We start from the raw sequence: 72089 nt of genomic DNA on the forward strand, positions 1-72089 counted from the left end.
GTGTACAAAAAGAGGGCTACACTTTTTGTACCCCTATAACTATGCACGGGCAGTCTGAGCCACGGACACCACCGCACTGAGCAAGGCAAGGGAGGTGAGCCAAGGTAAGGCCGAAGCTCGAAAGGAGCAGAACGACGCCAAGACCAAGACCACAAAGAGCAAAGGGGGTGAAGCGGACTCCCCCGGCAAGCTCCTTGCCGGGGGGCGGTTTTAGCAAACCCGGCAAGACCCTTGTCGTGGCAGCTCGCCCCACACCTACGGAGCGAATCACCCTTGAGTCCACTGCCCCCATGGGGCAAGGATTCGGGAGACATCCCCGTGGTGGCATGCAGATCTTTGTGAAGACATTCAAGATCAGATACACACTAGAGAAGATGATGACCCTTGGCGGGATCCCAGCCAAGGAGGACCACAAGGCCCCCGGCAAGAGCCTTGCCGGGGATGACAGCAAGCACCATGGCAAGACCCTTGTCGGGGCCCCGGCAAGACCCTTGCCGGGGCTACGGCGAGGCCCTTGCCAAAGACACACGTAGGGTCACCATCAGGCCCACGCCAATCCAAACCTCCACCACCGTTCGCATGCAGCTGCCGACCCAACCAGTTGGGCAGGCACCTGCGTGGCGGCAAGCGGATCTTCGTGGAGACCCACCTCTGCGCCACCTCAGCTGCCTGCCTGCCTACATGGCACCACGGGCACCGCTGGCCAGGGCGTGTGTCAACATGGAAGGGAGCGGCGATGGACGAGACTGGGCTCTCCCCCATCCCCGATAAAGCAAGGACACCTAAGCAAGACACATTAAATGCGAATTGTCATGTAATGCGAGGGATAAACTCATATGACTGTACCCTTTCCACCTCCTGTGTGCCACCGTGGCGACCCCTTTCCCTATAAAAGGAGGCCCAAGGCGACCAGGAGGAGGATTCGGCTTTTTGTAGCTCCTCACGCCCCATTGCTAGTTCAAGAACACAGATAAACAAACCACCAAAGCAGGAGTAGGGTTTTACGCATCCTCGCGGCCCGAACCTGGATAAAGAACTCGTGTGCTATCTGTTTGATCCGCTCTTCTCACGACCCCGCGCCCCGCAACCGTAGTAGGGATTCTTGTGATCCCATAGGCGTCGTCCCCGCACCGACAAGCATCAAGACTGTGTTAGATTCATTACAATGTAATCTAGATTATTGACTCTAGTGCAAGTGGGAGACTGGAGGAAATATGCCTTAGAGGCATAATAAAGTTTCTATTTTATATTTTCGTCATTCATGATAAATGTTTATTATTCATGCTAGAATTGTATTAACCGGAAACTTGATACATGTGTGAATATATAGAAAAAACACCATGTCCCTAGTATGCCTCTACTAGACTAGCTCGTTGATCAAAGATGGTAAAGTTTCCTAGCCATGGACATGTGTTGTCATTAGATGAACGAGATCACATCATTAGGAGAATTATGTGATGGACAAGACCCATCCGTTAGCTTAGCATAATGATCGTTCAGTTTTATCTCTACTGCTTTCTTCATGTCAAATACATATTCCTCCGACTATGAGATTATGCAACTCCCAGACACTGGAAGAATGCCTTATGTGCTATCAAACGTCACAACGTAACTGGGTGATTATAAAGAGGCTCTACAGGTATCTTCGAAGGTGTTTGTTGGGTTGGCATAGATCGAGATTAGGATTTGTCACTCTGAGTATCAAAGAGGTATCTCTGGGCCCTCTCAGTAATGCACATCATATGAAGCCTTGCAAGTAATGTGACTAATGAGTTAGTTGCGGGATAATGCATTACAGAAAGAGTAAAGAGACTTGCCGATAACGAGATTGAACTAGGTATGAAGATACCGACAATCGAACCTCGGGCAAGTAACATGCCGATGACAAAGGGAATAACGTACGTTGTCATAGTGGTTCGACCGATAAAGATCTTCTTAGAATATGTGGGAACCAATATGAGCATCCAGGTTCTGCTATTGGTTATTGACCGAAGAGGTGTCTACATAGTTCTCGAACCTGTAGGGTCTGCACGCTTAACGTTCAATGACGATATGTATTATATGAGTTATGTGTTTTGGTGACCGTAGGTTGTTCGGAGTCCCAGATGAGAACACAGACATGATGAGGAGTCTCGCAATGGTCAAGAGGTAAAGACTGATATATTGGAAGGTTGTATTCGGATCCTGAAAGTGTTCTGGAATGTATCGGGTAGATATCGGAGTACCGGGGGGGAGATATTGTCCATATGGGCCATAGGAGGGAGGCACACCAGCCCACAAAGGGGTGGCGTGCCTCCCACTAGGGAGGAGTCCGAATTGGACAAGGGGAGGGGGAGGCGCCCCCTTTCCTCTCCCCCATCTCTCCTTCCCCCTTTTCCCCTTCAGTAAAAGCAAGGGGGAATCCTACTAGGACCCCAAGTAGGACTCCTCCTACTTGGGGGCGCGCCTAGGGCCGGCTGAGGGAGTCCTGGACTGAGGGGTCTTCAGATAGTTGGACTATATACTTTGGCCGGACTATTGGACTATGACGATAGAAGATAGAAGACTTCGTCCCGTGCCCGGATGGGACTCTCCTTGGCGTGGAAGGCAAGCTTGGCGATTCGGATATGAAGATTCCTTTCTCTTTAAACCGACCTTGTACAACCCTAGTTCCCCCAGTGTCTATATAAACCGGAGGGTTTAGACTTCTAGGGTTTAGCCATTACGATCTCGTGGTAGATCAACTCTTGTAATACTCATATTCATCAAGATCAATCAAGCAGGAAGTAGGGTATTACCTCCATAGAGAGGGCCCGAACCTGGGTAAACTTCGTGTCCCCCGCCTCCTGTTAACATTAGCCTTAGACGCACAGTTTGGGCCCCCCTACCCGAGATTCACCGGTTTTGACACCGACATTGGTGCTTTCGTTGAGAGTTCCTCTGTGTCGTCGAAGATAGGTTTGATGGATCCCTCAATCATCTACAACGATGCAGTCCAAGGGGAGACCTTCCTTCCTAGACAGATCTTTGTATTCGGAGGCTTCGCACCACGGGCCAACTCGCTTGACCATCTAGAGCAGATCGATAGTTACGCCCCTGGCCATCAGGTCAGATTTGGAAGCCTGAATTTCGTGGTCGATATCCGCGGAGACTTGATCTTCGATGGATTCGAGCCGATGACGGATGTCCTTGGCCACCACGATGAACATGACCTAGATCTGTCATCTGGCTGCACACAGGAGCTAGCACCTGTGACCACCCTGGCCCTAGAGCCGGAGTGGACTGCGTCGTCCGAACACGAGAAGCTCAGCCCCGCCGCAGAGGCCGCAGACTCAGCGGCGCTCGAGCCGCACACAGACCCAACATCGAGTTGGGCTTGTGTTTCCGGAACCTCGGACTCGTCTCCGACCAGGGACTCCGGACCGCGTGCATTTGCGTCCATCAAACTTGATTGGGCGTCGGTCTTAGAGTTCAGCTCCGCGGACATATTCCAGCACTCGCCTTTTGGCGATGTGTAAAGCTCATTAAGATCCCTGTCCTTGTCAGGGGACTCTCGGCCGAACTATGTCCGGCTCGAATGGGAAGCGGATGACAAAGAACTTTGTTTCCCACCCACCACCCACTTTGTAGCCACTGTCGATGACTTAATCGACTTACTCGATTATGACTCCGAAGACATCGACAGTATGGACGATGATGCCCGAGAGGAGCAAGAACCACTGCCTATAGGGCATTGGACAGCCACCTCATCGTACGACATATACATGGTGGATACACCTAAAGAAAATAACGGCGACGATGAGAATCCAGTCGAGGATAAACCTCCTGAGATACAGCCGAAGCACCGACGTCAGCGGCGCCGCTCTTAGCCATGCCATAGTAAAAACAGTAATACCGTCACAGAAGAGGATAACACTCCGGACGGTGCCGAAAACAATGAAGACCCCGTTGAGCCGACCCCCGAACAGGAGGAACGGGAGGATGGGCGAGCCAGCCCTGGCGAACAGGCCGCGAACAAAGACTCCAAGGATAGCAACTACCTTCTGGTCTCCGAGGACGAGGTTAGCCTCGGTGACAAAGATTTCATTATACCTGAAGAGCCCGCCGAGCAGGAACACTTTAAGCATCAGCTAATTGCCACTCCAAGAATCCTGAAAAAGAAGCAGCAGTAGCTTCAAGCTGATTAGGATCTACTCAATGAAAGATGGACTGATGTCTTGGCAGCCGAGGAATACGGCCTCGAGCGCCCAACCAAAAGCTACCCTAAGCGCTAACTGTTGTCACAGTTCGATGACGAGGTGCTGGAACCCATCCTACCAAGGTACAGTATGGCTGACCGACCACCACGTGGCCAGGACAAAGCGGCACCTCAAGCCGAATACCAGCCCGCACTACCCCACCGAACAAACGGAAATACAACAGCTCGGGGATATACACATGACCTGCGGCGCAATTTGAAAAAGAGAGCAGGTCAGACAAGATCAATATACGGATCACGGGGGCATGCCTCGACGCGTGACGATGGCCATCTGGATGAACATGGCAAACACAACAACATCTGGGCCGAAAACCACAGACGAGCCCCGTCCGAGCGACGTCACAACTTGGCCTGATATAGAGGCACCGCACACCCCCTCTGCTTCACTGACGAAGTAATGGGACATGATTTCCCAGAAGGGTTTAAACCCGTAAAAATCGAATCATATGATGGCACAAGAGACCTCGTGGTGTGGATTGAGGACTTCCTTCTCCACATTCATATGGCCCTCAGTGATGATCTTCACGCCATCAAATACCTCCCGCTCAAACTCAAGGGGCCATCTAGATACTGGTTAAAAAGTCTGCCCGAAAACTCCATTGGCAGCTAGGAGGAATTGGAGGGCGCCTTCCTCGACAACTTCCAAGGCACATATGTCCGACCCCCGGATGCCGATGACCTAAGTCATATAATCCAACAGCCCGAAGAGTCGGCCAGGAAATTCTGGACTCGGTTCCTAACTACAAAGAACCAGATCATCGACTATCCGTACGCCAAAGCCCTAGCTGGCCAGACACCTCGGCCTGGAAAAACCTAAGTCCATGTCAGCCCTCACGGTAGTCATGACCCGCTTCTGTGCGGGCAAAGACAACTGGCTAGCCCGTAGCAACAACAATGCAAGCAAACCTGGCACTTCTGAAACCAGAAATAGCAACGGCAAGCCCCAACGCAATAGACATAAGTGTCGAAACAACAGTGATAGCACTGAAGACACGGCAGTCAACGCCAGATTCAGTGGCTCTAAGTTCGGTTAGCGGAAGAAGCCATTCAAGAGAAATAATTCGGGCCCGTCCAGTCTAGACAACATACTCGATCGACCATGCCAAATCCATGGCACTCCTGATAAACCATCCAATCATACCAACAGAGAATGTTGGGTTTTCAAACAGGCCGGCAAGTTAAATGCCGAGAATAAGGAGAAAGGGTCGCAAAGCGATGACGATGACGAGGAACCCCGACCACCGAACACAGGGGGATAGAAGAAATCCCCCCCCCCCCGAAGTCAAAACGGTGAACATGATATATGACACCCATATCCCCAAGAAGGAGCGCAAGCGTGCACTCAGGGACGTTTACATGATGGAGCCAGTCACCCCGAAGTTCAACCCATGGTCCTCTTTTCTAATCACCTTCGATCGCAGGGATCACCCAACCAGTATCCGTCATGTTGGTTCAGCCGCACTGGTCCTTGACCGAACTATTGATGGATTTCATCTCACGTGAGTCCTCATGGATGGTGGCATCAGCCTGAACCTGCTCTATCAGGATATAGTGCACAAAATGGGTATCGATCCCTCAAGGATCAAGCCCAGTAAAACCACCTTTAAAGGTGTCATACGAGGTGTAGAGGCCTGATGTAAGGGCTCAATCGCACTGGAAGCGGTCTTCGGATCCCCGGATAATTTCCGAAGCTTATAGTTAATCTTCGATATCGTACCTTTCCGCAGTGGTTATCATGCACTCGGATGAACCGCATTCGCTAAATTCAATGTGGTGCCGCACTACGCCTACCTCAAGCTCAAGATGCCTGGACCACGCGGTGTAATAACGGTCAACGGAAATACGGAGCGCTCCCTCCGTACGGAGGAGCACACCGCGGCCCTTGCAGCGGAAGTACAGAATAGCCTTTTTAGGCAGAACCTCAATTCGGCAGTGAAGCCCCCGGACACCATCAAGCGAGTCCAAACTACTCTGCGGCAGGACGGTCCGGCTCGTCCAGAGCATGACTAGCAATCCGGCTCTATCCCAGTCCCGATCAAGTAGCGACATTTGTGCCGCGCGTACATAACTACGCACTTAAAATACCATGGGCATGGTCGGAGGCATAGCTAGACCGTGGCCCACAATGCGGCTCAACCGCCCCTGGATCCGCACACATCTACCTTTTCTCTTTCTTTCAGGTTTTTCTCTTCTTGAGGCTTTTCCGATAACCTGATCATCGGACCCATTACGGGACGGATACACCAAGGAGGCAAGGGGCTTTGACATAAAAGGGAATACCCAGGTGGTCTCTGCTAACGATTGCTATACCTATTTTACATACCCGCACGCAGCTCGCTCTTGGTCATGGCATGTTAAATAGCCTTACTTGCTTATCGCATTACTTGTACAAGTACGCCTCAATGTATTACTCAAATTACAACGGAAAATAATTTGCAGTGTCAGCTTATTACTTGATTTTTCCTTGTCTTTGTATTCATTATCTATTGCACCCGTACATTCTGGTACGTACTAATTCTCCAGGGGCTTCATTACACCTGCAATATAGCAATCAAGTCCGAACACTTTTACAGTACAATTCGGCACCCCGAACTTACAGCATTATATGCATTGGCTCCGAATCATGTCTTTGGTCAATAGTTGGGTTGCCCGGATCCTGTGCTTACTACCTTACGTTCCGCTATATCAGCTAGGGTAGTAAAGGGAGAACTACTGTGATTATGTCCCAGTTCTTCCGGACAAGCACCTCAGTAGAGAAAGCCGAAAACTGACTGTCATGATGCGGCGAGAGCTGGTCAGCTCTTCGAGAGGTTTTCAAATCCTTAGAGATTTTTCCGCTTTATGCGAGGAATCGATTTTTCATCCGATTAGGCGTGTATAGCGCCCCAACTTTGGCCTTTCGAATACCAGGGGCTTCGCCAAAATTTTCATTGTCAAACTCCTATGGCTAAGTGAGGGTGATAAAGTTGTATAGTCTGATTGCCTTGTTCCTTGCGTTAAACACCTCCTTTAAGGACCAAAATTTGGAGTAAAGAGTATTTATATTTATCCCGAACACCCCCGTACTATCTACATGGGGGCAGAAGACGACGAGCGGCAACTCTCAGATTTTCATAAACGGCTGCACAGGAGGTAAATTTTTTAAAAGTAACAAGCATTATATTACATAAAGATCTTGTTTCAGTTTATAGGATAGGATAACATGAATGTTTTCACGGGAATATAATATCCTTGGCACATTTCTCTGCCACAAGGCGGGATCCCTCTAGGACTCTATCAAAATATAGTTCGGCTCGATGGTGCTCCTTGCCCTTAGGCGGCCCTCTGGTCACCAGCTCCGTGGCGTAAATCTTTGCCCAGTGCATCTTGGCGCGGGCAAAGGCCATCCGCGCACATTCAATGTAGACTGATTGCTTGATGACTTCAAGCTGCGGGCAGGCACTGACAAGCTGCTTTACGAGTCAGAAGTAGCTGTTGGGCATGGGCTCGGCAGGCCATAGCCGGACTATTAGGTCCTTCATGGCTAGTTCGTCCGCCTTATGCAGCTCGACCAGCTGTTTCAGCTGGTAGCTAAAGGGCACCGGAAGTTCTGGTCCAAGGTATTGAGATCAGAACAGCTTCTCCGTCGAGCTCACTTCTTCGGCTCGATAAAATTCTGCAGCATCTGATATGCTGCACGACAGATCCGTAAATGCCCCTCGAGAGCTCCAAATCCGGGTAAGTACCAGGAATGTTTCCTTCACATATCTGCTTTGCATATTGAAAGCCTTGCCCGTTGTAATCTTCTTGGCTTCCTGGATTTCTCGAAGGGTGCTCTGGGCTTCGGCCCGGGCATCTTGTGTGCTCCAGCGGGCCTTGGCAAGTTTGGATTCTTGAGTCTTCGAATCATCCTCCCGGGACTCGTACTTCTTGACGGTGTCCTGGAGCTCTTGCTGGACCTCGCTGACCCGGGCCTCCTGCTTCTCGCCCGCGGCGTGTTCTTTGGCCGCTTTGTCCTCGGCCTCGGCCAACGCTTTCTTGAGGGCCGCCACTTTGGTCATGGCCCCTAATAAAATTCATGATACTTTTGTCAGCATGAACAATTCATCGTTCCCAAATGTACGCACAGACTAAATACATACCTTTGCTTTCGTCAAGTTGCTTCTTCATGAGGCCAAGTTCCTCCTCGGCCCGCTCCAAATTCTGCTTCAGTCCGGCGACTTCCGCAGTGTGAGCAGTGGCAGCCAGAAGTGACGTCTGCTTGTTCACATAGACACATTATGTTAGACTCCTATGAAAATTATTTTGATCCTCTATTTGACTTTTCTTTCCGAACACCGAACAGAGCATCAGGGGCTACTGTCTATACTGTGACATTCTTTTACAATCATCTTATTTACCTCAAAGCCTATTAGAAGGCTAGTGCAGGCTTCGATCAGTCCGCTTTTGGCGGATTGGACCATCTCAATCACCATACTCATAAGAGTACGGTGTTTTTCTACAATGGAAGCGCCTTGCAGCGCTTCCAGTAATCCATCCGGTACCTTTGGATGGACTGAGGTCACCGGGGGAGTTGGCTCGCCTCCCACGTTCGAAAGAGGCGGCATGCCTGAATCCAGAGCCACTTGGGTCTCTGGAGCTATATGCGCCTGGGGGACGAATTGAATACGGCCCCTGTCGTCAGTGTCCATGGGGGTTTTGTCCCCCAAGTGGTCGGAAGCCTGGGCTTCACCCTCTGGCACCACCGGGACAGCCTCTTGAGCTTCTCCTATGTAACGCCCCGAGACTGACGCTCCAGAAGACTTCCGGCTATTCCGAGTTTTGCCGTGTGTTTCTTTTGTGCTTGCTCTTTTATTTTTGCATTTGCATCATGTCATCATGCCATCATGCCATTTAATTTTTAAAACTCAACTAAATAAATTGCATAGATCTTTTGATCTATTTAAACTGAGGGAATTCACATGGTGACTTCTCTTTATAACATATCCTCCAATAATAGGGAGCTATATTAAATATTTTTTTATTTCGGAAATCACCATAACACACTTGCAAATAATTCTCCATGCCTTTGTTATCTCACTTCTTGCTCTCTAACCTTGCCAATATTTATCTCATCATTTTTCGGAGCTCCACCAAAAATCCGAACATTTTTGGACACTTCTAAAACCTTGTTCTAGTTCAAACCATTTGAATTAAATTCAAATAAGTTTGAATTTAAATCTTGCAATCTTGGCCATTCCTATTTTCTTGGATCAAGCTCATTTTTATGAGTCCGGGAAAATTATCCCCTTGCGCATTTTCTTTCCCTAACCCCCTCTTCATTTTCGTTCTCTCTAATGCTTTCTGTTAGAAAATATAAGAGAGAGGGAGAAGAGTGCCTAGCTGGCCTCTTAGGCCCATCTCTAACCGAAGCCGGCCCAAGCCAGCCCATCTAAGCCGGCCCAAGGCCCAGCCGCCTCTAACCCTAGCCCAGCCCCCACGCACCCCATCTCTCCCCTCGTTCCCTGCCAGCGCTGCCACCACACACGCACGTCGCCAGTGAGAGGATTCCACGATCCTCCCGCATCTCTCCCTCGATCCATCTCCTCCTCCTCCTCGTTCCCACGCAGCGCTCGATCCCCTCCTCCTCTCGAGCGTGCCTCTCATGGCGCCCGCATCAGCCGGCCTCCTTCCTCTCCTCCTCCATGGCGCCTCCCCTCCTCGTAGCGTTGCCGCCTTGTCTCCCCATCGCCATGGCCAGCACCACTGCACCCCCTCGCTCCCTCGCCCTTCCTTCTCCCCCGTGCCCCTGCGCCACCAGGACCTCCGTCGTTCGCCTCCTGCAGCTCCGCCTTCTATCTCTGCGCTGCCCTGCGGTCTCCTCCCCCTCGCTCCTCGACCGCCAGCGCCACAGCCTCCGCCTGGAGGCGCAGAGCCCCGAGGTCGCGTCCCTGTCACCCGAGCGCTCAAGGAGAGGAGCTCCTCGAGCACCTCGCCCGCATCCGTCGTCCTCCGTCGCCCGGCGACCCTCTGCATCCACCTCCAACAGCTCTCCCTGCGACCTCATCTTCATCACCGCCTCGTGCGTCCCTATCGACTCCGACCGGGAGCCCCGCCGCTCGCTTGTACATGGCATCCGCCTTCCTGCACGCGCGTTGCTGCTGCTTCGCCGCCCGCCTCCCTTCGTTGACCACCAAGACCCGAGGCATGTGTGCTCCACTGCTAGTTTCGTGGAAGACGAGTACCTCTACGATGACCCTGGATGTCTACGAGCGTCAAGTACCACTACAACCCATGTTCGACTACGTGGATTCGCCAAGTACCACGACTACCCTCGAGGACATTGGTTCCGTCAAGTTCGACCACAACCTGTGTACAACTACCGTCGCCGTGTACGACTACTTCCACTACCGTCGTGAGAACAACTACTTCCACTACATCACGAGAACGTCTACTTCCCTCTACGAACTCGTTCCACCCGAAATGCACGCTTCGAAGGTATAATCGCCGAGACGACCGCGATGAGATGCCCTTGCATGTATGAGATGTACAATATGTTTGCACCGTGCCCGTTTGTCCTCGCAAGTTCCTCCTCGTTTGCCATGCCGTCGACCCTTGGGAACCCGGAATCTGGGATCACCCCACCATCCTTGCATGACACGCATCCGCACGCCTCCTTTTGCACCGGTATCTCCGTGAGCTACCGGAACTGATATGTTGCCGTGGCATCATTTTCGGATATGTTGCCGTGGCATCATTTTCGGATATGTTGCCGTGGCACCATTTTTGTTTCGCCACCGTGGCACCCTTTTCGTTCCGCCATGGTGACCAAATGCTCCTTATCATGCTCATGTCAACATTTTCATAAAAATTGCATAAAACTTGTATATGCCATCCGCATCATGATAACAACATTTAAAATGTTTATAATTGTGTTTGCTTTAAACTACTAAATGACATGGGGACTTTCCGGAATTGTTGTTTGTTGTTCCGGCCTCACTTAAACTTGCCTAAATAGTTAGTTTATTTATGCTTCACCTCTTGCCATGCTTAACAACATTTAATATTGCTGGGTACATACCCGAGAGAGAACTAAATAATTGATGTGGTGTCTTGTCAATATGCAACTTGTTGCATATTGAGCTCCACTTAATTGGTAGTATTGTTTTGTTGCACTTTGCCATGCCATGCCTCATTAAACCGGACATGCATTATACTTGTTTGTGCATCATGTCATGTTTATGCTTGTGTGTTTACCATGTTGTTTGCTTCTTTCCGGTTTGCTTCTCTCGTTAGCTTCGGTTTCATTTCGGAGTTGTGAGGGTTCGTTCAACTACATTCGTTTTTCTTCTTCATGGACTCGTTCTTCTTCCTTGCGGGATCTCATGCAAGATGACCATTACCCTCGATATCACTTCTATCTTTGCTTGCCAGTTGCTCCGTTCTATCGCTATCCTGCGCTACCTATCACTTGTTTACCATGCCTCCCATATTGCCATGTCAGCCTCTAACCTTTTCACCCTTCCTAGCAAACCGTTGCTTGGCTATGTTACCGCTTTGCTCAGCCCCTCTTATAGCGTTGTTAGTTGCAGGTGAAGTTGAAGATTGCTCCATGATGGACAGGATTATGTTGGGATATCACAATATCTCTTATATTATTAATGCATCTATATACTTGGTAAAGGGTGGAAGACTCGGCCTTATGCATGGTGTTTTGGTCCACTCTTGCTGCCCTAGTTTCCGTCATACCGGTGTTATGTTCCCGAATTTTGCGTTCCTTACGCGGTTGGGTGATTTATGGGGCCTCCTTGACAGTTCGCTTTGAATAAAACTCCTCCAGCAAGGCCCAACCTTGGTTTTAACATTTGCCACCTAATCCTTTTTCCCTTGGGTTCTTCAGACTCAAGGGTCATCTTTATTTTACCCCCCCGGGCCAGTGCTCGTCGTGAGTGTTGGTCCAACCTGTCAACCGCCGGTGCCCACCAGGGGCAACTCCGGACTGGCCTACCAGAAGTTTGGACAATCCGGTGTGCCCTGAGAATGAGATATGTGCAGCTCCTATCGGGATTTGTCGGCACGGCGGGAGGCTTTGCTGGTCTTGTTTTACCATTGTCAAAATGTCTTGTAAACCGGGATTCCGAGTCTGATCGGGTCTTCCTGGGAGAAGGAATATCCTTTTTTGATTGCGAGAGCTTATCATGGGCTAAGTTGGGACACCCCTGCAGGGTATAATCTTTCGAAAGCCGTGCCTGCGGTTATAGGCAGATGGGAATTTGTTAATGTCTGGTTGTAGATAACTTGACACCAGATACAAATTAAAACGCATCAACAGCGTGTGTAGCCGTGATGGTCTCTTCTCGGCGGAGTCCGGGAGGTGAACACGGTTTTGGGTTATGTTTGACGTAAGTAGGAGTTCAGGATCACTTCTTGATCATTGCTAGTTCACGACCGTTCCATTGCTTCTCTTCTCGCTCTTATTTGCGTATGTTAGCCACCATATATGCTAGTCGCTGCTGCAACCTCACCACTTTAACCCTTCCTTTCCCATAAGCTTAAATAGTCTTGATCTCGCGGGTTTTGAGATTGCTGAGTCCTCGTGACTCACCAGATACTATCACAATAGTTGCAGGTCCCGATGATACCAGTGTAGGTGATGCAACCGAGCTCAGATGGGAGCTCAACGAAGACCTTGGTTGTTGCTATGTTTCATTTCATGTTGATCAGTAGTGGAGCCCAGTTGGGATGATCAGGGATCTAGCAGTTGGGTTATCTTCTTTTCTTTTGGCTTCGTCCGTAGTCGGACTATGTGTGTACTCTGAATGATGTATGTTTTATTATATGTTCACTGTGTGAAGTGGCGATTGTAAGCCAACTCTTTATCCCATTCTTGTTCATTACATGGGATTGTGTGAAGATGACCCTTCTTGCGACGAAACCACAATGCGGTTATGCCTCTAAGTCGTTCTTCGACACGTGGGAGATATAGCCGCATCGTGGGTGTTACAAGTTGGTAATCAGAGCCATCCCCGACTTAGGAACCCCCTGCTTGATTGTTTGCTGGCATTGTTGAGTCTAGAAAAAAAATGTTTTGAGTCTTAGGATTATATATATCGGAGAGTAGGATTCTTTTTACTCCTCAATCCCTTCGTCACTCTGGTGAGGTCTCCTGACGTAGATGTTTTGACTTTCCTCTCCTCAAATTTTACTAAAAAAAAATTTAGGATCACACGGGTATCTTGGAATCATTCCGATGGTTTTGTGACGAGAACATTGTTCTTGGTGCCTCCTGTCTATTATGTGGCATTGACCCGGGGAGTTGAGCTCCGAGGTGTTGTCGTCACAATTTTATCGTTGCAGTTCTGGAATACCTGAGTTTTGCCGACATCGAAAATCTCTTTTATGCAGTTGTTGGTGAGATAACCTCGATAACCCAGTACTGGGGCGAGCTCGAGAGTATTGCCATAACTCGTACAACGGATGCTTTTCGAAGGTTGAGGTACACGATTTCCGAAGGTTTCTTGGTTATGTGTTGACGGATGGATACAGCTTCGATGTAGGGATTGTTAGTTTTGGGTGAGATATATATTGCTTCCCTTGTATCCCCAACACCAGATTGCATAACCAGAAAGTTTCGGGAGTTTTATAGGTGGGAATTCAAGTAGCTCCTAGAATATCTTTTCGACAGATGCATGATATGAGATTGTGGTTCGACGTCTAGTGGTCCGCCTTTCCACGGTCATTTTTATAGTGGTCTCGTTGTGTCTTAAAGAACCCTTGGCTATGCTGGTTCGGGGACACTTCGTATGTCATGTGCACTGCCTTGTACATGATGGTGTTGTACACTCGAGCCCGTGTGGGCCCCACCACGAAAACTTCGGACGAAATCTCTATCATAAGTTTGTTCCGGCTTATTCTGCAAGCCAAATCCTTTGTTTTGTTTTATATGTGGTATTCGAGTTGCTTCGAAGTCAAATGTTGAATCCATAGCTTTCATAAACGTTGTTCTCATATGGCTATGTGAATACTAATCCTTCTTGATCATCGAGATCGTCATGTTAATTCTTTATCCAACCGACGTGCTTCTCTTCAAGTGGTTCCGATCATTTCAACATCCGCAAGTTCAATTCTATGTTTTCTCAACGGTGTCCATTCCATCTGCCCAAGTTGTCCTTGTTTTCCCCGCCCTCCCACCCTTTTCTTCTTCAAGGACTCATATATCTTAATCATGTGAAGTCTCTTCATTCGTTTCTTTCGATGTTCTTATCCGGTGATTCTCAGGAAGATACTAGCGGAGCTTCAAGTTTATTATTCTTTGTTCTCTTGTCTTCTTTGGTGGATACAATTCAAGCTTTGTCAAGCATATCCTTTCCCCGTTTCAAATGTTTTCCCATGCCGGTGCCTCTCATAATTGTTCACCTTCCTCTATTTCTTCTCCGGAGTGCTTAAGATTATCTCAGAAGATTCAAGTTTCTATTCTTAATCAGTTCAAGCTATTTGGAGATTATTATCCCATTCAAGTCATTTAATTCAACTGGTGCAATCTCTCTTTCAAGTAATCTCTTCCAACGGTGTTTTCCTTTTGAGTGGGCCCTAACCCACAGGTCTTTTTCCAGGTTCTTACCTGACTCTTCTAATTTTCTCGGAGCTATTCCCAAATTCATTTCGAAGTTTGATGTAAGAATGGATTCCATCAGTCATATGTCCTTCTCCAAGATCTTCCAAATTCTTTTCATCGTTGGTTCAACCTTTCTAATGTTCATTCTCCCGGAGTATCTCTACAATTCATGATGGTTCTCATCATCATTCTCAACATTTGAAGACCGAAGAAGGATTTCTCTTAAATCTTGCTCCATTCTCTTCAATATTCATGGTTCTAGCGTGATGCCATCCTCTCATAATTGCTTTCGATTGTGAGAATTCTGTTCACCCATCCGGAGCAATTCAGGAGTCTTTTCAGTTTCATTCTCCGGAGCCAATCATCTCAGAATTATTCATTCCAACTTTCAGTTCTCGTTCTCCAAATCTTACCGATGCATCGTTCAAGTTTACTCTAATCAGTTCATGATCTCTTCGTTCTCATGTATCTAAATTCCCTCAAGTATCTTCATTCATTTTCCCATTCTTCCCGGTGATTTGTGCCTTTGCTACTTTCATTTTCAATTCTTACGATGGTTCGTTCAATTTTTCACTTCCTTCTTTATCATATCAAATATTCGTTGTTTCCAAATTCCGCCGGTGGTTCCATCAATACCTTCTCAAGTTTACGCTATATCTCTTAATTCTTTCTACGAGAATAAGTAGTATGCCAAATCCGTTGCTTGCCATCAATTTAAATTGGTGAAGGATAGGCATAACGTAATTCTTATTATTCTTTCATCCAAGTGATCTAGTTTCTTCTTTCCAGAGTTGTTCATCATGTCACATTTCTCAGTTTGAGATGCTTCATCTTTTCTTTTACCGGAGTCCCAAGTTTTATGCATTATCTCGTCGCGAAGCGCCATCTAAATCATTTCAAGGCTTCAATCTTATTCTTTTCATCCTTTTGTTACCGGAGTTCTTCATGGAGGCTCTACATGGTGGTTCATCAAGGATTCTTTTCATTCTTCAATTGTTCTTCAAGATTTTCTCTCAAAGTTATGACCCGCCAAGCTATTCTCCAAAAATAAACATGATGCTCAACACATGTTTTTTCTGAGGAGTTCAAGTATTCTTCTTCTTGCATTTCGAAGTGCAATTCTTCCTACCTTATCTCTTGAGATGGTGTTATGTCACTCTTGACAATTTCCTTCATGTTTCATGATTCAGATGTTGTCAAGAATGAGGTATTTTAAAACCAATCAATCTCTTCGTTGGAGTTATCTTGGTATAGATTTCACCTAAAGCCTTCCCTAAGGAATGTTGTTATTATGGTGCTTATCAATGATCCAAGTTTTCTCCTATCCTCTCGGCGAAAGCAGTTTTCATGTCTTCGTTGATCTCAAGCAAGCATTTGTTTTCGATAGTGGCCGGTTGTCACCTCATCATTTTGAGATGTTTGCCATAATCCCACAACAAGCTTGTGCTTTTCGTTGTTGATTTTCCAACAACTCCGTTCAATCCTTCTTGGAAGGGTGCTTTCCAAGTTCATTTGTGGTAAAAGTTGGCATTTTCTTTTCCATTCTATTATTCCAATGATCTATCTTCTATTCTTTCTTCCGGAGACATTGTGATGTTGCTCTCTTCACTCCTCTTCTTGTATTGAGGATCGTGTTCTTTTCGTGCTTATCCATCTAACCAGAGTGTTGTGTCATCTCTTCAAGTTATTTTCATCTTATCAAGTCTTGCATCTCCTTTCAACCGGAGTGTTGTCCAAATTTGTTCCTCCTTGTTCCTTGTTTATCTCGTTTCAACCAGAGTGGTTCCAAATCCTTCTTGTCCATTGTACTCGTCATTCATAGCTTTGCAACCTCCAAGGTTCAAATGGTGTTCCTTGTTTCTATTTTTCTACCGCAGTGCTCTCAATTGTGTTCAACTCCGTTGTGTTCTTTCTTTCAACTTTTCAACCTCTCAAGGCTCTTTGGTTTCACTCTTCTTGTCGAAGAAGCAACTTAGTATTACCTCTTCTCTTCCTCTTCCGTTTCTCGCCGGTGCCATGCTAGATCTCGGGACGAGATCCTCTTGTAGTGGTGGAGTGTTGTAACACCCTGAGACCGACGCTCCAGAAGACTTCCAGCTATTCCGAGTTTCGCCGTGTGTTTCTTTTGTGCTTGCTCTTTTATTTTTGCATTTGCATCATGTCATCATGCCATCATGCCATTTAATTTTTAAAACTCAACTAAATAAATTGCATAGATCTTTTGATCTATTTAAACCGAGGGAATTCACATGGTGACTTCTCTTTATAACATATCCTCCAATATTAGGGAGCTATATTAAATATATTTTTATTTCGTAAATCACCATAACACACTTGCAAATAATTCTCCATGCCTTTGTTATCTCACTTCTTGCTCTCTAACCTTGCCAATATTTATCTCATCATTTTCCGGAGCTCCAGCAAAAATCTGAACATTTTTGGACACTTCTAAAACCTTGTTCTTGTTCAAACCATTTGAATTAAATTCAAATAAGTTTGAATTTAAATCTTGCAATGTTGGTCATTCCTATTTTCTTGGATCAGGCTCATTTTTATGAGTCCGGGAAAATTATCCCCTTCCGCATTTTCTTTCCATAACCCCCTCTTCATTTTCGTTCTCTCTAATGCTTTCTGTTAGAAAATATAAGAGAGAGGGAGAAGAGTGCCTAGCCGGCCTCTTAGGCCCAGCTCTAACCCACGTCGGACCAGGCCAGCCCATCTAAGCTGGCCCAAGGCCCAGCCGCCTCTAACCCTAGCCTAGCCCCCACGCACCCCATCTGTCCCCTCGTTCCCTGCCAGCGCCGCCACCACACACGAACGTCGCCAGGGAGAGGATCCCACGATCCTCCCGCATCTCTCCCTCGATCCATCTCCTCCTCCTCCTCGTTCCCACGCAGCGCTCGATCCCCTCCTCCTCTCGAGCGAGCCTCTCATGGCGCCCGCATCAGCTGGCCTCCTTCCTCTCCTCCTCCATGGCGCCTCCCCTCCTCGTAGCGCTGCCGCCTCGTCTCCCCATCGCCATGGCCAGCACCACTGCACCCCCTCGCTCCCTCGCCCTTCCTTCTCCCCCGTGCCCCTGCGCCACCAGGACCTCCGCCGTTCACCTCCTGCAGCTCCGCCTTCTATCTCTGCGCTGCCCTGCGGCCTCCTCCCCCTCGCTCCTCGACCGCCAGCGCCACAGCCTCCGCCTACAGGCGTAGAGCCCCGAGGTCGCGTCCCTGTCACCCGAGCGCTCAAGGAGAGGAGCTCCTCGAGCACCTCGCCCGCATCCGTCGTCCTCCGCCGCCCGGCGACCCTCTGCATCCACCTCCAACAGCTCTCCCTGCGACCTCATCTTCATCACCGCCTCGTGCGTCCCTACCGACTCCGATCGGGAGCCCCGCCGCTCGCTTGTACATGGCATCCGCCTTCCTGCACGTGCGTTGCTGCTGCTTCGCCGCCCGCCTCCCTTCGTTGACCACCAAGACCCGAGGCATGTGTGCTCCACTGCTAGTTTTGTGGATGACGAGTACCTCTACGATGACCCTGGATGTCTACGAGCGTCAAGTACCACTACAACCCATGTTCGACTACGTGGATTTGCCAAGTACCACGACTACCCTTGAGGACATTGGTTCCGTCAAGTTCGACCACAACGTGTGTACAACTACCGTCGCCGTGTACGACTACTTCCACTACCGTCGTGAGAACAACTACTTCCACTACATCACGAGAACGTCTACTTCCCTCTACGAACTCGTTCCGCCCGATATGCACGCTTCGAAGGTATAACCGCCGAGACGACCGCGATGAGATGCCCTTGCATGTATGAGATGTACGATATGTTTGCACCGTGCCCGTTTGTCCTCGCAAGTTCCTCCTCGTTTGCCATGCCGTCGACCCGTGGGAACCCGGAATCCGGGTTCACCCCACCATCCCTGCATGACATGCATCTGCACGCCTCCTTTTGCACCGGTATCTCCGTGAGCTACCGGAACCGATATGTTGCCGTGGCATCATTTTTGGATATGTTGCCGTGGCATCATTTTCGGATATGTTGCCGTGGCACCATTTTTGTTTCGCCGCCGTGGCACCCTTTTCGTTTCGCCATGGTGACCAAATGCTCCTTATCATGCTCATGTCAACATTTTCATAAAAATTGCATAAAACTTGTATATGTCATCCGCATCATGATAACAACATTTAAAATGTTTATAATTGTGTTTGCTTTAAACTACTAAATGACATGGGGACTTTCCCGAATTGTTGTTTGTTATTCCGGCCTCACTTAAACTTGCCTAAATAGTTAGTTTATTTATGCTTCACCTCTTGCCATGCTTAACAACATTTAATATTGTTGGGTACATAACCGAGAGAGAACTAAATAATTGATGTGGTGTCTTGTCAATATGCAACTCGTTGCATATTGAGCTCCACTTAATTGGTAGTATTGTTTTGTTGCACTTTGCCATGCCATGCCTCATTAAACCGGACATGCATCATACTTGTTTGTGCATCATGTCATGTTTATGCTTGTGTGTTTACCATGTTGTTTGCTTCTTTCCGGTTTGCTTCTCTTGTTAGCTTCGGTTTCATTCCAGAGTTGTGAGGGTTCGTTCGACTACGTTTGTTTGTCTTCTTCATGGACTCGTTCTTCTTCCTTGTCGGATCTCATGCAAGATGACCATTACCATCGATATCACTTCTATCTTTGCTTGCTAGTTGCTCCGTTCTATCGCTATCCTGTGCTACCTATCACTTGTTTACCATGCCTCCCATATTGCCATGTCAGCCTCTAACCTTTTCACCCTTCCTAGCAAACCGTTGCTTGGCTATGTTACCGCTTTGCTCAGCCCCTCTTATAGCATTGTTAGTTGCAGGTGAAGTTGAAGATTGCTCCATGATGGATAGGATTATGTTGGGATATCACAATATCTCTTATATTATTAATGCATCTATATACTTGGTAAAGGGTGGAAGACTCGGCCTTATGCCTGGTGTTTTGTTCCACTCTTGCCGCCCTAGTTTCCGTCATACCGGTGTTATGTTCCCGAATTTTGTGTTCCTTACGCGGTTGGGTGATTTATGGGACCCCCTTGACAGTTCGCTTTGAATAAAACTCCTCCAGCAAGGCCCAACCTTGGTTTTAACATTTGCCACCTAAGCCTTTTTCCCTTGGGTTCTGCAGACTCAAGGGTCATCTTTATTTTACCCCCCCGGGCCAGTGCTCGTCATGAGTGTTGGTCCAACCTGTCAACCGCCGGTGGCCACCAGGGGCAACTCTGGGCTGGCCTACCGGAAGTTTGGACAATCTGGTGTTCCCTGAGAACGAGATATGTGCAGCTCCTATCGGGATTTGTCAGCACATCGGGAGGCTTTGCTGGTCTTGTTTTACCATTGTCGAAATGTCTTGTAAACCAGGATTCCGAGTCTGATCGGGTCTTCCTGGGAGAAGGAATATCCTTCGTTGATCGCGAGAGCTTATCATGGGCTAAGTTGGGATACCCCTGCAGGGTATAATCTTTCGAAAGTCATGCCTGCGGTTATAGGCAGATGGGAATTTGTTAATGTCCGGTTGTAGATAACTTGACACCAGATATGAATTAAAACGCATCAACAGCGTGTGTAGCCGTGATGGTCTCTTCTCGGTGGTGTCTGGGAAGTGAACACGGTTTTGGGTTATGTTTGATGTAAGTAGGAGTTCTGGATCACTTCTTGATCATTGCTAGTTCACGACCGTTCCATTGCTTCTCTTCTCGCTCTTATTTGTGTATGTTAGCCACCATATATGCTAGTCGCTGCTGCAACCTCACCACTTTACCCCTTCCTTTCCCATAAGCTTAAATAGTCTTGATCTCGCAGGTTTTGAGATTGCTGAGTCCTCCTGACTCACCAGATACTATCACAACAGTTGCAGGTCCCGATGATACCAGTATAGGTGATGCAACCAAGCTCAGATGGGAGCTCAACGAAGACCTTGGTCATTGCTATGTTTCATTTCATGTTGATCAGTAGTGGAACCCAGTTGGGACGATCAGGGATCTAGCGGTTGGGTTATCTTCTTTTCTTTTGGCTTCGTCTGTAGTCGGACTATGTGTGTACTCTGAATGATGTATGTTTTATTATATGTTCATTGTGTGAAGTGGCGATTGTAAGCCAACTCTTATCCCATTCTTGTTCATTACATGGGATTGTGTGAAGATGACCCTTCTTGCGACAAAACCACAATGCGGTTATGCCTCTAAGTCGTGCTTCGACACGTGGGAGATATAGCCGCATCGTGGGTGTTACATCCTAGGCCTGGGATCCTTCGAGACGACACCTCGGTGTTGTCCGTGGCCTTGGGGGAGGATGTTGTCGGAAGGGACGTGTTGTTCATCGCCGACGGGTCTAGCGACCCCTCTGAAGAGGAGGACAGCGCGATGTTGGACTAGGCTGGGCTGCAAGCACATGTTCTGGCACATTAAAAACAATAAAGTAAAATGCTCGATATATTACTGTGTCCGAACACTTACGAGTTGGCTAGGGGCTTGACCCTAGGCTCCCACTCCCCGCCGTTGTTAGTGGCCGCGGCGGATTAGTCCAGAAGGGGAGTTTTCTCCTTCTTGGATGCCTCGGTCTCCCCATGTGTGGAGACCTTCCTTTTCTTCCTCCCCCTAGTAGGGGGGGAATGGATTTCTTCTTCCTCCTCCCCTTCCTCATCATCTTCGATGGAGGAGGGCGTCTCGATGTCCTCGGATGTCATGTCCAAAGTACCCTTGCCCCGGAGACCACTTCTGGTCCCCCGGGCCTTCTTTTTGGCCTTCTTTTCCGGCACCTCATAAGTTGTCGGAAATAGCATCATCGTCAGAAGCGGCGTTTCTGGATCTTCGGGAAGTGGAGCCAGATAGTTAATCTGCTCCGCTACCTCTATCCAGGCCTGAAAATTGGTGGGGAGACTTAGAATCCTCCCTCAAGATGTACCAGTAAAGGATATACCTTGAAAACATGACAAAACTTACCGGATTAGCCCAGCGTTTTGAGCTGAGCCCGCGATCCTCGATCGTGGGTGGTGGTACCTCGCCGGCCTTGAAGAGCACCTTCCAGATGTCTTCGTGTTTCGTGCCGAAGAACTCGAGCAGCATCTGGTGCTTGGCTGGGTCGAACTCCCACAAATTGCTAGTCCGACGCTGGCATGGAAGGATCCAGCGGAAGAGCATAACCTGGACCATGTTGACAAGCTTGATTTTCTTGCTTATCATGTTCTGGACACACATCTGGAGCCCCGTGAGCTTGTTCAAAGAGCCCCAGGTCAGGCCCTTCTCTTGCCAGGAGGTGATCCGCATTGGGACTCCGGATCGGAATTCAGGGGCCGCCGCCAAGTTGGTGCCACGTGGCTCGGTGATGTAGAACCACCCGATTGCCACCCCTTTACCGTCTCGACAAATGAGCCTTCGGGCCAAGTGACATTGGGCATCTTGCCCACCATGGTGCCCGCGCACTCAGCTTGTTGGCCGCTCACTACCTTGGGCTTCACATTGAAGGTATTCAGCCATAGGCCGATGTGATGTGGGATGCGGAGAAAGGCCTCGCACACGACAATGAATGCCGAGATGTTGAGGATAGAGTTGGGGGCGAAATTGTCGAAGTCCAGCCCATAGTAAAACATCAATCTACAGACAAACGGGTGGAGAAGGAATCCCAGCCCGCAGAAGAAATGGGTGAGAAATACCACCCTCTCATAGGGCTCTGGGGTGGGGACGATATGTCCCTTGGCTGGAAGTCGATGAGCGATGTCCTTGGCCAGGTACACGGCCTCCCGGAGTTTCTTGATGTCCTCCTTCTTGACGGAGGAGGCCATCCACTTGTCTCCAGCTCTGGATCCGTACATGGTTGGAGTGCTTTTTTGGGCGGAGAAAGCTAGGGCTCGGGCGCTGGAGATCGAGAATGTATGGGCAGGGGAAGGAGAAGGCGTGGGTAAACAAGGATGGATCCTTATCCCCTTATAAAGACGATAAAAGTTATGCACCTCCCTGCTCGCCTTAAAATCTGCCTATTTCCCAAGCGCCGTGCAGATGGCATGGTTGGGTTACCCAGCCCGTATTGATGAGAATCCCGTGATAAGGGGACACGATCTCGTCTTCGACAAGACGTGACAATGAAACCGCACCTTGAAACACAGAGCGGCAGGCTAAAAAAATGGTTCGAATAATGACCGGGCAGTGGCGTGATGTCACGCTACAATAAATTGTCAGTGGATTGGACTCGTGAAGTATTATACTCTCTACGGTTGTGTGTGGTACTTGTTTTGCAGAGGCAGACACGATTCTTGTGTTCGGAATTTACTTTGAAGTGTTCGGAGAAGGAACCCGCCTTGCAATGCCGAAGACAATCTGCGCGTCGGACTCATTGTCATTCAAGCCTGGTTCAGGGGCTACTGAGGGAGTCCTGGACTGAGGGGTCCTCGGACAGCCGGACTATATACTTTGGTCGGACTATTTGACGATGAAGATACAAGATAGAAGACTTTGTCCCGTGTCTGGATGGGACTCTCCTTGGCGTGGAGGCAAGCTTGGCGATTCAGATATGAAGATTCCTTTCTCTGTAATCTGACCTTGTGCAACCCTAGCTCCCCCGGTGTCTATATAACTGGAGGGTTTGGACTCTCTTGAGTTTAGTCACAACTATCATATCCTCAATGGCTAGACTTCTAGGGTTTAGCCATTACAATCTCGTGGTAGATCAACTCTTGTAATACGCATATTCATCAAGATCAATCAAGCAGGAAGTAGGGTATTACCTCCATAGAGAGGGCCCGAACCTGGGTAAACATCGTTACCCCTGCCTCCTATTACCATTAGCCTTAGACGCACAGTTCGGGACCCCCTACCCGAGATCCGCCGGTTTTGACACCGACACCAGCCTCCTCTCCCCCCTCCTTCATATACGGGGGCGCCCCCTAGAACACACATCAATTGTTCCAAGCCGTGTGTGGCGCCCCCCTCCACAGTTTACGCCTACGGTTATATTCTCGCGGTGCTTAGGCGAAGCCCTACGCGGATCACATCACCATCACCGTCACCATGCCGTCGTGCTAACGGAACTCATCTACTTCCTTGACCCTCTACTGGATCAAAAGCTCGAGGGACGTCATGACGCTGAACGTGTGCAGAACTCGAAGGTGTCGTACGTTCGGTACTTGATCGGTCAGAATGAGAAGACGTTTGACTACATCGACCGCGTTAAGCAAACGCTTCCGCTTTCGGTCTACGAGGGTACGTGGACACACTCTCCCCCTCTCGTTTCTATGCACCTCCTAGATAGATCCTTCATGAGCGTAGGAAATGTTTTGAAATGGCATGCTACGTTTCCCAACACAAGAACTAGCAGCAATGTACTCAGCTTCAGCAATAGAGAGTGATACACAATTTTGCTTCTCCGAGGACAAACATACCAAGGATCGTTCGAGGAAATGACATGTGCCTGATGTTGACTTGTGATCCACCCGATCACCAGCATAGTCAGAGTCAGAATATCAAATGAGATCAAAAGCCGAGCCCTTGGGATACCATAATACAAGTGTTGGTGTGTGAGCTAGATATCGAAGAATGTGTTCCACAGCCTTGTGGTGCGATTCCTTTGGTGTAGCTTGAAATCGGGCACACATGCAAACACTAAGCATAATATCTGGCCTAGATGCACATAGATACAATAAAGAGCCAATCATGCAGCGGTAGACCTTTTAATCAAAGTCTTTACCATTTTTATCGGAGCATAGATGGCCATTTGTGGGCATAGGGATTTTGACGCCTTTGCTATCTTGCATGCTGAATTTCCTTAACACATCCTTCAGGTATTACTCTTGAGATATGAAGATGACATTGCGTTGTTGACAAATTTGAAGACCTAAGAATAATTTCAGTTCTCCCATCATAGACATTTTATATTCTTCACTCATCATATTGGCAAATTTGTGACTGAAACATTGGTTAGTATAACCAAAGATAATATCATCAACATATACTTGGCACACGAATAATTCATCATCATATGTTTTGGTGAAAAGAGTTGGGTCAAGTGAACCGGGTTTGAAGACTTTCTTCATGAGTAATTCCTTCAAAGTATTGTACCACGCCCAAGGGGCCTGCTTGAGGCCATAGAGGGCCTTATTGAGTCTGAAGACATGGTCAGGATGCTTTGAATCTTCAAAACCTGGTGGTTGAGCAACATATACTTCTTCCTCAAGCTTAGCATTGAGGAATTCACTTTTCACATCCATTTGATATAAGATGATATTACGATGGTTAGCATAAGCAATAAATATGCGAATAGCCTCAAGTCTAGCAACATGTGCAAAAGTTTCATCGAAATTAATTCCTTCAACCTGTGTGTAGCCTTGAGCTAGAAGACGAGCCTTACTCCTCACCACAAGGCCATTTTCATCTTGCTTGTTATGGTAGATCCATTTGGTACTGATGATATTGTGCTTGCATGGTTCTGGTCGCTTGACAAGCTCCCACACATTGTTGAGCTCAAATTGATGTAATTCCTCTTGCATGCTTGAATCCACTCAGGCTCCAGAAATGCCTCATCAAACTTTGTGGGCTCTATGATGGAGAAAAAAGCAAAATGCCCACATAAGTTAGACAAATGTGAAGCTTTTGAGCGTGTGAGAGGACCTGGTGCGTTGATGTCGTTGATGATTCTCTCAATTTGCACTTCATTTGCAATGCGATGATGAGCAGGTTGACGACTTGGTTTAGGCTCAGCATTTTCTTTAGAGCCATTTTCTTCAGGTGCACTAGCATGATTTTCTTCACGTACTGGAATGACTTCTTCAGCAGATTCTTCAGTGGGTATGACATCCTAAGTAGCCTTTAACTTGATGGATTCCCCAGGTGACATTTCATCTAGCACAGGTGGTAGGTGCTCTCTTTGTGAGCCATTAGTTTCATCAAACAGCACATCTACAGTTTCAACAACCTTGTGGTGATAGGTGTTGATGACTCTGTAGGTGTGTGAGTCCTTTCCGTAACCAAGCATAAAATCTTCAGTGCTTTCGATGCAAATTTAGAATTGTGATGAGGATCTCTAATCCAGCATTTAGCACCGAAGACTTTGAAATAACTCATGTTGGGTTTCTTGTTAGTGAGGAGTTCATATGAGGTCTTTTTGAAGAATTTGTGAAGATACACGATGTTGATGATGTGGCACACAATATCAATAGCGTCAGGCCAAAAACAAGGAGGTGTCTTGTATTTATCAAGCATAGTGCAAGCCATATCAACAAGAGTCATGTTCTTGCGCTCCACGACGCCATTCTGCTGAGGAGTGTAAGGGGCAGATAATTCGTGAGTAATACCAAGTTCATCAAGATAGTCATAAAGACCATTATTCTTGAACTCAGTCCCATTATCACTTCGGATATGATTGATCTTTCCAGCCTCACAAGCCCCACATAGATGATTTTTGAGGAATTTTACACCCTCGATGCCAATGACATGCTTCTTCTTCGCGGGTGTATGCAAGTTCCTCATGCCAGCATGACCTAGCCGTCGATGCCATAACCAGCCTTCTAAAGCTTTTGCAAGTAGACATGTGGCAGGCTGTGGTCCTAGAGAAATCAACAATATACAAGTCTCCTCTCCTAAAGCCTTCGAAGACTTTGGAGTTGTCAGATTCCATTAGTTACAACAAAATTTGCCAAAGACTACAACCATATCAAGATCACAAAGCATTGAGACAGACATGAGGTTGAATCCTAAGGACTCGACAAGCATGACTTTGTCCATGTGTCTATCCTTTCAGATTGCAATCCTACCTAGACTCAATACCTTTCTTTTTCCTTTGTCAGTGTAGGTGATATGCTTCAGATGCGATGGAGATAAGGCAGTGTCCATCAATAGATTCCTATCACCAGTCATGTGATTTGTACATCCACTGCCGAGGACCCACTCGGTAGCTTTGGGTTGATCATCCTGCAGATGAATTAGTGCATCTTACGGACCCATATACTTCATCAGTGAAGATTATGACATCAATTTCATCAGATTGAATTTCATCAAGAAGTACAATAGATATAGCAGTATGAGGACGTGAGAAATGAGTAATTCATTTCTTCGTGATTAGCTTGCGTCCTTTCAATCATATTCAGGTCTCTAGAAAATTCTTCAGACGTTCAAGTTCGTCTGGAGACTTGACCCTGCACAAGAGATTATTTCTTCTTCTTCACCACCCACATCTGGAGGGGTGGAAAATAGTTCATCATTTTGCGAGCTCCTTCAGAGAAAGGTGGCATTGAAGCCAGTGCACTTCGTTTCATAGAAGAGGGGTTAGAGTAAGCATATGAATAAGCAAAGAAATTCTTCGAGGACTTATGAACATATTGATTTGAAGAATAATGCACATATTCATTGCCTTTAGATTATCCCTGCATAACAGAAGTGTTAGCACGATGATGTTCATATGACGATTTGGATCCATATGAAGATTTTGATCCATATGAAGAATTTGATCTGGGGTTCCTCTTCTTCGCAGGTGGTATCATGAGGACATTCACCTGAAGACTTTCAAGGCACCTTTTGGGAATCCAGATTTTCTTCATAGGGGGACCGTTCCTGCAGTTAGTTCCAACATATCGAGCAAATACTTCACCATTCTGGTTTTTGAATAGTTCATAGTTGGAGTCAAATGACTCATCAGAGGAACATGAAGATTCACAAGTAAAGCCAGATAAAGTGGATGGATCTATGGGAGGTCCTTTCACACCAACCCATGAGGTTTTGGGATACTGCTCAAGCAATGAATCATTTTTCTTCTGAAGATCTTCATAACTTACCCTTAACTTCTCAAGATCTTGCTTTGTTTGAAGAAATTCATAAGAAAGCTTCTCATGATCGGCTAAGAGAGAGTTATGATGACTCTGAATATTATCAAACTTAGACTGAAGTCGCTGAAGATTATCAGTTTGAGTTTGATCCAATTCCTCACCCAACAGGTCATCCCTTTTGTCTAGGAGATTTTGAAGCTTTTCCAAGGCCTTTTGTTGTTTAACAACAATCGTAGCAAGCTTGGAATAACTAGGTCCAAAAACATTATCATCATCAGATTCATCCTCACTAGATTTGGAAGATGAGTAATCAGGTAGCTTTGCACCCTTGGCCATGAGGCATGGTGCGGATGATTATGATACAGGTTCAAAAGTCATCGATTTGAGTGATTCCTTGAAATCATCAAACCAGGGATCCTGATGAGTTCGATGACCTTCATAAACATCATAGATTCAGTCCCAGATAAGCTTCGCATTGCAAAGATGCATAATGCGCCTGAACTCATCTCTGGATTGACAAGAGCAGATGATATCCATCGCCATACAATCCAGATGAGTGTACTTATGAATATCATCAGCATGCGCCATCATGCATAGATCGATAAGGCCAATCTCAGTGACGGTCCACAACTCATTGTTCATAGCCATGAGGCGTTTCCTCATAATGGCCTTCCACTTGGAATAATCGTGACCGTCAAAGATGGGGCACAATACTTTCTTCATACCTGCGGTCGACATAACTAAAACTCCAGGTGGATAAACCAAAATCACATAGAACAAGGGAGTACCTTGCTCTGATACCAATTGAAATTGCGTTATATCGACTAGAGGGGGTGAATAGGTGATTTTTACAAATTCGTCACTGAGGAAGTTCTAAGTGAGGAATTTCCTAAGCATAGAAACACCAGCAGCGAAATAGGTAATCAGGTACAAGCATAATAGAGCAATAGCATAGTCATCATGATGAAATGAAACATACACAGAGTACAGAAAACGTGAAACAGGATAAGCAGGCTGAAGACAAAGTGACTGAAGAAATAGGGTTGAGGAAATTGAGAAAGTCTTAAGTCAAAGTCTTCAAACACTAATGATCAGGTTCATCAACACATGAATGAGGAAATTAAAGGGTTGAGGAGATAGAACCAGTAGCTTGGTGAAGACAATGATTTAGTAGACCAGTTCCAACTGCTGTGGCAGTAGTACGTCTGGTTGGAGCGGCTGGGTATTTAAACCTGAGGACACACAATCCTCACCGTATTCTCCTTCAGCTAGTCACACAGACCTCGCCCAATCACTCGTGGTAAGTCTTCAGGTGACTTCGAAACCTTCACAGACTTCGTCACTTGGCGATCCATAATTCCTCTTGGATGCTCTAGACCGTCTGTTGGATGCACAGTCCTCAAAGGTAACAAGCATTGGTTCCACATAGGAACAATCTCTTCAGTGATGTTGAATCACTTTGGGTTGTAGGTGTTTGGGTTTTTGGTTTTCCTCACTTGATGATTTTCGCTCAAAGTCCTCGAAGGATGGGATGCTTTCAATGACAAGTGTTAGTTTCTCTCATAGCAGCCAACCAACTAGTGGTTGTAGGGCGGCTATTTATAGCCTAGGGAGCAGCCCGACATCATAAGACATAAATGCTCTTTAATGATATGGCCGTTAGGTGGGCAGGATATTTTGGATAGCTGGCGCCTAGCACAACAACGGTCAGAAATTTGAGCTCTCAAATTCCTCAGGGCTATCATGTTCCTCAGTTGTAGGCAATCCGCATTGGAAAATTCCTAACTCCTCAGTCAGACCAAATTCTTCAGAGAACAGAAGATCTTCGTCTCTGTCACTTAGGAAATTGATTGAACTGCATGAGATTTCCAATGGCTTCAATCGAAAGGATTGGGTAGGTGTATGCTTTGAGATGGGCATCACTTGGAAAGTGTTTCCTTAGTTTACCTCAACCCCCTTTAACAGTACGGTGTTTCCTATGACTCAAGAAAGATAGAATGAAACTACGAAAACAAAAGTCTTCACGCTTAATAGTCCTCGCATGAATATCCAAGTGTTCAAGGCCACACCAACTTCCTCAGTTTCAAAGTCTTCAAGAAAACAAAGTCTTCAAATGAATACATTCATTTTTAAGGGTTGACTTTGATCGTACCTATAAAACTCCTCATCGACTTATAGAACCTGTGTACACTCACAAACACATTAGTCCCTTAACCTATAAGTCTTCAATACACCAAAATCACTAAGGGGAACTAGATGCACTTGCACATTAAACTTTTGGATCCAAATCATAAAACTCCCGCCCCCCCCCCCCCAAAAAAATCCCCCAAAAAAACTTTTGGATCCAAATCAGTCGCTTATGAAGTAGCGCAACTAGGGTTTAAGCTTTTGTCACTCTCGCAACCCATCATCTAATAACTACTCCACAATTCATTCCCTTAGGCCCAAGTATGGTGAAGTGTCATGTAGTCGACGTTCACATGTCACCAATAAGGAAATCACAACATACATACCATCAAAATATCAAACACATATCAAGTTCACATGATTACTTGCAACAAGATTTCTCCCATGACCTCCAGAAAAAAAGTGACTACTCACAAATGATAATCATGCTCATAATCAGAGGGCTATTAAATAGCATAATGGATATGAACATATAATCTTCCACCAAATAAACCATATAGTAATGAATCACAAGATGTAATCAACACTACTAGTCACCCCACAAGCACCAATCTAAAGTTTCGGTACAAAGACTGAACACAAGAGATGAACTAGGGTTTGAGAGGAGATGGTGTTGTCGAAGATGTTGATGGAGATTGACCTCCCCAAGATGGGAGAGTTGTTGGTGATGATGATGATGATGATTTCCCCCTACGGGAGGGAAGTTCCCCGGCGGAATCGCTCTGCCGGAGGGCAATAGTGCTCCTGCATAAGTTCCGCCTCGAAACGCAGCGCTTCGTCCCGAAAGTCCTCTCCTGATTTTTTTCTAGGTAAAAATGACTTATATACAAGAAGATTGGCACCAGAGGGGGGCCGAGGAGGGCACAACCCACCAGGGCATGCCTGGGCTCCCTGGCGCGCCCAGGTGGGTTGTGCCCACCTGGAGGGCCCCCTCTGGTGCTTATTTGATCCAATAGTTCTTATTTATTCAATAAAAAATCCCAGTGAAATTTGAGCTCATTTGGAGTTGTGCAGAATAGGTGGCCCGACGTAGCTTTTTCAAGTCCAGAATTCCAGCTGCCGGTATTCCCCTCTTTGTGTGTTCCTTGCATATTACGAGAGAAAAGGCATTAGAATTACTCCAAAAAGCATTATTATGCATAAAAACATTATAAATAACTGTAGAAAAACATGATGCAAAATGGACGTATCAAGTCGCCCAAGCTTAGATCTCTCTTGTCCTCGAGCGAAAACCGAAATCGAAAAACATCTCCACATGTTTAGAGAGAGAGGTGTCGATAAAAAAAATACGGACATAGAAGCATCATGTATATTATTATAACAAAAACAAACTGTAACATAAAACTTTATCATAGAACTTTTATCATAAAAGTTCTATCATATAACTTCTCATCAATAAGTAACAATTCATCACAACATCAAAGTATAAAGCATAAACTCTATTGAAAACTAACAAACTATGTTCTCAGTCAACTTTGCAACTACAATTCATCATCTTTTCAGGGAAGGGTCACGTATCAGAGCCTTTTGGCAAGTCCACATACTCAACCATCATATAGTCTTCTATGATGCTAACACTCACCACATACAGATGAGCAAAAAGTTTCAACCGGACACATACAAAGATAGGGGCTTATAGTTTCGCCTCCCAATGTATTCACCTCAAGGGTGATGTCAACAATAATAACTCATGCCACCCATATCCAACTAGATATATGTGCCTAGATCTTTCCTCACCACGTTGCTTGCAAAAAGAGAAAATAAAAGGAATAGAGGGAAATACTTTGACTCTTGCATAAAAGAAATACATAAAAGTAAAAGATAGGCACTTCGCAGAGGGAAGCAGAGGTTGCCATGTGCTTTTTGTTTGTATGATCAATCCCTTAGTGCAAAAGAATGTCACGTCATATTTCCCCTTATGATATCAACGTTTATTATGCAGTCTGTTGCTTTTATTCTTTGCCATCACAAGTTCGTACAATGCTCAATTTTATCTTACACTTAATTATCCAACACTTTTAGAAGCAATTTTTATTGCCTTATTGCACCGATGACAACTTACTTGAAGGATCTAACTCAATGCATAGGTAGGTATGGTGGACTCTCAAAACAGGATGTGGGTTTAAGGGTTTTTGGATGCACAAGTAGTATCTCTACTTAGTGTATAATTTTTTTCTAGCAAAGATGGGGGGGGGGGGCGAGCACCACATGTTAAAGGATCTATGACAATATAACTTCTATGTGAATATGAACAAACATAAATTATTACATTGTCTTCCTTGTCCAACGTCAACAATTTGGGCATATAATAATTTGATGGGGGCTCACAATCACAAAAGATGTCCAAGATAGTGTATTTGCATGTGAATCTTCTCTTCCCTTATTAATTCTTTCATGGTTTGCCTCATTGACCAATGCTATGTTTGTAATTCTCCAGTAAAATTTTCTACGTATACTCTTCCTTATGTGATGTCATTACTTACCATAAGATTAGCATATGATCTTTTTCACTTATTTTCTTTATTTTTATTGAACAAGGAAGTAAAGAAAACAAAACTCAAACTAAACTTTATTATAAATCTCGCACACGATTACAAGGATAGATCACTAATCAAACACTCGAAAGAAAGGATCGAACTAAACTTTTATTCATCTAAAGCAAAAGATAACTATGGATCGAACTAAGTAAGTAAAGGTAAAAGATAGTGGAAGTGATACGATACCGGGGCACCTCCCCAAAGCTTGGCACAAGCCAAGGGGAGTGCCCATACCCGATACTCAAGTTTCCTTTGGTGATGAAGGCGGAGGTAGTGGTGATGAAGTGGTAGCAATCTTATCCTCTTTCCTTAGCTTACGCTTGAGGACGGAATTTTCCTCCTTTAAGTCACCAATATCATGCTCGAGCTCTAATATCTTTCTGCATAATTCTTGCTTGTTTTCCTTCAAGATACGAAAAGGGATAAACTAGATCTTAGGTTTCTTTGCTTTATTGGGGAGACTTGACTTCTTGAATTCCACGCGTGTGTCCCCAGGTTAAGGCAATGGGACTTCAATTTCATCAGATCTTGTCTCCTCCTCCCCTTTAGGATCATAGTTCTCTTCTTCCTTCAAAGTCCAACTATAGTGCTCCACATCCCCATAAACCTTCGGGTTTGCAATTTAATCAGCAACATAGCTCTCACACTCCGAGTTGGGATGACATATTTTCAGATCTGTCAAGAAAATAGCACGGAAAAGAAAACAGAAGATTTCTCCGTGATATGATGGTCAATAGGTTCGGGGGGTATATAAAGATTTTTTTATCTTGGGAAACAAGCAAACGGAAGAAAAACTGAGTCCGGAACGTACCCGAGGTGTGCACAACCCACCTGGGCGCCCCTGGCAAGCCAGGCACGCCCTGGTGTCTTGTGCCCACCAGGGTTACCTTCCTGGTTGTTTCTTATTTTTCCTAATTTTTATTATATTCCAAAACTGACATAAAATATTTTTGCAGATTTTTTGGAGTCCGTTAACTTATCGTATCATGTACCTCCTCTTTTTTACGACTCTAGAGTTTCAGGCAGGTTTCCTTTATGTGTTCTTCCGGTGTCATAGTTTGGATAATATTGGTTCCAACATTAATGGGCTTACCTAAGATATAATGTTTTATTCTTTGCCCATTGACAACCTTCGGGTTGGTACCTTCGGCATTATTTATTTTGATGGCTCCAGATTGATAAACCTCCTCGATAACATACGGTCCTTCCCATTTGGAGAGAATTTTGCCTGCAAAGAATCTAAAACGAGAGTTGTACAAATGAAAATATTCTCCAACTTTAAACTCACGCTTTTGGATTCTCTTATAATGCCATCTTTTGACTTTTTCTTTAAATAACCTGGATTTTCCTAGGCTTGGGTTCTCCATTCATCTGGTGAGCTAATATCAAATAACCTCTTTACACTAGCAAGTTAGAAATCATAGTTGCGTTCTTTAATTGCCCAATATGGTTTATGCTCTAACCCGAGAGGCAAATGACAAGCTTTTCCATAAACCATTTTATAAGGAGACATACCCATAGGATTTTTTATGCTGTTCTATAAGCCCATAGTGCATCATCTAATATCTTAGACCAATTCTTTCGTGACCTATTGACAGTTTTTTGTAATATTAACTTTATTTCTCTATTGCTAAGTTCAACTTGACCACTAGAGTGAGGATGATAGGGTGATGCAATTCTATGGTTGATATCATATTTAGCAAGCATTTTACGGAAAGCACCATGAATAAAATGTGAACCACCATCAGTCATTAAATATCTAGGGACTCCAAACCTTGGGAAAATTACTTGCTTAAGCATTTTAATAGAGTTGTTGTGATCAACACTACTGGTTGTAATAACTTCTACCCACTTAGTAACATAATCAACATCAACCAAAATATGTGCATACCCATTAGATGAAGGAAAAGGTCCCATGTAATCAAATCCCCAAACATCAAATGGTTCAATAGAAAGAGAATAATTCATAGGCATTTCCCGACGCTTACCAATATTGCCAGTTCTTTGACATTCATCACAAGATAAAACAAACTTACGGGCATCCTTGAAGAGAGTAGGCCAATAAAAACCAGATTGCAATACCTTCTGAGTAGTTCTATCTCCTGCATGATGCCCTCCATAAGCTTCGAGAGACATTTCCGTAGGATTTGTCCCTATTCATGCTCACGTACATGGTGTCTAATAATACCATCTACTCCTTCTTTATAAAGATGTGGATCATCCCAAAAGTAATGTCTTAAATCATAGAAGAATTTTTTCTTTTGTTGGTATGTGAAGTTAGGTGGTATATATTTAGCAACAATATAATTAGCATAGTCAGCATACCAAGGAGTGTTATGTGAAACATTTATTGTAGCTACTTGTTCATCATGAAAACTATCATTAATAAGTTGTGAGTCATCAAGAATATTTTCTAGCCTAGACAAGTTATCAGCCATGGGGTTCTCAACTCCCTTTCTATCACTGATATGTAAGTCAAATTCTTGTAGCAAGAGAACAAACCTAATGAGTCTAGGTTTAGCATCCTTCATTTCCATAAGAAATTTTATAGCAGCATGAATGGTGTGAACAATAACTTTAGAATCAACGATGTAAGATCTAAATTTATCACAAGCAAACACCACTGCTAAAAAATCCTTTTCAGTAGTAGCATAAATGTGTTGGGCACTATCTAGAGTTTTACTAGCACAATGAATAACATTTAGTTTCTTATCAACTGTTTGTTCTAGAACAACACCAACAGCATAATCACTAGCAACATACATAATTTCAAAAGGAAAGTTCCAATCAAGTGGTTGAACAACAGGTGCATAAATTAAGGCTTTCTTAAGTGTTTCAAAGGCTTCTACACAATCATCATAAAAAACAAATGGAACATACTTTTGTAAAATATTTCTAAGAGGCCTAGAAATTTAAGAGAAGTCTTTAATAAATCTCCTATAGAAACCATCATGACAGAGGAAACTACGAATACCTTTGATATCTTTAGGACATGCCATTTTCTCAATTGCATCAACTTTAGCTTTATCCACCTCAATACCTCATTCAGAAATGTTATGTCCCAAGATGATACCCCATTAACCATAAAGTAGCACTTCTCCCAATTCAAGATAAGATTTGTTTTCTCACATCTCTGCAAAACTCGATCAAGGTTGCTTAAGCAATCATCAAAAGAAGTTCCATAAACGTAAAAACCATCCATGAAAACCTCAACAATCTTTTCACAAAAGTCAGAGAATATAGCAGTCATACATCTTTGAAAGGTAGCAGGTTCATTTCATAAACCAAAAGGCATTCGTCTATAAGCATAAGTTCCAAAAGGACAAGTAAAGCTGGTTTTCTCTTGATCAGGTTGTGAGACAGGTATTTGAGAAAAACCAGAATATCCATCAAGGAAACAAAAATTTGTATGCTTTGACAATCTTTCTAGCATTTGATCAATAAAAGGCAGAGGGTAATGATATTTTCTAGTGGCTTTATTTAATTTTCTAAAATCATTTACCATCCTACAGCCAGTAAAAATTCTTTGTGGAATAAGTCTATTATTATTATTAGGAACAACGATAATACCTCCTTTTTAGGGACACAATGAATGGGACTCACCCATCTACTATTTGCTATAGGATAGATTACACTTGCTTCCAGAAGCTTCAGTATTTCTGTTCTTACCACTTCTTTCATTTTAGGATTGAAACATCGTTGGTGACCAACAACGGGTTTAGCATCAGGTTCCATATTAATTTTGTGGTGACAGAGAGTGGGACCTTTAAATTATCAAGAGTATATCCAATGGCAGATCGGTGCTTCTTCATAACCTTTAATAATCATTCTTCTTCATGTTCTGAAAGGTTAGCACTAATGATAACAGGATATATCTTTTTCTCATCTAGATAAGCATATTTCAAAGTGTCTACCAATTTTTTTAATTCAAACACAGGATCACCTTTAGGTGGAGGTTGAACTCCTAGAGTTTCAATAGGCAAATTGTGTTTAAGCAGAGGTCGTTGTTCAAAGAAATTTTTATCTATTTCATTTCTTTCATGCAGATGGATATCATTTTCATGGTCTAGCAAATATTGTTCTAGTGGATAAGTAGGAGGCACAACAATAGAAGCAAGACCAATTATTTCATCCTTACTAGGCAACTATTTCTTATGATGCTTTCTACTAAACTTCGAAAAATTAAACTCATGAGACTCATCACCAAAACTTACACCGAGGGTTTGTTTCTCGCAATCTATTTTAGCATTAATGGTATTCAAGGAAGGTCTACCAAAGATAATGGGACAAAAGTCATCTTGTGGGGAACCAAGAACAAGAAAATCGGTAGGATATTTTATTTTCCCACACAAGACTTCAACATCTCTAACAATCCCAATTGGTGTGATGGTGTCTCTATTAGCAAGTTTAATAGCAACATATATGTCTTCTATTTCAGTGGGTGCTATATCATTCATAATTTCTTGATATAAGGTAAAAGGAATAGCACTCACGCTAGCACTAAGTCACATAAACCATGATAATAGTGATATCCTATTTTGACCGAGACAACATGCATGCCAACAACGGGTCTATGTTTATCTTTTTTATCGGTTTCGGCAATTCTAGTAGCTTCATCACAGAAGCAAATAACATGCCCATCTATACTTTCTACCGGGAGATCTTTAACCATAGCAACATTATGTTCTACCTTGATTTGTTTAGCAGGCTTGGGTGTTTTAATTTAGCTCTTATTGACCATAGTTGAAACTCTAGCATGTTCCTTAATCTTAACAGGGAAAGGTGGTTTTTCAATATAAGCAGTAGGAACAACTAGATCAACATTATAGATAATAGTTTCATCTTTAGCTATTACCGATTCTTTGATTTCTTCTTTAATAGGTGGGTGATATTTAAACCACTTCTCCTTAGGGAGATCAACATGAGTAGCAAATGATTCACGAAAGGAGGCTACTATCTCAGAGTCAAGTCCATATTTAGTGCTAAACTTTTGAAAATCATCGGCATTCATAGAAGATTTAACACAATCATACTTAAGCTTAATACCTGACTCCTTACCTTTGTTGACTTCCCAATCTTCAGAGTTGCATTTAATTCTTCTAAAAGATCCCACCTGAATTCAATAGTCTTCTTCATAAAGGAACTTGTACAAGAAGTATCAAGCATGGATTGATCATCACGAGAAAGCCGAGCATAAAAATTCTGAATAATAATTTCTCTTGAGAGCTCATGATTGTGGCATGAATATAACATTTACCTAAGCCTCCCCCAAGCTAGAGCAATATTTCTCCTTCACGAGGCCAAAAATTATATATATAATTCTGATCATGATGAACTAGATGCATAGGATTTTTTGTGAAATTCCAATTTCAATTGATTCCAATTCCAAGATCCAATATCATCACATAGCCTATACCATGCCAATGGTTTTCCCTTCAAAGATAAAGGGAAAACCTTCTTCTTAGTTTCATCCCCAGGTAAACCTGCAAGCTTAAATAATCCACAAATTTCATCCACATATATCAAGTGCATATCAGGATGTTCGATTCCATCTCCTGCATAAGGATTAGCTAGCAATTGTTCTATCATACCCGAAGGAATTTCAGAACCAATATTTTCTGTACGAGCAGTAGGTTGAGGGGTGACTAATTGTGGTTCCAGTCGAGGTGAAGATACCCCGAACAAACCCCTCAAAGGATTGTTCTCCATAGCAACAAGTGACAATAAATATCAGCACGTAGTAATAATTTTTCCTTACCGATTTCCACTTACCAAGAGCGCTTCACTCCCCGGCAACGGTGCAAGAAAAGAGCCTTGATGACCCACAAGTATAGGGGATCAATCGTAGTCCTTTCGATAAGTAAGAGTGTCGAACCCAACGAGATGCAGAAGGAAATGACAAGCGGTTTTCAGCAAGGTAATGTCTGCAAGCACTGAAATTGTAGGTAACAAGTTGTTTGATAGCAAGATAATTTTTAATGAGCTAGTAACGGTAACAGTAATGAAAGAGCTACAAGGTAGAACAATCATTTTGAGGCAAAAGGACAGGCCAAAACAATCTATTATGATAAGCAAAGTGTTCTTGAGGGTACGCGGGAATTTCATCTAGTCACTATCATCATGTTGGTTTGATTCGTGTTCGCTACTTTGATAATTTGATATGTGGGTGGACCAGTGCTTAGGTGTTTTTCTTACTTGAACAAACCTCCTACTTATTGTTGGGGATATAACTCCTCGGTACGACCCGCCCAGGAGGGGCTATGTCATGCCATTGGTGACTTAAGCATGAAGATGGCAGTTCATGGATCTAGATGATTGAAGGCCCAAGGCCTGGAGGCGATTCAAGGCCCAGAGGGATGAGCCGCCGTATGTTTAACTTGTATTATAAGGCAATCTTAGTTAGAAACTGAGCTGGTCATGTTTGTGTGAGCCGGTCGGGACTCTGTAAGCCGCTAGGCATCAACCTGTATATAAAGGGGTGACCTGGCGGGTGGTTAACTCAAGAAACACTCAATCAAGCACTAGGTCAAGCGTATTCGCTCCCTGGTGATCGAAACCCAAGCAATACAACCAAAAGTAGGAGTAGGCTTTTACCTCATTGAGAAGGGCCGAACCTGGATGAACTCTCTGTGTCCTTTGTCCCATTCAACCCCTTTAAGCTAACCTAGTTACGATAGCTCCACACCTAAGTCCTTTTGCTACGGCATCTGTCGTGTTAAATCCACGACAGTTGGTGCCCACCGGGGGGCCAGAGCATGGTGATTTCAAGTTATTGAAGGGCAGCTTCTCAGGGATCAAGGGATACACCGTGGGCCGGATGGCCAAGAGTCGTCGCGGCAAAATCTACATCAACGATGCAGGCTAGGGTCCCGAGGCCGATCCAATTGAATACGGGTACCGGGTCCCCTTCGGTGTAATCCACGTCTTCATCGGCAAGATTGGTGAGTCGGAGCCTTAGCCGGACGCCTGCACCAACATCATCGAGACGGCTCAGCGCGCGCGACCCGGCAAGGTTGAAGTCATTGTGAAGCGTGCCTTTGTGGGTTTTACTCATGGAGTGGATCTTGAAAAAGGATATGTGTCTGGTGGAGAGACGGCCATCTACTCTAGCGATGAGTCCTCAACCAGCAAGACCAATTCCATGTATCAACTGCAAGATGGTAGGCTTGGGGGCTGTTCTGATGGCGATAGTATTCCAGACCCCTATGAGCGGTCGAGTAGGGTAGCAATCTTCATGGCTGGCACGCAACCGGTGCAGAATTCATCAACTATGGCGGCAATGATTTCTGGTTTGGCAGCTGCTGCCGCAGTTGGGGCAGGAGGCCCTGTGCGCCCACGGCTCAAGTTTTATCTGAACTCTTGGAAGCTTTGGCAACTTTGCTAATAGTGGTCGTAACCCCGGCGAATCAAGCACAACATAACACGGACATCGCTAAGCTGCAAGATGAGATAACTCAGGCTAAGGAGGATCTTAATGTTGAAACACACCAGGATGGGAACAGAGCGAACCGCCTTGGAGGTGGAATCGCAGTGGATTCAAGGAGAAAATTTTCACTTAAGCTTGGATCAAAATGCATCAAACGCCGTTTTTCATAGGAAATACCAGAGTTGTCTGCCTCACGAGATTGATGCGAGGAATCTTTTCAATACGCCTGGGGCAGGACAGGGTAACCCACCCAGCATGACCCGGGACCCTGAAGCACCTAGGACCGGAGCGGTGGCTCAACCCCACGCGGTGGATCCGGCCCGTGTCATTTTAACCCCGCCTCAGCGAATCTCAACACCTCCGGGTCACTTCTCTAACCCATTGGACAACATGATTGCCGCCGCATCATGGCTAGCGGCTCTCCCGGTGATAGGCATGTCTCCTGAGGCAGTCAAGGCTTGGAAGGCTGTCGAGCTTCTTCAGACGGTAGTGGTTCAGCAAGTGGCTTACAACTACAGCCGCGATCAAATTCATTCAACTCCGCATCAGAGTCGGAGCTATAGCCGATGCATTGAGTCGCTAGCGGTTTCAAGTAGTGAGCGGCACCGTAACCAGCCCCGTAGGCATGACCCACCACGGGCTGATAACATTGCTCAGTTTCTGGTAGATCAAGCCAAGGCACGTCGACAGGCAGAGCTGGCGGCTCAGTTAGTGGCTCAACAACCTTAATTAAACCCTTCAACGTCCATAGAAGCTGGGATGACTTCCAGGATGGTGGGTGTGCCATGTTTAGTGCTGGCTTTACGCAATGAGCAGTTACCCAAGGACTTCAAGGTCGCTCGAAAAGTACCCAATTACACAGCAGGTCAACCCTCAGAGGCTTGGATTGAAAGCTACGAGATGGCCATGGAGATGTTGGACGTCAATGACGCTGCATGCGCTAAGTATTTCACCATGATGTTGGATGGGCCGGCTCGCACCTGGCTAAAGGGATTGCCCCCAAACTCCATCAGATCATGGGCTGAATTGAAGGCGCGCTTTATTCTGAATTTCAAGGATACATGCAAGCAACCCACATCGATTCTTGATTTAGACACTTGTGTCCAGAGTGAGGGTGAGTCAACATCCGATTGGGTATGCCAGCTCTCGGTCATTATCCACTCGTCGGGCAGCATCAATGCCAGCTCAACCGTCTTGATTTTGGAGAAAAATTGTCGTTTTCTTCCCCTCAAACAGAAGTTGGGGCAGCTTAAGCGCCACTACAATGACATGGAGGAGCTTATGGCGGCTCTTGTTAAATATGCCGACTCTGATAACACTATAGACCCTGAGTCTAATGAGGAGAAGGCTAGTTGGGGGAAGAAGAACGCCGGTACGAAGGGACAACGACACAATGCGGCGGGTCAAGGTAATAATGGAAAGCGCAAGCAAGCTAGCGGTGGTTCAGACTTTGTGGCTAATACCAACACGCAGAATAATAATCAGTGTCGTAAGGGAAAGTCATCAGTGCCCCGGTTTGGTGGGCCAAAATTAAACCTTGAGGCGATAATGAATCAGCCTTGCCCAAAGCATGGTACTCAAGATAAGCCGACCACTCATCTCTGGAAAGATTGCTTCATCATGAGGGAGTATAGAAATTCTGGTTTTTATCAGGGTAACCAGGGCCCGCACGGAGGGTCAGGATCCGGCTCTAACGAACCCGGCTTTGGAGGTGTGTGGCTCAAACTCTGGTTTTCAGGGCCAAGGTAAGCAAGGCGGTTTCAATCAGCAACCTAATCAGGGTAATCAACAGCAGCAGTCTAGTTATCAGAGTAATCCGAAGCAGTTGAATAGTGGTCAATATCATGTGTTTACCACAAGTCTGTGCAAACGAGACCACAAGGTTCATAAGCGAGCGGTGAGCTAAGTCGAGCCGGCGATGCCTTGATACTTACGATGGTCATAACAGCCAATCGTATGGAGCCGTGAGGATCATCTGCCCCGGGTTGATAATCCGGGTCAACTAGCTTTGGTGGTGGCACCTCAGGTCGGAGAATACAGGTTCACTGAGGTGCTCATGGATGGGGGGAGCAGTATCAATATCCTTTACTATGATACTTTTCGCCGTATGAATTTGACCGACAAAGATCTTAAGCCGTCCCCTATAGTTTTTCATGTGGTAGTGCCCGGTAAGTCGGCATATCCAGTTGGTAAGATAGCTTGGACGTTGTTTTCGGTGATGAGTATGACTACAGGGCTGAAAAATTGACTTTTGAAGTAGTCAAGATCAAGAGCCCTTATCACGCCTTGTTTGGACGGCCAACTTATGCCAAATTTATGGCACGACCCTATTATATTTATCTGCATCTTAAGATGTCGGGTTATATGGGTACCATCACAGTGCATGGAAACAGAAAGATAGCATTGGAGTGTGAAGAGGGCAACACTGCCTATGCTGAGTCGGCTTGTGAAATGGAGGAGCTGAAGTTCTATAAAGATAATGTTGACCCAGCAGATATGACCCCCTTGAAGAAGCCAACCACAGAGGAGGACCCTTTGTTAAAGTTTAAGTTGGCGGATTACACAAAAAAGGTTGATTTCGTCCCTGGCGATTCATCCAAGTAGTTCAATATCAGTGCTAACATGGATCCAAAATAGGAAAGCGCGCTCATCGAGTTCATCCATGAGAACCGGGACATTTTTGCATGGAAGCCTTCTGGCATGCTAGGTGTACCGAGGGAACTCGCTGAGCACACTCTTATTATTGACCCGAAGTTTAAACCGGTCAAGCAATTCCTTCGTTGTTTTAATGAAGAAAGGCACAAGGCCATTAGTGAAGAAGTGGCCCGGCTCTTGGCGGGCAGGTTTATTGTTGAAGTTTTTCATCCTGAATGGTTGGCTAACCCGGTGCTGGTTCTTAAGAAAAACGACACTTGGCGCATGTGTGTGGATTACATGGACCTTAACAAGGCTTGTCCGGCTGATCCTTTTGCTCTCCCCTGTATTGACCAGGTCATTGATGCTATGGCGGGTTGTGAGCGTTTGAGTTTTTGGATGCTTGTTTTGGTTATCATCAGACCAAGATGGCAGTTAAGGACCAGGAGAAGACATCTTTCATCACTCCCTTTGGAGCCTTCTGCTATGTGTCTATGCCTTTTGGGCTCAAGAGTGACCAGGCGACTTATCAGCTTGTGTTCAGAATTGCCTCCATAGACAGATTGGACGCAATGTTCATGCTTATGTGGATGATATTGTTGTGAAGTCCAGGAAGAAGGAGACCTTGCTAGATGATATCAAGTAGAGCTTTGACAATCTCCAGGTCTACAAGATGATGCTTAACCCGGCCAAGTGCGTTTTTGGCATGCCAGCAGACAAGCTCTTGGGTTTCCTGGTCTCTGAGAGTGGTATTGAAGCTAACCCGGAGAAAATTAAGGCTATCACTTCCTTGGCTAAGCCGGCGTGTGTTAATGATGTTCAGTGTTTGGCGGGTCGTATTGCGGCCTTAAGTCAGTTTGTAAGCCGCCTGGGAGAAAAGGCTATTCCTCTATAACAGATGGTGAAGAAGGCATATCACTTTATCTGGAGTGATGCTGCCAATGAGCCACTGGTTCTTGTAGCTCCTATAGATAAGGATCCCTTGCTTTTATATGTGGCTACTAACGGTAGAGCCATCAATGGGGCAGTTGTGGTGGAGAGGAAGGAATGACGCAAGGAATATCTAGTTCAAAGGCCGGTTAACTATATTAGTGAAGTATTGATTGAGTCTAAGCAGAGCTAACCACATTGGCAGAAGCTAGTGTATGGAGTGTTCATGGCTAGTCGCAAGTTGAAGCATTATTTCATTGGTCATCCCATCACTGTGGTCAGTTCTGCTCCTCTTGGGGATTATTCAAAGCAGAGAAGCTATAGGCCGGGTGGCTAAGTGGGCCATTGAGCTTGGACCTCATGGACTGAAATATATGCCTAGAACAGCCATTAAGTCTCAGGCACTTGTGGATTTCATCAATGACTGGATAGAGATGCAGATGCCTAAGGATAAGCCGGATAATACGTATTGGACTATTCATTTTGATGGATCTAGGCAGTTGGAAGGTTCGAGGGCTGGAGTTATTTTGACTTCCCCACGAGGTGATAAGTTTTGTTATGTCTAGAGGTTAATGTTTCGTTGCACTAACAATGCAATTGAATATGAGGCTTTACTCCATGGTCTTCGGATGGCCAAAGAGATTAACTTAAGCCGGGTTATGTGTTTTGGCGATTCAGATCTGTTGGCTCAACAAGTCTCAGGAACTTGGGATTCTAAAGACCCACTCATGGCGACTTATCGCAGGGCGGTTGATGATATTGTTGGTCATTTCAAAGGTTATCAGCTGGAAGATATTGACCATGGGAAAAATGAGGTGGGTGATGCTTTAAGCCGGCTAGGGTCCTAGCGTAAACCGGTACCACCTAATGTTTTTCTTGATGTTCTGAATAATCCTTCAGTTAAATTGCCCACACAAGAGGATATTGCTATTCCTGACCCAGAGGCGCAGTTGGTGGCGGCTCATCATGTTATTCCTGATTGGACAGTGTCATATTTGGCTTACATGACCCGGGGCGAGTTACCTGGGGATGAAACTTTTTCCAGCCAGATAACCTGGCGGTCTAAGTCAATGACCATTGTCAATGGCCAGTTACATTGTGTTTCAGTGATGTATCTCTCCTGAGGAGGACCGTGAGATTCTAAGGAAGATTCATGAAGGAGATTGTGGCCATCATGTCGGCTCTAAGTCTCTCATTGCTAAGGCTTTTCGTCATGGGTTTTATTGGTTGACGGCTCATGTGTGGCACCCCAGCTCAAAGAAACCGGAACACCCTGTATTCCAGCCCAGAGATCGAGGAGAAGTCTTCTGGAATACGACACTGCTTAGCATAGAACAAACCAGCCTTCTATTACTACAATCTATTTGGGTATAATGGTTACATCGGCACGGCGACACTACGACATCCTCAATTGCTCTATGCAAGCAGCAGAACAACTCGAAGAAGCAGAATAAGTCTAGCAGCGGAACAACGACGACGATGGTGAACTCCACTTCACAGGGACTCTGGCTGGAACGCTTATCCTAGCTCACAAACAAGGACTCCATGGCAAACAAGCAATAAAATCCGGAATGACCTGCAAACTGGCATGACACGCCAGGTCAGTACATTGAATGTACTTGCAAGCTCACAATAATCCAGAAGCATTCAAGACAAACAACAGCATGGCAATTACAGGTTAAACATGAATTATCATGAGATCATCAGAATAACATGGCATGACCAACATAAACATGATACAACTAGAACAATACGAGCATGACATGACGATACTAGCTTGCAACATGATGACACTATGTGCACCACTTATTCTGCTCGGGCTACTTGGTAACCGTCACATGCATCACTTACCAACCTCGGACATCACACGATCATCTCAGGATCAAATCAAGCTTGGTATAAACAATACCGTAGCGATCAATAAATGACCACAAGGAGCTTGATCTTTACCCACAATTCTCGCACAACATCACGAATATACAACATCTTGGTATCCTCGATACCACCGTGATCTTTACGGCGATCATAACCACGACCAACACTTGGTCCCAAACCGTCATCCTTATGACGATCACAACCACGACCAACACTTGGCCCATGATCCTTACGGCGATCACAACCACGAGTTGTCATTAATCAAGTTATTCTTATTACTGTTGACTCATGGTGTGACCTACTTTCGACCTGGGCCCTTATCCGCGGGCGCGGCTATTGATAGATTTAATATACACTCTGCATGGAGCATGACATGCTGACTACCATGGCCATCACCAACATCAACATGTACTGGTAGACAGCATAAACTTATGAAAGGAAATACTAGCAGGTAGAACAAGATCACAAAGTACAAAACAACATAGCACAAAAGTGAACATGCAAATCTAAACATTACCGGAACAACGATAACCATCTTTTCAACAAGCAAACATGTAATAAAGATTCAAGTTGAAAACCATGGCTACTGCATGACTATCATGCAAGTGGGTGTTGTGGCTTGCCTGGGGATGAAGAAGGCACCGGGGAGAAGTGTGGTGAAACCCGCGGAACGAATCGTCGGAAAACGTTCTCACTCGGAGAGGGCTGAATAAGGGCAAGGGCATAATGGTCATTTTCAAAGTGTCAAACCATAGTGAAAGCATGACCAACAGAACGGGCTCGACGAAACGAAGAAGTGAGCATTGGTTTCACCTCATTTGGAGTTATGGATAAAAAGATATGGATGTTTTTCTACCAGGGGCCTATTTGCAAGAAAAAGATTTCCAAACAGGGGCCTGACAGAAAAACAGAACGCGTAATAGAGAAATACGCTTTCGGAAAGCGAAGACATAATCACTGGATTACGCCTCCACTTATCCACGTCAGCGTACCTGGGTCAATGCGGGGCCGGCGGCTGGGAGGCTGATAGGAGGGGTCCACGCGCAGGGGTTCGGGCCCGCCTGGCCAGCTGGCAAGGCGTCGTCTTCCTCCTCCCCTCGCTCCTGTTCGTTCCCGAGCGGAACAGAACGGAAGCAGAGGAGGGAAGCGTCCAAGGGGGCGGACAGCTCCGGTGATCCCCGGCCCGGGCAAGGGCACCGGTGGGACCGCGGGGCTGCGCCACACCCGTTTAGAGGGGAAGGGGTCGCCGGGGAGGCCTGGAACAGCGGCGCAGGGCGGCAACCCGAGGAGGGCAGAAGGCGGGTGCCGGTGGTGGTTCACAGTGGTGTGGCCGTCTTCGGCGATGCTAAGGGGGTGGGGCGGCTGAGTGGGACGAGGGGAGTATGGTGGACGTTGAGGGGAGGCGAGGGGAGGCCTGAGGTGGCCGGACCCAAGCCGAGGCCGAGGCGGCCATGGAGGGTGACGGCGAACTCCAGCAAGATGTCGCTGCTCCGATGGACTAGGAGGGAAGAGGAGGAGCTTGGGAGTTGCGGATGAGGTCGGGGGTCTCTTATATAAGTGCGGGGAAGGCTCGGGAGCTTCACGAGCAAGCTCACGACAAGCTCTAATGGAGGATAGAGGCTGGGCGCGGCACGGGAATGGCCTTTGCGACGCATTTATGACGAACCACGACGAGCCATCGACGCAGGGCGATGCAGGGCATCACGGGGGAGCTCCAGGACATGGTTGGACGTCGAGACAAGGAGGGAGGTGACAAGAAAAGGGACGGGAAGAAGCCAGAGCGTGCAATCTGCATGACGCAAGTGTGATCACCACGCGCACTGGTGCAAATAGCTCGTTTTGGCCAGGACGACCATGTCAAGTGGATTTACCCTAGTGACCTTAGTATACTTGAGGAAATAAATCACTCCAGGGGCAAAGAAGTGATTTGCACTTAGCTCCAAAGTAAACCAGCTGCCAAGTGTTTGTGCTGAGCAGTGGGGGCACCAGCTAGGTAACTAGGTAAATAGCTTGTCTGGGAGGTTTATCTATCGAAGGACTTTCATCCTGGAGGTTTTGAGGGTAAATGGATCAAGATTTACTGCAGTTGCTTCACAACTGACCAAAATGGTCCAGAAACTAGATCAACAAGATGCACTCACATGGAGTGTCCACTTGAGCTAATATTGGGCAAAGCTGAGTCATTTGGTCATATGAAGATGCTCAAAAAGTCTCATACCATTTGGCAAAGCCAAACTGGCACTTGCTTCACAAACATCTCCTCTAGATAGAAACTTGGAATAATATTGGTGATCAAATGGCTCATTGAAATGATGCGAAAATGGGTAGAGAGATGTTTTATGGGTAGAATAATGATCTAGTAATTTATCATAATTTTTGAAGCAATATAAAATATACTTGCTTCACAACCTGAAAATATTGCCAGAAACAAAGATTTCTCCTGTGCTCACATAGATGATTGGATGGGGCTGCAAATGGGTGGAGGGGGTTAATATGAGCACATTAAGGAGTGTGCAAAAGTTCAACTCATTTGGGTACTCCTAGCTAGTACTTCCTTCAGAAAGCTTTCTGTTTGACAGAAACTTCGAAAAATCACTAAGGAAGATTGTCTAGGCAAATAAAGTTGAACTTGTGCATGAGGCAATTATTTGTACATATAAGCATGCCCAAAAAGGTTGGAAGGCACTAGGAAAAATATAAATGACACTTCCTTCACAAAGTGCTACTTAGGGCAGACATGAAGAATAATTATTGGGGAATTATTTTTGAACATGGCAATGAATTTTTTTGCCATATTTTATCAAGATATGACCCAAACAATTTATGAGAACTATTTGGGAATTTTAGGAGTGAGCGAAATATAGGTTGCCTCACAACCTAGGGCAATTTGAGTTATTCCTATAATAGAAAAGGAATATTCCCAATAAAAAGAATTTTGGGATTTGGGCTAGGATGAAAATGACAGGGTCTAGGGAGAGATTTGGGAATGACAAGCCACTCTGGAAGCAAAGAAGAGGTCATCTTCTCCAGTTTCCAGACCACAAAGCCACGAAAAAGAAAAACTCCTGCAAAAACCTCGGAAAAACAAAAGAAAAAGAAAGGGCCAAAAATCAGGCTGTCAAAACCTTACCCCCTTAAAGAAATCTCGTCCTCGAGATTTGGTTGCTCAGGGAACTAGTATGAATATTCTGACTTAAGGAAACCGTTTCCATCTCGGGTATCCTTTTTCCTTTATTGTTGTTCCCATTAAAATTTTATCTGACTGGCCCTGGGGTGGTTTGATTCACTTTATCCTCCTTCTAACATATCTTTCCTTGCTTATTCATGCTTATATAGGCTCCAATTTCTTTTTAGATCTGCTGACTAGCTGAGTGTGATTTGATTATCACGACTGAAATATATGTCCGTCCCACAAATCCAAAAGTGATTTCCGCTGGGTGTGCCACCCGGCACTGACAACCTTTCAAGTAATGATGATCAGAATTTTCTGATGAAAACTCAAGCTCTGACTCATTGCATTGGGTTTCTCCACTAAATGCAGGTCCTTTGGGTTCCAAATCGTGAGTTAAAACATAACCGTTTCCTGACAGATTCTGACTCATCGCAGAAGTTTCTGAATCATCTTAACTGGTTCCTTTGTCGTGAGTATCGGATCCGTACCAAATATTTGCTTGTCTCCTGTCGCGGCCAGCATAGAGGGTTTGGCCTGTATGATAATATCTGCAGACTTGACTGGCGGTGGTTCTAATGGAAAAAATTTGTTCACGACAGGCTATCCATGATGATTCATATAAGTGAGGACTCATGCTTCTAGACTGTTATTCCTCATGCTGATTACTCATGCTATAGGCAAATCCATGTGGATCAGTACTGACTTAGACTTTCCGGGGGATCTGCACCATGGGGGTCGTGTACAATTTTCATACCTGCCTCACTGGTCTTGCTCCTTCATTATTGTTTTCTTGGTCTGGATCTTTGGCTGAAAGAGCTGGGCCATATTGCTTCTTCGTATGACCATAGGTACTGTCGGTGCAATTTCTCGGCAATCGTAGCTTATCCTAATTTTTCTGACAGGGTAACCCATTAAATGGCAGGTTCAACACCTCTCAAGTTCTGATCGTTGGGAAACGATCATCCGAAACCCTTGCAACAAATCGGCAAATAAGTCAGTAGCCACCAGAACGGTCTTTACAACTCAGATCTGGGACATTAGTGAAATAACTCAACCACGGCTCAGGATGGCCGAAAAGCAGCCCAGAGCATGAGACCGGGTCGATAAGAAGAAGGTGGCAGCTCCCTAAAATAGCCAAAAAGCAGCTATAGGGCTACTGTCACAAAAAGAAACTCAACAGTTGTACGAGAGGGACGAAAAGCAGCTCAGACTCATGACAGTTGTTGAAGAGAGAAACAAAAATAGGCATCTACCCCGGATAGCTAGAAACAGCTTAGATCACAGGCGTGGTGCCGTCATTAGAGAAAAAGGGGACAAGGGCTCATCAGGATCATTTTCCAGGTTCACGGGTACTTGTATTGAGCTCATTGATGTCGTCAGTCCTCATAATCCTTTGTCACACTGCGGTGTATACTGGCTTTCTTCTATTAACCATCCTCACGTGGTTGTCAGATCCTCATCCGAGTGACTTGTAAGATCTTGATGGTATGCTCATTGCATATATATGAGGACCTGATTCCGAGACAGACGTGTATTCTGACTGATTCTTGATTCTGACCAAAATATTGTGGATCTGATTCTTGGGATCCGCTGCCATATGCTGTCAATTCATAGCATACTACCTTGTACTAATGTCTTACTGAGGAATATTTGCTGGCTTGTGCTCGAAACTTTCATCGGACAGCTTGCTGAAGAAGACTGGGTATCATGCTTTAGAAACTTACCCCCTTAAAGACTTTGCTGGGGAAAGACTCAGTACCTCATGCCGAAAGTCTTCACGGTTGCTTACTGAAGAATACAGAGTACCTTGCGCGAGAAGTCATCCATGTATCATACTGAGGAAGATAGATGAATCTTGCCTTGGAAGCCTCTCGGGTATCTTGCGATGGAAAAGTGGGTTGCTTACACCAGAAACTTCTTATTGTGATATGCGGACCGATTTCCACATATACATACCATCTTAATATTTCTGATGTTGATTTCTTGTATGAAACAGGGTTTTACTGGACTATCCTCCTTTCTGAGTATATGCCATATTTTTGCTTGCTTCCAGGTACATCGAGTTCCGAAATCATCCTCAACGAAAAATTAAACTTGTATTTGAGCCATACCTTTGATAATATTCTGTCAACCTTGCACACAATTTATCTTCTTGCTGATTTAATCATTTTGTTGTAATGAGTGCACGCTAATACAAATTTGATAGTGACGGTCCACCTAGGACTTCTTTTGCATTCAGACGAGATATTCCAATTTTCATTACAGTCTGCTGATAATTCCATTTTGTTTAGCTGAATTTCCAAATATATGCATTTCTTGCTGACTCTTCGGGTCCGGTGTCGGCTGACGAGCAACTTTAATAGGGGAAAACTTTGTAACACTGAAGGCCCAAATAAAGGAACAACAGAAATGACTAAAACAAAAGCACACAAGCATTCTACTAATATAATTAATCAAACAATCATCACATATTACTGCTACTCACACAATATGCATGCATACTTAAGCACCCAAATTTCACGGAACCTCCGGTTCTACGATCTAACATGCTGTGATGATGTGCACGAGGACGAATAAATGTGTGGAAGAGTTGGTGTAAACAGTGCTACACCAAGTGCTAGCTTAGCCAGATAGCAACATGTACTAGCTTGGAGACGAGGACGTACTCGCTAATCATGTAGTGGGACACGAAGGTCGCAACCCCATTATTATCAAGCGGACGGAAAAAGATCTGTACTCGTCCAAGAAATAGGATTGCAGGGAAAAACAGAGGCTGCTAACATTGCTCTTCCTTGATAACTAAGATCATTAAGGTTTGCCAACATGACAAAATAAAAGAATGATCCGGGATAGAAGCATGTCCATCACTGAAATGATAGATGGGACTGAAAGAAAAATATCGGTGCGATACCTGAGCACCATTTTTGCAAACAGTGTCGGGACCACTTGGCATCACTCTGCTGGGACAGAAATGACACCAAACACCGAAATAAAAATGAACTGGGGAAATGCAAAGGTTGAGCTGTAGTGGATCCGAACCGATGCCAGCTACACTCACCAGATAAACCGTTAGCGACTAAATGGTAATCTATATGCATGCTATGCGGCAAACAAATGCAGCAATCAAGTGCAATAAACCAACTGGGGTCTATACTACCGCTTTCTAACGTTCGCGCGGTCTAGGGCATCCTACAGCCAGACCTGCTCTGATACCAAGCCTGTGGCACCCCGACTCAGAGAAACCGGAATGCCCCGTGTTCCAGCCCAGAGATCAAGGAGAAGTCTTCTGGAATACGGCACTGCTTAGCATAGAACAAACCAGCCTTCTATTATTACAATCTATTTGGGTACAATGGTTACATTGGCACGACGACACTACGCCATCCTCAGTTGCTCTATGCAAGCAGCAGAACAACTCGAAGCAGCGGAATAACTCTAGCAGCGGAACAACAACGGTGATGGTCAACTCCACTCCGCAGGGACTCTGGCTGGAACGCTTATCCTAGCTCGCAAACAAGGACTCCACGGCAAACAAGCAATCAAATCCAGAATGACCTACAAACTAGCATGACACGCCAGGTCAGTACATTGAATGTACTTGCAAGCTCACAATAATCCAGAAGCATTCAAGACAAACAACAGCATGGCAATTACAGGTTAAACAGGAATTATCATGAGATCATCAGAATAACATGGCATGACCAACATAAACATTATACAACTAGAACAATATGAGCATGACATGACGATACTAGCATGCAACATGATGACACTATGTGCACCACTTATTCTGCTCGGGCTACTTGGTAACTGTCACATGCATCACTTACCAACCTCGGACATCACACGATCATCTCAGGATCAAATCAAGCTTGGTATAAACAATACCGTAGCGATCAGTAAATGACCACAAGGAGCTTGATCTTTACCAATGATTCTCGCACAACATCACGAATATACAACATCTCGGAATCTTCGATACCACCGTGATCCTTACGGTGATCACAACCACGACCAACACTTGGTCCCAAACCGTGATCCTTACGACGATCACAACCATGACCAACACTTGGTCCGTGATCCTTACGGCGATCACAACCACGAGTTGTCATTAATCAAGTTATTCTTATTACTGTTGACTCATGGTGTGACCTACTTTCGACCTGGGCCCTTATCCGTGGGCGTGGCTATCTATAGATTTAATATACACTCTGCAGAGGTTAGTACACTGTACCCACACTACGGAATCCATGGCCTCACACCCCCATTCGGGTGGACCAACGGCGTTCCGACAAAACCGTCCTATTGCCATGACACTCTCCCCGCCACTCCGACTCACTCCCCACCGGGCTAAGTCATGGGTGGCCCCGTGTCTACCTCAATACACCTCAAACCACCGTCGTGGCCCAAAACAATAAACCGTCCCAAACGGGGACATGTGCACATAACAACAACAATGGGCACACAACGCTTATGTACGCCTACCTGATCAGGGTAGCGCGCGCCCATAACCTTCCCTCGTTCGAGGCACCGGCGAGAGGCACGACAATAGACCCAGTTAGGACCGTCCCATACCCGTAATCATGGTTGCACCAGTCAGCATCGTTTCAGCGGCACCATGACTCAGCCAATAGTTGTTCAAGTTGAATTTAATCTGGTTAACTTGAATGCAAATATGCTGAGCCATGATAAAATGCATGAACATGATATCAACATAATCATGAGGGTATGATACGTCTCCAACTTATCTACTTTTCCAAATACTTTTGCCCTTGTTTTGGACTCTAACTTGCATGATTTGAATGAAACTAACCCGGACTGACGTTGTTTTCAGCAGAACTGCCATGATGTTATTTTAGGTGTAGAAAAGAAAAGTTCTCGGAATGTCCTGGAAATCCACGGAGACACTTTTTGGAATTAATAAGAATTTTTGGCGAAAGAATTAATGCCAGGGGGCCCACATCCTGTCCACGAGACAGGGGGGCGCCCCGCCACCCTAGGGCGCGGCCTCCTATCTCGTGGGCCCCCTGGACCTCCACCGACGTCAACTCCAACTCCATATATTCACGTTCGGGGAGAAAAAAATCACAGAGAAAGTTTCATCGCGTTTTACGACACGGAGCCGCCGCCAAGCCCTAATCTCTCTCGGGAGGGCTGATCTGGAGTCCGTTCGGGGCTCCGGAGAGGGGGATTCGTCGCCATTGTCATCAACCATCCTTCGTCACCAATTTCATGATGCCCACCGCCGTGCGTGAGTAATTCCATCGTATGCTTGCTGGACAGTGATGGGTTGGATGAGATTTACCATGTAATCAAGCTAGTTTTGTTAGGGTTTGATCCCTAGTATCCACTATGTTCTGAGATTGATGTTGCTATGACTTTGCTATGCTTAATGCTTGTCACTAGGGCCCGAGTGCCATGATTTCAGATATGAACCTATTATGTTTTCACGAATATATGTGTGTTCTTGATCCTATCTTGCAAGTCTATAGTCACCTATTATGTGTTATGATCCGACAACCCCGAAGTGAATAATCGGGATACTTCTCGGTGATGACCGTAGTTTGAGGAGTTCATGTATTCACTATGTGCTAATGCTTTGATCCGGTTCTCTATTAAAAGGAGGCCTTAATATCCCTTAGTTTCCGCTAGGACCCCGCTTCCACGGGAGGGTAGGACAAAAGATGTCATGCAAGTTCTTTTCCATAAGCACGTATGACTATTTACGGAATACATGCCTACATTACATTGATGAATTGGAGCTAGTTCTATATCACCCTATGTTATAACTATTGCATGAGGAATCGCATCCGGCATAATTATCCATCACTGATCCATTGCCTACGAGCTTTTCATATATTGTTCTTCGCTTATTTACTTTTCCGTTGCTACTGTTACAACTACTACAAAAACCCAAAAACATTTATCTTTACTTTTGCTACCGTTACCTTTATTATCATACCACTTTTGCTACTAAACACTTTGCTGCAGATACTAAGTTATCCAGGTGTGGTTGAATTGACAACTCAACTGCTAATACTCAAGAATATTCTTTGGCTCCCCTTGTGTCGAATCAATAAATTTGGGTTGAATACTCTACCCTCGAAAGCTGTTGCGATCCCCTATACTTGTGGGTTATCAAGACTAATTTCTGGCGCCGTTGCCGGGGAGCATAGCTCTATTCTCTGAGTCACTTGGGATTTATATCTGTTGATCACTATGAAGAACTTGAAAGACGATCGAACTACTATTTTGCCCTCAACTACGAGGGGAGGTAAGGAACTGCCATCTAGCTCTGCACTAGATTCTCCTTCCGTTATTAGTAGGCTTGCGACACCTAAACCTGCTACTGCTATGAATTCTGATATGTCGCATGTTATTGATGATGCCACTTCTGCTATGCATGATGAAACTACTTCTGTGCGTGATACTACTTTGCCATTAGGTGAATTTCTTGATGAACAACTTGCTAGAGTTAGGGGGAATGAAAATTATGAAGATCCTATTACTGATGATAGTGATGATGAAGGTTCCCCCAATGATTATGTATTACCTGTTGTTCCTAAGGGTTATGTTATGAATGAAAAAGCTGCTATGGAAATCTTGCTTGCAATGATAGAAATGATCTTAAGAAATTATTAGCTAAATGGAAGCAGCAGTCTCTTAATGCTAGAATGAAACCCGATCCTGCTTTTGCTACTTCACCTATCTGTGTTACTGATAAGGATTATGAATTCTCTGTTGATCCTGATATTATTACTTTAGTTGAATCTGATCCTTTTTATGGCCTTGAATCTGAAACTGTTGTGGCACATCTTACCAAGTTGAATGATATAGCCACCCTGTTTACTCATGATGAGAAGTCTCGCTATTTATATATCCTTAAGATATTTCCGTTCTCATTAAAGGGTGATGCTAAGACTTGGTATAATTCTCTTGCTCCTGGTTGTGTGCGTAGTCCCCAGGATATGATTTATTACTTCTCTGCTAAATATTTCCCTGCTCATAAGAAACAAGCTGCCTTGCGGGAAATATATAATTTTGTGCAAATCAAAGAAGAGAGTCTCCCACAAGCTTGGGGGAGGCTTCTCCGGTTACTTAATGCTTTGCCTGATCATCCTCTTAAGAAAAATGAAATACTTGATATCTTTTATAATGGACTAACCGATGCTTCCAAGGACTACTTGGATAGTTGTGTTGGTTGTGTTTTCAGGGAAAGAACAGTCGATGAAGCTGAAATACTAGTGAATAATATGTTAACTAATGAAAATAATCGGACTTTCCCCGAGCCAATTCCTGAAGTAATTCCTGAACCAATTGAGCCAACTCTTGAGCCTATTCCTAAACCCACTCCGAAGAAGAGAGGTGTTTTATTTCTCAGTCCTGAAGATATGCAAGAGGCAAAGAAATCAATGAAAGAAAAAGGTATTAAAGCTGAAGATGTTAAGAATTTACCTCCTATTGAAGAAATACATGGTCTTAATATACCGCCTGAAGAACCACATTGTCTTGATAACCCGACACAGGTAGTAAAGGTAAATTCTCTCTATAGATATGATAAAGTTGAAATACCCTCTACTAAATTTCATAGCCCATGCTTAGATGAATTTGATGACTTTATGGCTAGACAAGAAAGTTTTAATGCTTATGTTGGTAGAGAGTTAAAGAATAATGCTTTCGAGATAGGACGCGTAGGTGATAATCTGGCTAGAGTTAAAGATGAACTTCACCGCGTTAGCAAATATGCTTCTATGGTTGCTACTCAAGCTGAGCAAGTACTTAAAGCTCAAAATGATTTGCTTGATGAATTAAATAATAAAAATGACTTTGCTATTAGAGTGGCTACTAGAACTGGTAGAATGACTCAGGAACCTTTGTATCCTGAAGGCCACCCTAAGAGAATCGAGCAAGATTCTCAGAGAAATAATTTAGAGGCACCTAGTTCTTCTAAAAAGAAGAAGAAGAAAAACGATAGAACTTTGCATGCTTCTAGTGAACCTACTGTAGACACACCTGAGAATCCCAATGATATTTCTATTTCTGATGCTGAAACACAATCAGGTGATGAACATGAACCTAGTGATAATGTTAATGATAATGTTCATGTTGATGCTCAACCTAGCAAAGACAATGATGTAGAGATTGAACCTGCTGTTGATCTTGACAACCCACAATCAAAGAATCAACGTTATGATAAGAGAGATTTTGTTGCTAGGAAGCACGGTAAAGAAAGAGAACCATGGGTTCAGAAACCCATGCCCTTTCCTCCTAAACCATCCAAGTCAAAGGATGATGAGGATTTTGAGCGCTTTGCTGAAATGATTAGACCTATTTTCTTACGTATGCGCTTAACTGATATGCTTAAAGTAAATCCTTATGCTAAGTATATGAAGGATATCATTACAAATAAAAGAAAGATACCGGAAGCTGAAATTTCCACCATGCTTGCTAATTACACTTTTAAGGGTGGAATACCAAAGAAACTTGGAGATCCGGGTGTACCAACTATACCATGCTCCATTAAAAGAAATTATGTTAGAACTGCTTTATGTGATCTTGGAGCCGGTGTTAGTGTTATGCCTCTCTCTTTATATCGTAGACTTGAATTGAATAAGTTGACACCTACTAAAATATCTTTGCAAATGGCTGATAAATCAACTGCTATACCTGTCGGTATTTGTGAGGATGTGCCTGTTGTGGTTGCAAATGTCACTATCTTAACGGACTTTGTTATTCTTGATATTCCCGAGGACGATAGTATGTCTATTATCCTTGGTAGACCTTTTCTTAATACTGCAGGGGCTGTTATTGATTGCAACAAAGGCAATGTCACTTTTCATGTTAATGGTAATGAGCATACGGTACACTTTCCGAGGAAACAATCTCAAGTTCATAGCATCAATTCTATTGAAAAAGTTCCAACTATCATTTTTGGAGGTTTTGAATTTCCTCTCCCTACTGTCAAGAAAAAGTATGATATTCTTATTGTTGGGGATTTTCATATCCCCGTTGAGGTAACTTAGTGTTATTCGAAATTTCTCCGGTTCCGTGTTATTCGGAATGAGTTTGTTAACAAGACTTGATCAACCTTGTTAGTGGGTTCATTTTGATGATCACGAGATGGATGAAACTAGAAGGCACAACCTTCTGTACCCTCTTTTTACTTTCTGTTATTTAGAATAAATAAAGCAAAAATAGTATTATCCGTCTGTTTTCTGAATTATCCGTGCATTAAAAAATAGTCCGAAAATAAAAGTGCTCCAAATGCCCTGCAAATTTAGTATGATTTTTTCTGGAATATTTGAGGATTTTAGGCACTGAAAACACTGCAGGAGGGGCAAGCACCAGGCCACGAGAGAGGAGGGCCCCCCCTGTAGGGCGCGCCCCCTGTCTCGTGGGCCCCTGGTGTCTCCCTCCACTTATGCCAGCAGCCACACACTTCATCTTCTACCCAAAAAAATCCCCATCCAGCTCAAGCACGAGTTCTAGCTCGTTTTGCTGCGATTTTCGATCTCTTAGCTCAAAGCTCCATTCACAAAACTGCTTTGGGAGATTGTTGCTTGGTATGTGACTCCTCCATTGGTCCAATTAGTTTTTGTTCTAGTGCTTTATTCATTGCAAATTTTTGCTGCATAGGTGACCATGTTCTTGAGCTTGCATGTTAAAATTTTGAGGTCCCAAGTAATTCCAATGCATGATATAGGCTCTAGGCACTTGTAGGAGTAGTTTCTATCAATCTTGTTTAGTTTTATTCACTTTTATTTTGAAGTTACTAAAATTTCAGAAATTTTCAGAAAAAGAAATATGCTTAGAAGAATGTACCAAGGAGGTTCCTCAGCAAAGAAAGGGCCAAGGATTGCTATACGTGAACAAGATGTTAATTTGCCAAGGGACGCAAATGTACGGGCTTGTGAGTGGCCATCCGATGATTTTATAGCCGAAGCAGGCTTCAAGGAAGAATTTGACACATATGTGCGTAATGCCGAGATGGAGGACTTCTTACAAGATAAGTGTCCTCAATATTATCAATTGACTGATTCCTTTGTGCGGAGGTTCGAATATATTTCTGCGCGTAATTCTCCTAGTGTCATGTTTGATATTTATGATACATCTTATACCATGGATTTAGAGGATTTCACAACTGCTTGCAAACTCCCGCAGAGGGGTAATATTAATGATCCTCCCAAATCTGAATTTAGAGATTTTCTTGTTAGTATTACCATGGGAGAATCTAGGGACGTAGCACAAGCTACCATAGGGAGCATTCATTTTCCTGATATACATTACTTTGCTCTCTTTATTGGTAGATGCATTAACGGTAAGGACAAGGTATCTCACATGTGTGCCCCTGATCTTTGTGTCCTCAAGAGTGCTGTGTCAAGTTATAAAGGTTATAACTTGGGGGCAATAGTTGCACGTAGGTTGCAGAATAATAGTAGAAGGGGTGATTTCTTTGGAGGAATTTATGCAACCCGTGTGGCTAATTTTCGTAATATAGCTCCACGAGAGGGGGATATGATTGTACCTCCTGTTTATTTGGATAAAGAAGCTATGTTTGATCATCATTTTCCTGAGAGGAATGAACAATTCCTCCATCATCGACTAATCTATGACAGACGCAACATCGTCCCTGTTACTCTTCCTGCTCCCTACCTTTTTGATTATCAGGCAAAAGGAAGATATGTTGTCACCAGGGAAGAAGCAGCTGAATATGAGAGGGGAATGGAGGCAGCTCGCCAACACGCTACTGCTCAGGAGGCGGTCGCCTCTGCATCTCACTGCTATCCTAGTTTCACTTATGGATATCAGCCAGGCGGTCATTGGTATTAGACCAACTTAGGCCAAAAGCCTAAGCTTGGGGGAGTACGTATTTCTCACCGACTTTATATTCATGTTCACACACTAGTCGTCGGTGCTCATACTCTTTCATTGTATTATCCATGCTAGTTTAATTTTCTTTTTCTAGTTTTCTTCTTGTGTGTTTGATAATCTTTGAGAAAAACCAAAAAAAATTAGTTAGTTTAAAATTATATGCTTGTAGTAGAAATTAAAATGAAAACCCAAAAAGATTTCTCGTTCTTCTTTTACTCTTTGGGAGCTTTCCCGTGTAAATAGTTTTATTTGCTTTTCTTTCTTTTGGGGGTAGAGACGACCGTATTGAAAATGCTTAGAGGCTCTTATATGCATGATTGTCTATTTAATTTAGAGCCCATATTACTTGTCTTCTCTCTTGAGTTGAATGCTTGCAGAGTCCAGCTTAGTCCAATGCACGTGCACTCTTATTATTATACACATCGTTCGGTCGTGCGAGTGAAAGGCAATAATGACGATATATGATGGACTTATTGGGATGAGAAAAGCTGGTATGAACTCGACCTCCTTTGTTTTTGTAAATATGATGAGTTCATCGTTCCTGAGTCAGTTATTATTAAGTAAACATATTTGCAATGACATTTAGAGATTATAGTTGCTTGTGCCATGCTTGATTAGCTATGAGTTATAATGGTTTACCTTGCGTGCCAACATGCTATTAGAATGATTATGATGTGATATAATGGGATGGTATCCTCCTTTGAATAAATTGAGTGACTCGACTTGGCACATGTTCACACATGTAGTTGAATCAAATCAACATAGCCTTCATGATATTTATGTTCATGGTGGATTATATCCTACTCATGCTTGTTCTTGGTGTGAATTAATTTTGATGCATGTTTATGACTATTGTCGCTCTCTCAGTTGGTCGCATCCCAGTCTTTTGCTAGCCTTCACCTATACTAAGCGGGAATACTGCTTGTGCATCCAAACTCCTTAAACCCCAAAGTTGTTCCATGTGAGTCCACTATACCTTCCTATATGCGGTATTTACCTGCCGTTCCAAGTAAATTTGTATGTGCCAAACTCCAAATCTTCAAATGAAATTCTATTTTGTATGCTCGAGCAACTCATGTTACAACTAGGGCTGCCTATATCTTCCATGCTAGGTGGGTTATTCTCGAGAGGAGTGGACTCCGCTCCTCATTCACGAGAAAGGGCCGGTAACCGGGATGCCCAGTCCCATGATCCAAAAAGATCAAAGCAAATCAAAATAATTAAACAAAACTCCCCCAGGGCTGTTGTATGTTGGAGGCACTCGTTGTTGTGAGCAAGCCATGGATTGATGCTTGTTGGTGGTTGGGGGAGTATAAACCTTTACCATTCTGTTTGGGAACTGCCTATAATGCATGTAGTATGGAAGATACAGCCATCTCATAATTGTTGCGTTGACAGCAAAAGTATGCCGCTCAAAATGTTATTCAATCTCTATTTTAAAATCGAGCTATGGCACCTCTACAAATCCCTGCTTCCCTCTGCGAACGGCCTATCTATTTCCTTATTATGTTGAGTCATCATCCTTCTTATTAAAAGCACCCGCTGGAGAGCACACTGTCATTTGCGTTCATTATTATTGGTTTATATTGGGTATGACTTGACTGGATCTCTTTTCCCATGAATTACAATGGTTAGTCAGTCCTTGATCTTTAAAGGTGCTCTGCATTTATGTTCTGCGGTCTCAGAAAGGGCTAGCGAGATACCATTTTGTTATATCATGTTATGATTATTTTGAGTAAGTGTTGTCATCCGAGTTTTATTATTATGGCTCGCTAGATGATTATGCTATTGATATGAGTAATTGTGAGACCTATGTGTTATTGTGAGTATGGTTAGTTCATAATATTTGCTAAAACTTGAATGTTGGCTTTTCATGTTTACAACAACAAGAGCAAACAGAGTTTGTAAAAGTTTATCTTTATCACTTTCAGTTTATCAACTGAATTGCTTGAGGACAAGCAAATCTTTAAGCTTGGGGTAGTTGATACGTCTCCAACGTATCTACTTTTCCAAACACTTTTGCCCTTGTTTTGGACTCTAACTTGCATGATTTGAATGTAACTAACCCGGACTGACGCTGTTTTCTGCAGAACTGCCATGACGTTGTTTTATGTGTAGAAAAGAAAAGTTCTCGGAATGTCCTGGAAATCCACGGAGACACTTTTTGGAACTAATAAGAATTTTTGGCGAAAGAATTAATGCCAGGGGGCCCAAAGCCTGTCCACAAGACAGGGGGGCGCCCCCCTAGGGCGCGGCCTCCTATCTCGTGGGCCCCGTGGACCTCCACCGACGTCAACTCCAACACCATATATTCACGTTCGGGGAGAAAAAATTCAGAGAGAAAGTTTCATCGCGTTTTACGACACGGAGCCGCCGCCAAGCCCTAATCTCTCTCGACAGGGCTGATCCGGAGTCCCTTCGGGGCTCCAGAGAGGGGGATTCGTCGTCGTCGTCATCAACCATCCTCCATCACTAATTTCATGATGCCCACCGCCGTGCGTGAGTAATTCCATCATAGGCTTGCTGGACGGTGATGGGTTGGATGAGATTTACCATGTAATCAAGTTAGTTTTGTTAGGGTTTGATCCCTAATATCCACTATGTTCTGAGATTGATGTTGCTATGACTTTGCTATGCTTAATGCTTGTCCCTAGGGCCCGAGTGCCATGATTTCAGATCTGAACCTATTATGTTTTCACGAATATATGTGTGTTCTTGATCCTATCTTGCAAGTCTATAGTCACCTATTATGTGTTATGATCCGACAACCCCGAAGTTCGGGATACTTCTCGGTGATGACCGTAGTTTAAGGAGTTCATGTATTCACTATGTGCTAATGCTTTCATCCGGTTCTCTATTGAAAGGAGGCCTTAATATACCTTAGTTTCCGCTAGGACCCCGCTTCCACGGGAGGGTAGGACAAAAGATGTCATACAGGTTCTTTTCCATAAGCACGTATGACTATTTATGGAATACATGCCTACATTACATTGATGAATTGGAGCTAGTTCTATATCACCCTATGTTATAGCTATTGCATGAGGAATCGCATCCGGCATAATTATCCATCATTGATCCATTGCCTACGAGCTTTTCACATATTGTTCTCCGCTTATTTACTTTTCCGTTGCTACTGTTACAAATACTACAAAAACCCAAAAACATTTATCTTTACCTTTGCTACTGTTACCTTTATTATCATACCACTTTTGCTACTAAACACTTTGCTACAGATACTAAGTTATCCAGGTGTGGTTGAATTGACAACTCAACTGCTAATACTCAAGAATATTCTTTGGCTCCCCTTGTGTCGAATCAATAAATTTGGGTTGAATAATCTACCCTCAAAAGCTGTTGCGGTCCCCTATACTTGTGGGTTATCAGGGTATCACATAACTGTCCACCATATCAACAATAAATCATATCCACGGAGCATGGCATGCTGACTAGCATGGCCATCACCAACATCAACATGTACTACTAGCAAGCATAAACTTATGAAAGGAAATACTAGCAGGTAGAACATGATCACAGAGTACAAAACAACATAGCACAAAAGTGAACATGCAAATCTAAACATTACCGGACTAACGATAACCATCTTTTCAACAAGCAAACATTTAATAAAGATTCAAGTTGAAAACCATGGCTACTGCATGACTATCATGCAAGTGGGTGTTGTGGCTTGCCTGGGGATGAAGAAGGCACCGGGGAGAAGTGCGGTGAAACTCGCGGAACAAATCACCGGAAAACGTTCTCTCTCGGAGAGGGCTGAATAAGGGCAAGGGCATAATGGTCATTTTCATTGTGCCAAACCATAGTGAAAGCATGACCAACAGAACGGGCTCGACGAAACAAAGAAGTGAGCATTGGTTTCACCTCATTTGGAGTTATGTATAAAAAGATATGGATGTTTTTCTACCAGGGACCTATTTGCAAGAAAGAGATTTCCAAACAGGGGCCTGGAGAGAAAAACAGAACGCGTAATAGAGAAATACGCTTTTGGAAAGCGAAGACGTAATCAATGGATTACGCCTCCACTTATCCACGTCAGCGTACCTGGGTCAATGCAGGGCCGTCGGCTGGGGGGCTGATAGGAGGGGTCCACGCGCAGGGGTTGGGGCCCGCCTGGCCAGCTGGCAAGGCGTCGTCTTCCTCCTCCCCTCTCTCCTGTTAGTTCCCGAGTGGAATAGAATGGAAGCAGAGGAGGGAAGCGACCAAGGGGCCGGCCAGCTCCGGCGATCCCCGGCCCGGCAGAGGGCACCGACGGGACCGCGGGGCTGAGCCACACCCGTTGAGAGGGGAAGGGGTCGCCGGGGAGGCCTGGAATGGCGGCACAGGGCGGCGACCCGAGGGGGACAGAAGGCGGGCGCTGGCGGTGGTTCAGGATGGTGTGGCCGTCTTCGGGGATGCTGAGGGGGTGGGGCGGCTGAGTGGGACGAGGGGAGTACGGTGGACGTGGAGGGGAGGCGAGGGGAGGCCTGAGGTGGCCGGACCCAGGCCGAGGTCGAGGCGTCCATGGAGGGTGACGGCAAACTCCGGCAAGATGTCGTTGCTCCGGTGGACTAGGAGGGAAGAGGAGGGGCTTGGGAGCTGTGGAGGAGGTCGGGGGTCTCTTATATAGGCGCGGGGAAGGCTCTGGAGCTTCACGGGCAAGCTCACAACAAGCTCTAATGGAGGACAGAGGCTGGGCGCGGCACGGGCATGGCCTTTGCGATGCATTTATGACAAACCAGGACGAGCCATCGACGCAGGGCAATGCAGGGCATCACGGGGGAGCTCCAGGACATGGTTGGATGTCGAGACGAGGAAGGAGCTGACGAGAACAGGGCGGAAAGAAGCGAGAGTGCGCAATCTGCATGACACAAGCATGATCACCACGCGCACTGGTGCAATTAGCTCATTTTGGCCAGGATGACCATGTCCAGTGGATTTACCCTAGTGACCTTAGTATACTTGAGGAAATAAATCACTCCAGGGGCAAAGAAGTGATTTGCACTTAGCTCCAAAGTAAACCAGCAGCCAAGTGTTTGTGTTGTGCAGTGGGGGCACCAGCTAGGTAACTCAGTAAATAGCTTGTCTAGGAGGTTTATCTATCGAAGGACATTCATCCTGGAGGTGTTGAGGGTAAATGGATCAAGATTTACTGCAGTTGCTTCACAACTGACCAAAATGGTCCAGAAACTAGATCAACAAGATGCACTCACATGGAGTGTCCACTTGAGCTAATATTGGGCAAAGCTGAGTCATTTGGTCATATGAAGATGCTCAAAAAGTCTCATACCATTTGGCAAAGCCGAACTTCCACTTGCTTCACAAACATCACCTCTGGACAGAAACTTGGAATAATATTGGTTATCAAATGGCTCATTGAAATGACGCCAAAATGGGTAGAGATATGTTTTATGGGTATAATAATGATATGGTAATTTATCAGGATTTTTGAAGCAATATAAAATATACTTGCTTCACAACCTAAAAATATTGCCAGAAACAAAGATTTTCTCCTGTGCTCACATAGATGATTGGATGGGGCTGCAAATGGGTGGACAGGGTTAATATGAGCACATTAAGGAGTGTGCAAAAGTTCAACTCATTTGGGTACTCCTCACTAGGACTTCCTTCACAAAGCTTTCCGTTTGACAGAAACTTTGAAAAATCACTAAGGAGGATTGTCTAGGCAAATAAAGTTGAACTTGTGCATGAGGCAATTATTTGGACATATAAGCATGCCTAAAAAGGTTGGAAGGCACTAGGAAAAATATAAATGACACTTCCTTCACAAAGTGCCATTTTGGGCAGACAGGAAGAATAATTATTGGGGAATTATTTTTGAACATGGCAATGAAATTTTTTGCCATATTTTATCAAGATATGACCCAAACAATTTATGAGAATTATTTGGGAATTTTGGGAGTGAGGGAAATATAGGTTGCTTCACAACCTAGGGTAATTTGATTTATTCCTTTAATAGAAAAGGAATATTCCCAATAAAAAGAATATTGGGATTTGGGCTAGGATGAAAATGACAGGGTCTAGGGAAAGATTTGGGAATGACAAGCCACTCTAGAAGCGAAGAAGAGGTCATCTTCTCCAGTTTCCAGACCACAAAGCCACGAAAAAGAAAAACTCAGGCAAAAACCTCGAAAAACAAAAGAAAAAGAAAGGGCCAAAAATCAGGCTGTCACATCATGCTGATGCGGAAGATACGGTTATCAAGTGTGATGGCTATCAAATTTTTTCTAGACGAGCTCATGTGCCGGCTCAAGAATTGAGGATGATTCCAATTACTTGGCCATTTGCAATCTGGGGGGATGGATATGATTGGGCCTTTTAAAAGGTCCAAGGATAAAAAGATCCGCCTTTTGGTGGCAGTTGACACGTTCACAAAGTGGGTTGAGGCAGAGCCAGTCAGCAAGTGTGATGCGCCAACGGCGGTTCAATTCATAAAAAAGGTGATTTTTTGTTTGGCTATCCTCATAGAATCATAACTGATAATGGCACTAACCTGTCTAAGGGTGCTATGAAAGAATTCTGTCAACAAGAGCACATTCGTCTTGAAGTTTCATCATTGGCTCACCCTCAGTCCAATGATCTAGCCGAAAGGGCCAATCAAGAACTCTTGAGAGGTATCAAGCCCCGGCTTATGGTCCCTTTGCACAGGACGCCAGGTTGTTGGGTTGAGGAGTTATCTTCAGTGCTTTGGAGTATCAATACTACCCCCAGCAGATCCACAGGTTACACGCCTTTCTTCATGGTTTACGGAGCATATGCAGTTCTCCCCAGTGACATCCGTCATGACTCGCCCCGTGTGGTGGCTTATGTTGAAGCTGATAATGAAAAAGCACATCAAGATGCTCTTGATTTGTTGGATGAAGAACGTGACCTTGCAGCGGCTCGTTCAGCGATATACCAGCAAGATCTGTATCACTATCATAGCCGCCGGGTTAAAACTCAAACCTTTCAAGAAGGCGATTTGGTGGTCCGGCTCATCCAGGATCAAACAAACATGCACAAATTATCCCCACCTTGGGAAGGGCCCTTTGTGGGTGAGGGAGTCCTGGATTAGGGGGTATCCGGACAGCCGGACTGTGTACAATGTCCGGACTATTGAAGCATGAAGATACAAGACTCAAGACTTCGGCCCGTGTCCTGATGGGACTCTCCTTTGCGTGGAAGGCAAGCTTGGCGATCCGGATATTGTGTTTCCTTTCTTGTAACCGACTCCATGTAAACCCTATCCCTCTTTGGTGTCTATATAAACCGGAGAGGTTGGTCCTTAGAAGGCCGATCACAATTACAATCATACCATCATAGGCTAGCTCTTAGGGTTTAGCCTCTACGATCTCGTGGTAGATCTACTCTTGTACTACCCATATCATCAATATTAATCAAGCAGGAAGTAGGGTTTTACCTCCATCGAGAGGGCCCGAACCTGGGTAAACATCTGTGTCCCTTGCTTCCTGTTACCATCAGCCTTGACGCACAGATCGGGACCCCCTACCCGAGATCCGCCGGTTTTGACACCGACATTGGTGCTTTCACTGAGAGTTCCTCTGTGACATCGCTGCAAGGCTTGATGGCTCCTTCAATCATCATCAAACATGCTGTCCAGGGTGAGACTTTCCTCCCCGGACAGATCTTCATGTTCGGCGGCTTCACACTGTGGACCGATCCGCTTGGTCATCTGGAGCAGATCGTGTCAGAAGCGCCGGATAATTATGATGAGCATGGCTTAGACCTGCCGTCAGACGATGCTCGGGATATTACCCCGGCAGAAGCCTCGGATTTAAATCCGGGGCAGGATGCGTTCCCTAAGGACGGAGAGCTGGACCCCGCCACGCAGGCCGTACCCTCATCGGTGATGGGGCCAAACACAGGCCCCACCTCTGGGAAAGCCCATGACTCCGGGCCCTCGGACTCATATCCGGTCGTAGGTTCCAGTCCGTGCGTCCCCGAGTCCACCGAGTGTGGTTGGGCTCTGGTAATGGAGTTCACCGCAACAGACATATTTCAGCACTCGCCCTTTGGCGACATACTAAACTCATTTAAAATTCTCTCTTTGACAGAGAATTCCGGGCCAAACTATGTCCGGCTCGAGTGGGAAGCAGGCGACGAAGAAATTCGTTACCCACCCGCCACCCACTTGATAGCCACGGTTGATGATTTAACCGACGTGCTTGACTTCGACTCCGAAGCCATCGACGGTATGGACGACGATGCACGAGAAGACTCAGAATCTATGGGGTACCGGATTCCCGCCTCGTCACATGACATATACATGGTGGATACAACCAAGGAAGACGATGGTGACAATCCGGAAGATAAAACCCCTGGGCAAAAACCAAAGCGACGGCGCAGACGCCGTTCCAAATCCAGCAACAGTAAAAATATCAGCAAGAGCGCCAGAAGAATGGATACTCCGGTCAACCCCGAAGGTAACAACGACCAAACGGAACCAGCGATGGAGCAGGATGAACCAGGTCACGCCGAGCATAGTTCGGAGCAAACGCCTGAAGACAACGATCCATAGGGACGAGTTCATCAAACCAGCCCAGGACAAGAAGACAGTACGGACGATGATGCACTCATCATTCCGGAAGAACGCATGGAATGAGAGAACCTCCATAGAAAGCTTATGGCCACAGCGAGAAGTCTAAAGAGGCGGAAGCAACAACATAAAGACGCACAGGAAATGCTCAATCACAGATGGAATAAAGTGCTAGACACTGAAGAAAGATATGGCGACGATCGCCACACAAAGAGCTATCCAAAACGTAAGCTACTGCCAGAATTCAACGACGAGGCCATTCCACCAAAGAGTAACATGACCAGGAGACCGGACGTACCACTTCATAACCGCAATAAATCAACTACCGAAAAAGCCCACGATCTACATGAGCACCTGGATAAGAAAGTTGGCGCAGCTAGGTCCATCTATGGATCTAAAGGAGACACCCCGGCAGGGGACTGTGGTCGTCAAAAAAGTTATGACAGCCAAACGCCAGTTCGGAATAAACACTGAACACAACAACAGCCGATAGCATGCCACAGCGTGTGCAGATACAGAGGGGCTGCTCACCCCCTGTGCTTTACTGATGAAGTACTGGACCACGAATTCCCATATGGCTTTAAACCTGTGAACATAGAGGCATACGAGGTAACGACAGACCCAGGGGTCTGGATTGAGGACTTTATCCTACATATACACATGGCTCGCGGGGATGACCTCCACGCCATCAAATACCTTCCCCTCAAACTAAAGGGACCAGCCAGACACTGGTTGAAAAGCCTCCCCGAAAATTCAATCGGGAGTTGGGAGGAACTTGAGGATGCTTTTAGGGCCTATTTTCAAAGGACTTATGTCCGGCCTCCGGATTCTGACGATTTAAGTCATATAATCCAACAGCCGAGAGAGTCCGCCCGAAAGCTTTGGAACAGATTCCTCACTAAGAAGAGTCAAATCATTGATTGTCCGGATGCCGAAGCCCTAGCAGCATTTAAACACAGCATCCGTGATGAGTGGCTCACCAGACACCTCGGCCAAGAAAAGCCAAGGACAATGGTGGCCCTAACAAGCCTTATGACCCACTTTTGTGCAGGAGAAGATAGCTGGCTAGCCCGTAAAGGCACCAGCGACCCCAGCACATCTGAAATAAGGGATGGCAATAGGAAGCCACGGCGTAATAAAAATAAACGCCAAAACAAGGAGGAGAGTCCGGATAACATAACGGTTAATGCCGGATTCAGGGGCTCTCGACCTAATCAACAAAATAAGCCATCTAAAGGCAGTAAAGAGGGACCGTCCGGACTGAATAGAGTCCTAGACAGATTGTGCCAAATCCACGGCACCCCTGACAAACCTGCAAACCACACGCACAGAGAGTGCTGGGTCTTCAAGCAGGCTGGAAAATTGAATGCCGAACACAAGGGAAGGGAAACACCAAGTGAGGATGAGGATGAACCTCGCCCGCCGAACACTGGGGAACAGAAAAAAATTCCCACCAGAGGTTAAAACAATGAATATGATCCACACGACTCGCACATCCTTGAGAAGGCACGAACGCGCCCATAAAGACGCGCGTGATATAGAGCCCATCATACCCACACCTAACGGCTGAGCTAGTATTCGGCGTGAAGGATCAGATGCCTTGGTGCTTGACCCAATAATCGATGGATACCACCTCACCCACGTCCTCATGGACGGTGGCAGCAGTCTCAATTTAATATATGAAGACACTGTCCGCAGGATGGGGATAGACTCATCCAGAATCAGCAAGATTAACACCACCTTTGAAGGGGTGATACCAGGCTTTGAAGCCTACAGCAGGGGCTCCGTCACACTGGAGGTCACATTTGGCTCCCCAGGAAACTCCAGAAGCGAAGAACTAGTATTCATCATCGCACCCTTCCAAAGCAGCTATCAAGCATTGCTTGGAAGAACGGCCTTCGCCCGCTTCAACGCATTGCCGCACTACGGCTACCTCACACTCAAGATGCCCGGCCCACGTGGCGTCATCACCATTAGCGGAATAACAGAGCGCCCTTCGCGCGTAGAGGAACACACGATGGCCCTAGACTATAAGCGAGCTCTAACAAAAATATGACAGGTCGTTAAGACCATGGACACGGTTAGACGAGTCCAGCAGCCCATATCAAACTAGGGCACCGTATATGTAATCCTATAGTGGATACCAGGGGCTAATAATAAAGCCCCACACTTGGCTCAACCTTATTGGTAGGCCAGCATCTTACATTTTTACTATCCATCGCATACTTACGTTGCACTCTTCTATGAGTTTCCCTTTCCCTCAGACAACGTTCGCACGATACCCTTCTAGGATGTGGCACAACGGAGACAAATGCACAGACGTGCAGCAGGGCCCCATTCAACAGGTTTCTTTTTAGATTAAGCCCCTGTGTAAACCTTTTCTATTGCCTCTTGTTGTTTAACCATCTCATGGGTTCCATACCCATAGAGGATACTGCCGTTTTTGGCATTTCGCCACGACAGATTAACGCACGTACCTGGAAACACAGGATTTATAATGAATGGGCATTCTTGAGCCCATCATCTGTCATAAAGTCCGAATACCTTCGGGAGTGTTCGGCTTCATGAGTTTGGCCTTATATGCATCAGCTCCGAATCATGTCTTTGGTCAAATGTTGGGTTTGCCCGGCTCCTGGGTTTGCCGCCTTATGTTCCATTATTATCGGCTAAGGTGGCCAAAGGAGAACTACTGCGGTTGTGCCCTGGTTATTCCGGATGAGCACCTTAGTAGAGAAAGCCGAAAACTGACTGTCATGATACAGCAAGAGACTGGTCAACCACTCAATGAATCACCAGAATCTTTAGGATTCCTCCACATTAATGAAGGGCCATTTCCCGGCCAGGTACATACGCGCCCATATTCGGATGCACGCGAAGGTACCAGGGGCTACATAGTAGCCCCAGTTTAGAATCCCGCGGCTAAGCGAAAGTGTTACAGCTATATAGTCTGGTTGCCTAGTTCGTCGTGCGATCACCTCCTTAATGGACCAAGACGTTGGATCAAGAGTGATTAAGCATATTTTTTCGCGAACACCCCCGTATTGTATGCGTGGGGGCTGAAGCCAACAACTGCTAACTTTAGGATTGCATATTTATATATACATATATATATATATATAAACGGACGCACAGGGGACACAATCATATTTTCAGAAAAACAGTATAAATATAGCCTCATAATCAAAATAAACATTGTTTTTACAATGATTTGAATCATCGCTCGAATAGGAGATTCTTCGGGCACTGCACCTCTATCAGGCGGGCACCCTCTCTGACTTGCGCCAAGTAGTGCCCGGCCGGATGTTGGCCCCCCACCGGATCCTAGGACGCTATCATAGCGGCATCCATATCCGTCCAATATGCTTTAACGCGGGCAAGGGCCATCCGCGCACCCTCTATGCATGCCGACCTCCTCATGGCATCGATCCGAGGCACGACCCCAAGGAACTATTGCACCAAACCAAAGTAACTGCCCGGCTTAGGCCCCTTCGTCCAATGATGGCCTATTACAGACCGCATCGCAAGCCCGGACAGCCTGTGAAGCTCCACCACAGCAGCCATCTTATCACTTAACGGCAGCGGGCGAGTGGGAGCATTGAACTGCGACCAAAAAAGCTTCAACACATCCTTTTCACCCTGATCTTTGAAGAACTCCACAGCATCAGCCGTACTCTTCGCCAAGTCCGCATATGCATCCGGCGAGCTCCAGCATCGATCCAGGGGAGCGTACTTCGGATCAAAGAACTTCGTCCGCAGCAAATAGGAGCCCCCGGCCATGATTTTTCCAGCCTGTTGAAGCTCCTCCCGCGCACCCCTGAGCTCGGTCCATATTTCCTCGGTGGCATTAAGTGCCTTGCTCAGGTCAGCCGATTTATCCTCATGCTTCTTTTTCAGGAGCTCATACCGGTCAGCGGCATTTTTTAACTCGATAGCCATTTCGGCTATCTTTTCCTCGCTTTGGCGATGAGCAGCCTGTTCGGCTCTCAATTCCTCGGCCGCCTTTAGGGCAGACGCATTGCTCACCCGAGCTTGTTCCTTGGCTAGAGCAAGTTTCGCCCTCAGGGCTTCCACGGCAGCAGCACCATCTGCAGTCCGAACATATTACATTACTATGTGCCACCTTAATATTTTCCTATACAATGGAAAGACAGGACACATACCTTGTGCTTTGTCCAGCCGCTCATTCATCAGAGTGATATCGGCACCAACCGACCCAATTTGCCTCGTCAGTTCGGCAACTTCAACGGACGGGCTGGCGGCCGGACCCACAGGTAACTGAACATATTTACAACATAAATCATTGGTTTA

Source organism: Triticum aestivum, chromosome 3B (genome assembly GCF_018294505.1).
Source record: "Triticum aestivum cultivar Chinese Spring chromosome 3B, IWGSC CS RefSeq v2.1, whole genome shotgun sequence".
NCBI lineage: Eukaryota > Viridiplantae > Streptophyta > Magnoliopsida > Poales > Poaceae > Triticum > Triticum aestivum.